Genomic DNA, 72089 nt, shown 5'->3' on the forward strand with positions numbered 1-72089 from the left:
CACAAGAGAAGGAAAAACCTTTTTAGCAAAACAATCATTTCATTGTTGTATACACTAATGTGTATAGAAATTCAGGGGTGAACTCTCACTGATTCATTATAAATTTTATATCCAAATACAACTCTGACAAATACCCAAAATACAAAGTATTTCTAGAAAGGGAAGGATCTACGATCCAGCTCAAAAAATAATTCAATTATCTGCATATGTCACTACCAAGTTCGTTGACTCGTGGGTACTTGAAAAAGATAAAAATAAATAGGGGTGAGACAAACCACAAGTCTCTGCAAGAAATACGACCACCCACTACGTAATAGCGGACATGGGTAGGCCACCAAGTTAAAGTGGACTCCAACTAAGTCCAAGGCTAACTACGAGTCTTAAACCCTAACTCCCTACAGGATTTGACTCGACAAGACCTCTAACTAGAGGTGACTCAAATAACTATGCATAACCTAAATGCATACATATATTTTTTCTTTTTCAATTAGATTCATCTTTTGCTATCTACCAATGTTCAAAACAACTAACTTCAATAACATCATTATCTCCATGAGAGCACCACTGCCTCGGGTCGATATAGGCTTGTCAGTCTACATGGGGGTATATATTCAACCATGAGTAATTTAGAGATTCTTTTTCTTTTAAACCCCATAAGAACTCGATTTGCTAACACCAAGGTCTAGAATCCTTCATCAAGGAGTTTTTTTTTTCTTGAAAAAAGTCATAGTGCATTAGCGCTAGCATACATAGCTGAACATCGAATAAAAAGAAGAAGTCTATATCCTCTAAGCCACCGTGGTTGGGGACTGGTCCACCTTAGTGACCAAAGCTCTAACGCCCTAAAATCTTCAACTTAGAAAATGTAAAATTTTAACAAATTGCTTTTTTTTTTTGAAATAGTGATAACACAACGAATATAATTGGGTTTTAAAAAGTTGAATAATTTTGACGGGTTACAAAAATAAAATAATTGAATGAGACTAGACCCTATTCCTATTAGAATCAGATCCACCCCTAACTCACAAAATAAAAAAACCAAATTTCAATCTATCTACATCACATAGTTCAGAATATTTAAATACAAGTTTCAAAATAAAATTAAAATATCTCAATTAGAATGAAACACCCAAGAGTTGTCCTAGGATCGCCAAGACTATTATGAAATGATGGTTGTCGACCTCGCTGTAACATCACACTTTCACACTGCTTTCTCATTCATCAACTGCACCCCATGAAATAGGGTCAAAACTCTTGCGAGTTGGTAAGCAAATCACATAATATGAATACTAATAAATAGCAAGCATCTATCATGAATCTCATAACATGTTTTCTAATAGTCATATAAATGCAGATAATTCAACATGTGAGCCTAAATATCATAACAGGGAATCTCAAGTAAATATGCATCATGGATAACATGAAGAAGTAATAACCAAGTTAATCAGTTAGCAATGTTAGTAACATTTTGTTTCTCTATAATTACACCTTAGGGTATGCAGTGGTAATTGTCATCATGCCTGGTAGAGTATACTATAGTATTCATTATGCCAATTATATTTTTTTGTAGTACCTACAGACCGGATAAACACACCCAAGTGAGTGGTCTGTGATCGAGAGATTTTCTACGCAAGGGCAAACCAAATTGCAATCCCCTACTACTGTAGTAGTCGAGGTATACCATTTTGAGCCAACTTTGACCTTCTTAACTCTGAGTGACCAGAGGTCCAAGGATACCTTTGCTCTTTAATTCGAGTCGGTATGACATGTAGATCAAACCTACATGTGACATCGTCACTCGAGGCTATATTATTCTACCCTTTCTAAGGTGGACCATAGTGTGAATGGGTTATATGGGCAGTATAATTTTTATTAGGTAGTTAGCACTCCATGCCCTCGCTTTACAAGACAAATATGCTTAAAAGCCTTCATACTCCCCTCAAGGTAGTATACATGTCATGACATGGTTTTTGCCCAACTTAATTCACATGCTTTGGTGCCTTTAGCCCATATGAGTACCTCGTTAGTAAAGGCGAAATATGGATCTTTAATATGCGGATGTATGCATGCAAAGTAAGACTTCCTCTAACAATTGTGGGGTCACAACCCACCCAAGCTCACAAAAAAGCAATATACAGCTATGCATTTCAACAGTTAATTCATATTTTAGATAATATTCACACACAAGTCCAATGATGTTCACTCATGCCTCAATATTTCATATCATAGCATAACGAAACATGACTTTCAAATTCATATAAATGTATTTTTACAACATGCTATATACATAATTCATATGTGGGCTTCATGACCAATTCGTAAGGCAACATATTACATGAACAACTCATGTTAGAAACAAAGAACATTATTATCACATGCTTTTATGTATTGTATGCAATTATGTAAGCTTAGGCAATTTTTTCAAAGCAAGTATAGCCTTCATGTCATATGCACTTTATTTCATTGCATTTTCGCATAGCCTTAGACATTTCATAAGCAAATTTGGCATATGGCATTTAGCATATAAACATTTCATGTCACATTGCATTCGACATAAGCATAGACATTTCCTATGCATATTTTGACAAGTTGCATTTGGCATAAGCATGAGCATAACATAAATATTTCATGTGCAATAATAATCATTTCGCATTTGTCATAGGCATAGACATTTTGCAATTAATTGTCATTTTTGCATTTGTCATAAGTATAAACATTTCATATGCAACTATAATTTGGCATAAGCATAGTCCTCTAATATGCAATCTATCATGTCTGCATTTTTGACATAAGCAGTTCATGAGCAATTTATCATAATTACATTTGTCATAAAAAAATGCATATGCACTTATTAGAATTATCATAAGCAAACATTCGTGTGCATGAGCATTCCTTAGCATAGCTCACTACACGCCCGATGTATCTATGCACAACGTGGTTCACGTAGGTCTGGTTCAATAGCTCATGTATGCATTGTAAGTTTGCACCCATGCATTGATTTTTCAAGTATGTGCATAAATCAGTTTTGCTAAGACACTTGAGCATATCACGTAGATGCTTACATGTGCTATACTTAGATCATTAAGCACGTAGGCATACTATGTATGCTCTGCTGTAGCAATTTGCAGACAAGGATTTACCATATGTGTTGTGAATATTTATAAACAAGTTTTATCTTCTCTCCTTTTTTTTTAACTGATTCATCTTTTTTTTTTGCAAGTCTAGACTATTGGTTGGTCTACCCAACCAGCGTGGACTGGGTTAGGCCAGTCAACCAAACCTGGGCTGAATCAAATGACTGAACCACTCGATTCGGTCAGTCTGACCTAGTTAGGTGCAGACTGTGCCTGAACCGATTGGCTCGGTTTAGGTCGGTCTCTCTGACCAACCTAGTCTAGGTCTGGACCACAACCAGTATTAGACCTATCAGATTTGTGCATGCACCAAACCTAGTTTGAACCATAGGCACGGTTCAGGCTGGGTATGTCCAGCATGGGTGAATGCCTTACCGAAAGATATGAAACCCATTTTTTTTTTCTTTCTAAAAATGTCTCATATATGGCTAGTATAGATATATGTGTTTTCTAAATCTAGAAAATATTAGATATCATGTGTTTTAAGAGATTTAGGTGTTATACCTCAGTTTTGAATAAAAGTACCATGTAGTGGGTAGGTACAAACAAACCATATGATGTCTATGGTTGGTGTTTCGAAAAATGAGGCATCCATCTAACCATGAGTGAGCTTGAATCTACTACTCACGTGTGAGTCAAATATATGCCTATGTTTCAACATCACTTCTCTTTTCAAAAATTTGATATTAGTTATAAATCACCTTCTTAATCATGGATGAGTTTGCAAAAATGTCTAAAACTTGAGGTATTCAAATTGTATCCATGAATAAATTTTGAAATTGCATAACCTTGAGGTGCTAACATTTCTATCCATGAAATAGCTATAAAATCATTTTTCTTTTTGTGGGAAACACAAACACTAAGTATGAATCATATTATAATCACACGAATTTACTAGAATGCTTGACATGTAAACAAATCACATTTATTTATGAAGGAGTTGTGAAAATGTCATCAATAATGAGAATCACATTTCCAAGCATGAATGTGTTTAGAGGAAGAAATATGATTCATGAGATACAAAAATAATTCTTTCAAGAGTGATAAAGCAACCAAAATAAAATGCAAATCACTTTTCTTAATATGAAGCATGGTTCGAAATGATGAAGCACCACTAGAATTGGTGAACATCATTTTTTACCGTGGGCTTTTGTCAAAATCATATGTGGGTCAAGAGAGTAAGCATATAGATGAAGAATCATGGTGTAATATATGAAAATTCCTTCTCCATACCCACATGCACTATGAAATGCATGTTTGTATGGTTGGGGGAGAGAAGAAGAAGTGCTTAAATAAAAATCAAAATGCTAAGATGAAGATTAACTTACTATTTTTTTCTTAAAAAAAAACTTTAAATCCAACTTCAACCTTGTTCTTCAAACACAAATTGTGTAGAATAGAGTTTCTCTAGGGCACCCTACACTATACTTAATGAAAAAAGAGAAAACTCCAAAATTTTTGGGAGAGAGGGAGAGAAAAAATGCACTAGAATGCTTCTCTTATACTTTTTGAGAGATATTTATAAGCAAAAATCTATGAGTAGGTGAGATGTATGGTTTAAATTACATGTAAGAAAATAGAGGGTTAAGATTGGTTTAACCCTCTTCTCAAAAAAAGTTCTCAAGTATGACCCTTGACTTCCTTTAGTTATGTGAAGACTTTCACAAATTTGGTAAACTACAAGAATGCTATTATTTTTAGCCTTTTCTATTTTTTATTTTCCTATGATTTGTAGAGATTCCACCTTGTGATCCATGTAAAATCTCATTGGCTACACTTACCAAGGTAGGCACTAGGTCAAAATTGCCCCCTATTGGTTAGCTTTTAGTTGGTTTCATTTCAACTAGTTCTAACTACTATTTACCTTTTTGGTATATTTTATTATTTTCTAGTTTCACTTTTTCTTGATATTACTTTTAGGAACTTTAAAATATAAAATTTCTATTTTGGTCCTTATTTTATTTTTAAAAATTCTAAATTATAAAATTTCTACTTTGGATCTTCTAGTTGGATCTGACCCTAATTAGATCTAATCCAAATCCAAACTCTACAAGAACACTTTAACATTTTTTTCTTAATTTTAAATTCATAGTTTAATGAATAATTCGAGTGTAGTTATTCACTTAAGGTTAATTAGACATAGTTTATAATTAATTATGATTAATTAGTAAATAAACATTAATTTAATTACTTTGACTAATTAATGCCTTAATTTTTAGTTCTAAAAATACTAATAAATCTTAATTAGCCAGGATAAATATTAAGTCAATATTTTCACAACTTGAATTTTCTACACCAAAAAATTCTCTCTATTTTGATTAAAATTTTATGGGTCTTACATCCTATCCCTTTTAAAAAAATATTTCATCCGCGAAATCTTAGTGCATAGCTAAGCAAACAGGTTAGGATATTTTTCTCTCATACTAGCTTTAGGTTCTCATGTACATTCTTCGATGCCATGGTGTTGCTAACGTACTTTGACTAATGGGATTGCCTTCGATCGCAAAACTTGATCTCGACGATCAATGATTTCTATTGATTGTTCTAGCATGGTTAGATCCTCATGCACTTCCAAATCCTCATATCTTATGACGTGGAAAGGGTCATGAATGTATTTTAGCAATATAGATACATGAAAAATATTATAAATCTGGGCATATTGTAATAGTAACTACACACGATATGCTGCTTTGTCAATCCATTCTAGGATTTTGAATGGTCCAATGAATCTCAGACTTAGCTTACCATTTTTCCTGAATCTGAACATGATTTTAGTAGGAGATACTTTCATAAATACCATATCTCCTTTTGCAAAAGTGAGTTCTTGACGTTGTTAGTCAGCGTAACTCTTTTATCGATCCAAGGCAGCTTTCAGCTTATCTCAAATTTTCTGAACTTGTTGAATGTAGTGTTGTGATACTAATTGGTGATTCTGTTGATCGCTCACCAATATTATCCCAATAAGTTGGTGATCTGCATGGCCTTTCATACAAGGCTTCATATAAAGCTATCACAATACCTGCTTGATAACTATTATTATATGCAAATTCCACCAGACTCAGATGTGCATCCCAAACACCCTTCCATTCGAGCATACAGGTTTGCAGCATGTCTTCTAAGATTTGAATCATTTTTTTCGGACTGACCATCAGTCTGCAGATAAAATATGGTACTGAATTTAAGTTTTGTACCCAAAAATTGTTGTAGTTGTCCCCAAAATCATGATGTAAATCGTAGATTACGATCTGAAATAATCGAAATTGGTACTCTGTGTAACCTTACAATCTTCTTGACATATAAAATCAGTCAGACTCTCAAGAGGCTGATTGATTCTAATGGGTAAAAAGTGAACAGACTTAGTGAGTCTATCGACTATAACCCAAATCGCATCATGTTTCTTGCGGATCCTTGGTAGACCTACCATAAAGTTCATGGTAATATCTTTTTATTTTCATTAAGGAATCTTAATTTTCTGCATTATCTTGCCAAGTTTTTGGTGCTCGATCTTAATCTACTGACAAGTCAAGCATCTTGAGACATATGCTACTACTCCTTACTTTATGTCATTCAGCTAATATTTCCACTGCATATCCTTGAACATCTTGGTAACTCCAAGATGAATGGTATATTTGATCTTATGGTCTTCATATAGAATTTATTTTCTCAACTTAGAGTTACCTGACACCTAGAGTCGTCTATCTATACTTTCATCATTGTCAATGTGAAAAGATGTATCTTCTTGCGCTCATGCTTTCAGTTTTTTGTACTGACCATCTTGCTTCTGTTCTGCAATGATTCTCAAGAGGATCTCATATTGTATGGTCAAACCAGGCAACTAAATGACTCTATCACCATCTGAAAATGGTTTTCAAGCAATAAAATCCTCCATAAGCTTCTAACTCTTCACAAGACTGGCTAGAACACTACCAGACTTGCGACTAAGCACATCCACTATGACATTTGTCTTTCCTGGGTGGTAGGATAAGGTAACTTTGTAGTCTTTGATAAATTCTGACCAACACCATTGTTTCATGTTTAGTTCCTTCTAAGAGAATATATATTTGAGACTCTTATGATCTCAAAAGACTTCAAACCTATCCCCATACAAGTAGTGTCGTTAAAGCTTTAGTGCAAACATCGCTATTGCTAGCTCTAAATCATGAGTTGAATAGTTTTGTTCATGAATCTTTAATTGACAAGATGCATATGCTATGACCTTATCATTATGCATCAGTACACAACCCAATCCTTTTCTAGAGACATCTGTGTATACCACAAAACAACTTCGACCGAAAGGCAAAGTCGTGACAGGAGTTGTCGTGAGCTTTGTCTTCAAAATCTGAAAACTCTCTTCGCATTTGTCCTTCCATTCGAACTTGATTCCTTTGAGCAAAAATTTTGTCATAGGTAAAGCAATTATGGAAAAGTCTTGAATGAATCACCGATAATATCCTTCTAGACCAAGGAAAATTCTGATGACGTTGACATTCTTGGGTTGCTTTCAATCTAGTACAACTTCCACTTTACATTGATCCACAAATACTTCATCCTTAGATATCACGTGATCTAAAAACATGACTTTTTTTAGCCAAAAATTGCACCGAGAGAACTTAGCAAACAACTGGTGCTCCCTAAGGACTCCTAATATGATTTGCAAATGCTCTCTATGTTGTTTTGAATTTTCAGAGTAAATCAAAATATCATCGATGAATACGATAAAAAATATATCCACATAAGGTCGAAACACTCTGTTCATGAGATCCATGAAGGTTGTTGGCGTATTAGTGAGTTTGAAAGGCATCACTATGAACTCATAATGTCTGTACCTTATTCGAAAGGCAGTCTTTGAGATATTTTCATTCTTAATTTTGAGTTGATGGTACTCAATCTTAAGGTCGATATTCGAAAATACTTTAGCCTTCTGCAATTGATTAAACAAATTCTTGATACGTGGTAATATATACTTGTTCTTGATGGTAGCTTGATTGAGCATCTTGTAGTCAATGTACAATCTCATCGTTTTATCTTTCTTCTTCACGAACAATATTGGTGCACCCTAGGGAGATACACTTGATCGAATGAATCCTCGATCCATTAGTTCTTGTAGTTGCTTCTTCAATTCCTCGAGTTTGGTTGGCGTCATACTATATGGTGCTTTGAAAATTGGCATCCACTTCTCGCTGCGGAGGGAGTCCGGGTAACTCCTCCAAAAATACATCTGAAAATTCTCTTACTACATCTAGCTCCTCTATTGATGCAGTTTTTGGCTCAACTAAGGCGATACTGACAAGAAAAATAGTAGACCCTTTTTGTATGTTCTTTGATGCTTTCAAAGAAGAAATCACTTCATCCTTCAGTGTGAGCCTAAAAGGTTTAAACTCTATTATTAGACACTCAGGTCTAGTCAAAACAACTTTTTCTTCTCGACACACGATCTATGCATGGTACTCAAACAACCAATCCATGCCCAATATGACATCAAAATTAGTCATATCAAGTAGGATCATATCAGCAAGTAAATTTTGCCCTGCTATCAGCACTTCTATGTTTGACACATAAGTTATGCACAAAGAACATTTACCAGTTAGAGTGTATACCTCTAACGGGTAGTTTAGGGATTCAACAGTCATATGTAGTTGTTTTACAAATTTCTCCAAAATGAAAGAATGAGTGGCACCATAATCAAATAAAGTAAGAGCCGCTTGTGCATCAATTAGTACAGTATCTTGCACCAATTTCTCCATGGTAGTGGCATAAACGTGTCCTACCACTACTTTCTGTCTAGCTCGCTTCTGTTGCGGTTGATGTTGTTGCTGCAGTGACCATTGAGAGAGTTGTTGCGATGTTCTAGGCTCCTTTCTATATTGATTGTACCTTCTTGCTATAATCCTTGATATAGTGACCATTTTTGCCACAATACAGACATTTGTCAGTCTCATGGGGACAAGGTTGCCTCGGATGGTCGACTCTACACTTTGGGCAAAATTGTGCTGGCCTTTGTTGTTGAGGCCTAGTGCCTTCTTGTGGTCTTGACTTCTTGGTTGGTGGTGTAAACTTTCTACCACCTGAGTGCTACTGAAAAAATCTTTTCTTAGGCTAGCTCCTCAAACCTGTTGAATGTTGTGCCTCTCGGTTAGGTTGGAATTTTTGAGATTTTGTCCAATCGTGATCTAGGAGAGTAGTCACCTTGATGGCCTCATCCATTGTCTTTGGTCTATGAGTATAGACATTAGTTCTCGGGACTAGTTTAAGCCCACATGCAAATTCCATCACATGTTCTTCCTCTGTGGTGTAAACATTGGGGCAATATCGCTCTAAACCACAAAATCTAGTGATATAGTCTGTCAGTGTTGCTCCTCCTTGCTGTAGATCTAAGAATTCTTGCATCTTTTTGCTTTTCTCATATTTCAGGAAGTAAGATGCATAGAATACTTTAACAAATTGTTCCCATAGCATTGGTCCATTAAAGAAATTGACTTCTAGGGTCGTAGCTCACATTCTTTCCACATTTTCTTTCAGTTGGTAAGTTTTGAAATCCACTTTGATATCCTTAGGGACTCACAGAATTCTAAAGATCCTTTTGATTTCTTAAATCTAGTTTTTCACCGCTCAAGGGTTGGAGTTTCCGGTGAAAGAGGGAGGATTAATATACATGAACCTCTTATACAAAATTATGTCAATCGCTAGTGGCACAGGTGCAGTGCAATCATGTACTACTTGTTGGAGGTTGTCCCCCATCGTGCGCATAGCTTCTACTTGCTACCCTATAACCCCTGCTAGGTTGTTGAGGATGTCAATGATGGTGTTGTACCTTCCTTGCCACACCATCTAATGATCATGAAAAAAGCATTTTTAGAAGTTAAGTAGGTTTGATTTTGGTATCGTGTATTTGCTAAAGTTGCTCTTATAAACAGACAATTACTCACACCAGTAAGAAGCAAAATAGGTTATATGTATTACTATTATGCCTTGATAGGTAGACAAAAGGTCAAAAAACACCTGGCAATGCTGGCAAAACTTTGAGCTTATTTTATCATAAAACTTAGGAGTTTCTACCTCCCACGGAAAATGGATGTCTCTAGATGCTATGGATGGCTGATGTAGTGTCTGCGATATTCCAGCCTGCTCATAATATGCCTTCGCTTAAGCATAGAAGAGTGTGGTGGTGATGCTTGCAGAGATAAAGGGGGAGTAGTGAATGCTGTTAGGGAGTACTTGGGGGATGTTGATGTGTAGATAGGTGAGTCCAATCTCGCTTCATAAATCATTGGATTTGGATCCTCTACCACTAGAGGTACTAGTACTGGATGAACTTGGGATAGTACAACCTCTTGCATTCTTGCATTACCTTGCCACCTTTCATGTTGAGTCTTCAGTTGGCATTTATCTATTATATGTCCCCTCATAGACAGATTTGTTCTGCGTAGTCCATATGGCACCTTCTATAGGATTGTACCTCTTATATGAGCATTTGGATGCTATACGAGACCGTTTGGATGACCTAGTTTAAATGTTCAGCTCCTTGATCTAGGTCTTACAATGCCCTTAGCATAATGTTGCATCACTCTTCTCAAGACATCTAAACACAAGTTATTCTACTAAGTTCATCATAAATAAATTACAAGTACTTAATATAGAACAAAGTAATGAACCTAAAACTAGTGATACTTATCCTTTAGGTTATTGGATGAACTAAATCATTTTATTTATTTTATTATTTTTCTTTAGTCTTGTAAACTCTAATATTTAGAAGACTAATATTTGATTTATTGCAATTCAATTAATGATTTGATTCAATTATTCTAGTCTTATGAGTATGTGTTGGTAATTGTAACCTGCCCAAGACTTTAACCGAATCTAAAAAGAGTTTTTGTTGTATTCTAAAAAAAATTTGTAAAGGAATTTTTAAAAAAAAGAAAAAAAATTCTAAAATTTTCGATTTAAAAAATTGGGGCATTACAGGTTTGATATCATAGCTTAGGGATAAAAAAATTTGGGATACCAAACTGTCTTTGAGAAAGACATGTTTGGTATCAGAGCTTAAGTTAAAGGATTTGTGACTCTCGACATGTTGATCGTCCGATCATTATTATAAGTGTGATGTAGTTTAATTATGATTTCTTTTCGTGTTATTGTTGCTTGAAAAATGTAATGTAATATGTGAACTTAAAAATATGCTAGGGACACTCTATGAGGAGTTTAGTATAAACTCATTTGTTTTCTTTGCTATTTTTCACATAGATGGCATTGCAGGCTTTAGTGTTAGGGTCATCTTTGATTTGAGAGTAACCCATTCTTTTGTTTCTACTCGGTTTGCCTATATGTTAGACCTACCTCCTATAGTTTTGAGTTATGTACTTGAGATCATAACGCCTTCGAGCAATAGGTCTATTGCTTAAAAGTTTTTGCCCATGATAAAGGTTAATATTGTTGTGTATGACCTACCTGCCAACTTGATCATTTTGAATATGATTGGGTATGATGTCATCCTAGAGATGGACTGGCTATACGAGCATTATACTTTTATGAATTACCGTAATAAGAAGATCAGGTTTATGCATTCATATCACCCTATTTTAGAGTACCAAGGAGAGAAGTCGTTGGAGAAGGTTAAGCTTATCTCAACCCTAAAGGCTCAACGATGGGTCAAGAATTGTTGTGAAGCCTTCTTTGCCAGTGTTACCTTGTTAGAGCCTAGATCGACCAGCTTGAGAGACTTGGATGTGGTGACGCATTTGAGGATGTGTTTCATTATGAGCTACATGGGTTACCTCCTACTCGTGAGATTGACTTCACCATAGAGTTGGTGCTTGGAATGACTTCAATCTCTAAAGCCTCTTACCGGATGACACCAGCTAAGTTGGAGGAATTGAAGAAGCAGTTACAGGAGTTGTTTGATAAGGTACTTATTTGACCTAGCATTTTGCCATGGGTAGCACCAATCCTTTTCGTAAAGAAGACAGACAAATCGATAAGGTTATATATTGATTATAGGATGCTTAACCATGTAATTGTAAATAATAAGTATCCATTGTCGAGGAACGAAGACTTGTTCAATAAGCTTCAGAGAACCAAGATAAACTTAAATTAAAGATTTTTTAATGTTATACCCCAATTAATAACATAGATTTTGAATCTTTTAGTTAGGTTATTGGTGTTTTGAAGGTATTTTCCAAGATCGATCTGTGGTCTGAATATCATCAACTGAAGATTAGAGAGTGAGATATTCCTAAGACAACATTTAGAACACATTATGGGCACTATGAGTTCATAGTTATGCCCTTCAAGCTTACAAATTCTCCATCAATGTTTATGGATCTCATGAACCGGATATTTAGACTTTATTTGAATTAGTTTGTGATTGTTTGGTTTATTCTGAGAGCATGGAGGATCACAGATATCACCTAAGGATAGTATTGCAGACCCTTAGAGAAAATCAAATGTATACTAAGTTCTCTAAGTGTGAGTTTTGGCTCGAGGAGGTCATGTTCTTAGGCAATGTGATCTTGAAGGACAGAGTGTTTGTGAATCCTTCCAAGGTAAGTGATCAATTTTGTATCTCCAACTTGTGTTAAGTTGTCATTATTTATTAATTTTACTGGTATATTGAAGGTGGCGACAATACTGGATTGGGAGTCACCAAAAAATATCACTAAGATACGTAGTTTTCTAGGGTTACCAAGGTACTATAGGCATTTTATTCAGGATTTTTCTTGAATTGCCTTGCCTATGACCAAGTTGCTATGAAAGTGGACTAAGTTTATATGAGAAGCCAAGTGTGAATAGAGCTTTAGGACTCTGAAAGAGAAGCTCACGACAACCCCAGTGTTGACCTTGCCATTAAGACAAGGAGGATTCATAGTCTACACAGATGCCTCTTGTACAGGTTTGGGAAGTGTTCTTATACAACACGGGAAAGTGACAACATATGCTTCCCATCAGTTGAAGGTGCATGAGAGAAATTATCCTACTCATGACCTTGATTTAGCCGCGGTTGTGTTTGCATTGAAGATTTGAAGGTGCTATTTATACAATGAGCAGTTCGAGGTATTCATTGATCACAAGAGCCTTAAGTATCTTTTTACAGAGAAGGAGTTGAATATACGGTGCAGATGGTTGGAGTTCATGAAATATTATGAGTTAACGATTGCCTGCCACCCAGAGAAGGCAAATTCAGCAGCAGATGTCTTTAGTCGAAAGATGGGGATGTCTTGTCTGGTTTGTGGAGTCTGACTAAAGACCTTATTGAGTAGAATCTTTTTGGAGTAGATCAGGGAAGGATTTCCTTATGTAGCATGGCAGTAAGGACCAAGTTGATGGAATGAATTGTCGACAAGCATAAAGATAATTCACAGTTCCCACGGATGTTGGACATGTGCAAGCAGGATCAGGCAACCCTACACTTAGAGGAGGACAAAAGCATTTAGTTCGAACACAGATTGTGGGTGCCGAATGACCCACAGATTAAAGGCGACTTATTGGATAAGGATCATCAAAGCAAGTATACCATCCACCCTGATAGTACTAAGTTGTTTAAGGATCTACAAAAGAATTATTGGTGGACTGATATGAAGAGGGAAGTGGCTGAGTATGTGTCTAGGTGCTTGACCTATCAGCAAATCAAGATAAAACACCAAAGGTTTGGCGATTTGATGCACCAGATAGAGATCCCTTAATAGAATTGGAAAGGAATCATAATGGACTTTGTGGTTAGTTTACCGAGGACTTGCATGGGTAAGGATGCAATTTGAGTGATAGTGCAATGACTCACCAAGTCGACACATTTTCTTTCGATCAGGATCAGTCAGTCTTTGGAGAGTCTAGCGGACTTGTACATGCATGAGATAGTGTGATTGTATGGTGTGTCATTATCGATTATATGAGACAGAGATCCAAGGTTCACATCCAAGTTCTGGAGACAATTACAAAAGGCCTTGGGTACGAAGTTAAAGTTTAGTACAACCTTCCATCCTTAGATAGACGAACAATCGGAGTGGACAATCCAGACTTTGAAGGACATGTGTCCTAGACTGGAGAGGCGAGTGGGATAGATATGTCGCTTTGACAGAGTTTGCCTATAACAATAATTATCATGTCAGTATATGGATGGTGCCTTATGAGGCACTATACAGACGATCGTGCAGATCACCAGTCTACTGAGATGATGTTGGTGTAAGGACAATTGATGCACCAATGGTGATTGCGCATTACACTGAGCAGGTACGGTAAATATGAGATAGACTTTTGGTAGCTCAAAGTAGGCAGAAGAGTTATGCAGACCGGTGACGTAGAGAGCTCACATTCGAGGTAGAAGATGTCATTTTTGTTTGAGTGTCTCCTACTAAGAGTGTGTTCAAATTTGGTAAGAAGGGGAAGCCCGGTCTCAAGTATGTAGGATCGTTAAAGATCTGAGAGAGGATTGGCACAATAGCCTACCGGTTAGAGTCATCACCTCAGTATTCACAAATTCATAATATATTTCATGTGTCGATACTAAGAAAATATGTTCCTAACCCATCACACGTGATCCAGTATGAGGATATTGAGATTCACGAAGATCTGACTGTTAAATAACAACCTATTGAGATTGTTCATCGTAACAAAAAAGTATTGCGAGCAAAGATTGTTCCCTTAGTAAATATGCATTGGCATTATAGAATCAAAGAGTGTACATGGGAGCTTGAGTCTAGCATGAGGGAGAAATACCCTCACTTATTCGAGTAAGTGCTAAATTTTGCTGATGAAATTTTTTTAAGGGGGTTAGAATGTAATACCTGTGATTTTGTTTTAGTTTTAACTTTTAAATTTGGGTTAAAACCGGTTTTAATTCAAGTGAAATTCGAGAGTATAAGTTGACCAATCTATGTTTTGGACTCAAACTAGGTTCCATGAGAGGCTCAGAGGGGTCTTGCCTAACCCAGTGGGATGTTAGGTGCAGCCAGGGTGACTCAGGGTTTTGGATCATGGATGAGTTAGGTTCAGATCTAAACTTGAGTTTGGATCCAATGTGAATTTGAATCTTATGTTTAGATATGGATCTTTAAATTGATTTTGGATTTGTATTTCTTTATTTAGTTCCTAGATCCAACCCAAATGAGGATTGGATCTGGATCAGGTTTTTGAATCTGAACCCAAGTGGGATCTACTCCAAGTTTTAGAGACCTCATTAGAAGGGTCTTTAAAACCCTAGAGAGGGTGGGATGCCCCCTAGTGGACCTCATAACTAATTAGATTAATTAGTTAGTTAATTAAGATAAAATATTAGTTAATTAAATTAATTATTTATTTAATTAAGTAGTTAGTTAAAAAAATTGAATAGGACTCTTAGGGATCAGCTTAGTTTAGTATGTTAACTAGATTAGGACTCTAAGGAGGGGACACCCCCCCCTTGGTGGAGTTTTAATATAAAAATAAAAAAAAATTAAAAAAGAGAGGTATGTCTCTTATCTTCTTCTTTCCTATTCTTCATCTTCTTCTTCTTCCTTAAAGCTTTTCTAGTAGCCATTGAAGCTGCTCCAAGGTGCTAAGATGGGAGACGAAGGTGTTGATAGTTTCAAATGTAATGCCTCAAAATTTTTAACTTGAAAAACATAGAATTTTAACCCCCAATTTTTTATTTTTTTTTTGAAATAGTATAGCAGAAATAGTTTGGGTTTTAAAAAGTCAGATAATTTCGATGGGTTACAAAAATGAGGGATATGTTTGAAATAAAGTTTCATCACAAACCATAAAGAGTAAAGATAACTCCATGCATTATAAATAAATCAAAGTTTATACAATCCCAAAGGTTTAATAAAAGATTTCATTAAAATGAGATATCTGATAGTTGATTCCAAGGTTGAGAATATAGTTAGGGAGGTTTGGATCAGGGTCCCATCGTACATCGAGTTCTTGCATTGTATCATGCTTCATCACCTACGCCCCATAACAATGAAGTCAAACTCTTTCGAAAAGGTAAGCAAGCTTAAATATCATGCATTATGATAAAAAGTGAAATATCTATCATATTCTTCGATATGCAATATCAATGTGACTAACATGCTAGAAAGATGAAATGACATGTTCATAAGCTTGATAACAACATCAACAGCATGATCATAATAATGAGATATTAATAAGAATCATAATCTCATAATAACAATAAGAATAATATGCTCATAATCTCAAATAAATAACTACTAACTATGTCACTCGAGGTTATATCATTCACCCTCTCTTAGGTGAATCATTGTGTGAATGGGTGACATGGTTGGCTCCATCTTCATTATGGGTAATGTTATTAGTCATGCTCGCATTTCATACAAGGTGTTAAGGATTAATAGCCTCATAATCTCCGCAGGACAATATGTCATGACAAGGTCCATGCCCAACCCAAGTCACGTGCTTATCAAACAAGTACCTTGCTGGTGACGACATATATTCAAGATTTAATGTATGGTAGTTAGTACATGTAGTGAGGCTTCCTCTCACTGCTTGCGGTCGCAGCCCACCCAAGCTCTCATTAGAGCACTAATGCCTTTCGTAGTTAGTTCATTCCACACATAAGTCAAGGGATGTTCATCATGCCCCATTGCATTAATTCATAGCATAGTAGATTATGAGCAGGACCAGCATCAACTTGTCCAATATATTCATCTGAGCCTTAGGTTGGTGTGTCAAAAAGCGCATCAAGATCAACACCTTGGTCGCTGCAAGCAACAGATGACAGGAGCTGAATGTGACTTTGTATTGGATTAACTAGACATGGTCACCAATATGTGTGTTAAGCATAGTTTGTTTTATAGTTACCGGAGAAGCGCTTCCGAAGTGGGAAGTGTCATGCTTCCCCCAAAAGGAGGAAGCAAGGGTAAACTTACTTGTCATTTGGAGAAAGTGTGCTCCCAAATCGATTCTATTTCTTTTTCCACTCACTTTCCCTATATTTTTCTTGTGCTTTTCATGTCATTATTTTTTTTCATGTCATGTTTTCCTTTCGTTTCTCTTATTTCTTTTATCGCTTCTCATATGCTTCAACAATAGCTTCCAAAACAAATCCTGCTTCATGGTTCATGGTTCATACTACTTTTCAACACTCTCTCCCCCGCTTCTGCTCCACGCAATCGCTTCCCCTATTTATTTTGCTTCCTGGTAATTACGGTTTGTTTGCTAGGAATTCTGTAGGGGTTATTTGGCAGCTTGCCAAAAAAGAGAAAAAAAGGTTGGTTGCACTATGGTAACTAAGGTGCCTCATGGGGATTATCTACCAGCTTGTCTATCAAATAAAATAAAAGTCTAGTCAATACAGGGCCATTTATGCCATAACCTGATGTTACCTGTAGATGAAAAGCTCAACTTCAATTAGTCGTACACGTATTCAGATAGCACCCTACCTTTGGCCCAAAGGGGTTTAGCATAGTGGAATGGGACTTAGGCTGCTAGGCAAGTTGCCAAAGTTCAAATCCCATGGGCATCACCCCTGGTGCAAGCTGAAGCATGGCGATTCTCTGGGGGGAAAGGATAAGCCCACAGAGTTTTATGCTGCAGGACAGTGATGGTAAGTATGGCAGGCAGAGCCAGTGTGGCTAGGTCTTTGATCCTGAGGGTGGTTTCTCCGTGTAAATATAAAAAAAAAAAGATAGCACCCCACCTTTGCAAGATCGACCTACTCTACCTCTAGTATATCATTTTAGTGCCTAATTGTTGATTGGAACAAATTGAAAAAAAAAATGGAAGAAGCACAAGCTAAAGATTTGGACTCGAGGTTGAGTCTTCCAACTTGGAGAGAATGATGCAGTTTAGGAATAAGATGCTTGATCAAGATACAAACCAAGCTTTGGACACAAGTTATAATTTGACTTTGTAGAGCCATATCTTGGGATCAAAGTAAGCCCTCGGAGTTTTACACTAACAGGACACTGACTGCACGACAGGCTGAGCCACTGTGACTAGGTTTCTGCACCTGGGGTGGTTTCTCCTAGTAAAATATCAAAAAAAGAAGTTTATCCTATATATAAAATGACTATTGGCAAGATGCAAATATAGATTTATCTGTGGCTCCATGAGGTTTATATATTTCTATAAAATAATATTCTCCTTGTACTTAAAAGTTGAATCTTATCCTAGCTAGGAAAAGAAAATAGGCAAAGATGGGGCACTTGTTAGACTAAATATTCATTCTTGTTTTTTTTAGCTAGGCCAAAGGAAAATGAGGTTCTTATCCGCCATGACTGGAATGCATGTGAACCCAGCTGGCCCTGGTGCGAGTCTTGGTCGATGAAACCCCCTAAGGTCCACCTCGCCCCCTTAGCAGTACTCCCAGCTTTTGCCAAAAGAAATAGGAAATGCTATGCTACCCTCAAGGCTCGAATTCATGTAGGGATATCTCCACACCACGCACCCACCTGCTTAGCCAGGAGAGTGCCCTTGTTGGGGCTCAATAAATAGTCAATTAAATAGTCATTCATTGTCATATAAGAATTTATAAAATCCAAGAGATTTGGAAGTTAATAAAAGCGAAGCATGTTCAAAATCTGACTTTTTGGGAGCGTTTGATCCACAAACAGGGGAGGACAGGGACAGCACATCCTGTCTAGGATGCCGAAAAGCATCCCAAGGGACAGCGTGTCCACCAGTCTGCACTGTCCCGTGTTTGCGTGAGCATGTGCACCATCCTGCCTGGGAAGGAGAATCAAACCCTCCTTAAACTTGTAATTTTTTGTACTTCCCCTTTATATTTCTATAGTTATTAAAAGATCTGATGATAGAACATTGGAAAAAAGAAGCCACATATAAGAAAGATTGAATAGCAATGAAAATAGCAAGATTTACACAACTGATGAAAGCAAAGAATCCAAGAAGCAGACTAAATATGTAAAAAAAAAAAAATGACGAAAGAAAAAGACTGCATGCAACATTCATAACAATGGCAAACTGTTTTCTAGAAGTCCATGGCAATGTTCTTGAAAGGACTACCTTGAATTGACTTCAGACCAAGCACACCCCTAATTAGAGCAATAAACCATGTTCTGCTAACACATTTATTCCAATTGGCATCTTTACGTGGGGAAAATTTATTGAAATGCTAATAGTTCTATTATGACTTGTTTGATGCTACTACTTGACATTCAAAAAGAAAATCATCAAAACCGATCATGAGTAGAACTTGTAGTTCTTAGCATTAAGAATGATTTGTCTAAGACCACCGATTGGCGATATGATCATGAGCAGTACACCAAGAATAATGCATATCTGCAGTGCATAAGAAAAATTCAGTTAGTTACAATATTCAAACCTCACCAGTTAATAAAAAAGATGAAAACTAGTAACAGAGCATACACGGTTTGTAAACCATACCCAGTTTGTAAACCAAGATAAGCTGAATCTTTTGGGCTTGTATATGGCTAGCCACATGATGCATGGAAGCTGCAAAAGAGCAGAATGTATGACTTGGAGCAATCAGGTTTTCATGAATCCATTAAGAGAAACCAAATAACAAGCTCTATTGTGCTCACAAAGTATGTCGTCGGAGCAAATGCGAATCCACCAAAGAAGCCAAGCAACCCTCCAAAGAAAGGGAAGGTTATACCAACAATACATGTGAATGCTGTACATAGAAAGAGAACTAAAGATGAGAAAACAGAGATTATCAATATTTGATCAAACCTTTATAGGCAATCAGACTTACCAACATATACACTACGTGATACCAAGCGAAGCCCAAAACTAGGCTTGAAGTGAAATTTCTTCACCAGTACTGTCTCAATCATATCAAATACCGGCATTGCATAAATCTATTTCCATATAAGAAAAAAAAACACATGAGCTCTACCATGGATAATCACCAAAAAAATTCTAATACTGATGTCATTCTCAATGGGATGCAAATAGAAATGAGCACCTGATAGCTTCCAATGACATGAATGACCACAAACATGTTAGCTAATGCGATCAACCAGCGTGGTTTTTCCAAGGAAATCAAGATGTTATCTTCCACAGAGTTCCCAAATGCCCAATAGCCGATCAATGCAACAGGGAAGTAGCAAAGTGCAACTATGATGTAAGCAAAGATAACACCCTTCCACATGGGCTTCTTAGATGGCTTTTCTGGTGTTGAAGGGATTGATGCCTGAATCTCCAATACAACATTATGCCCAGCATAAGCAAAAGCAACATCTCCCAATGCGCTTAATATGTCAAAAACATTTCCTGCTGTTGTTGAAGCCTTTAGGCCATAGTCTAAATTTGCTTGTTTTCCCTTATGAACAGAGGCTCCCCAAGCAATAGTTGAGTAACTGGACATAGAAACAAAGAAGAAAGGATCATTTCATGATCTTCAAAAGGCAATCAAATTCCAACTCAATGCATGAAGACTGAATATATGCATTATATAGAGCAGAACAAAGTTCATGAATTTGAACAGTTTCTATCAGTAGTGAACTTATTTTTCAGAAGAAACGCTCAAATTTAACTGTCATATTTTTCTGTTCATACATAACTGTGGAATTTGAGCATATGCAAAGAAGTACATAAGCAGAGGCTTGTATACCTTAGAGACATGACTGCAGCAGCCAATGAGACCCCAGAAATTGAATTGAAATCTGGCAATTGCGCAAGGACAAAGTGGCAAGAAGCAAAGATCAAGATGAAATAAGTGAGCCGAATACTGCTACATTTCGGGCAGACAGTATCATGGAATTTCTTCAATGATTTCCCTCCAGTGACCATGTACACGATGTTTACACCGACCTCCACAATGAGCTGTTGCGGGACAACAATGTATAGACCAAGTTTCTCTCCAAAAGCATACTGGCCCAATTCATGGTATCGATTGAACCTTTTCCCAGGCACCATCTCATGCATCTCAACCATTTGCCACAGTGTGTAGAGTGTGATGATCCATGACAGCACCAACACTACAATACCAGGACCCCTGAAAATGAAACGCCATGTCAAGTTTCAGCAAGAAAATTTTCAACTGACTAAAGAATGTGCTTATAAGATTCAAGTCTGTGAACACTTCTTTAAGAAATTAGCAGAACTCTGGGGAAGTTACTGGCCCCACCTTAAGGCTTATCTCTAAGAAAAGCAATCTAGCTGAAGGATTAACTGTGGCTTTATCAACAGTGGCCAGTGATAAAAGGCCAATTACACAGCATAGGAATATGAAGACTTGATATCCAAAAATTTGCTTATAAATACAGGAACAAGAAGTTAGATATAAACAGATTTATACACAAGAGAGACATAGTAATCCAAACAAGAATGATATAGGAAACTTGTTTCTGAAATTATGCCAATGGACACCATGTCAAAACAAGAGTCCTTGAAACATAAAAGAATTTCACTCAATGGGGATTCTCTATTTGATAAAAGTTATTGGCTAAAGTCTAATGCTATAAGAAAGAGAGCTGGAAACCCCGTATTGTCATAAAAAAATTTATCAAGAAGACTGAGAAGGGTTTGCTCCAATAAGAGGAGGTCATACTGCTACCAAGTCAATGCACCTCATAATGCACATGATAAATTTAGGAAGGTAGTAATCTCCATATTTTTTCTAGATACTCCAAATAAGAATTCTATATGAGAAAACTGTGGATTAGACAGAGCAGTACCATCCAAGCTCAGCCATGGCATAAGGCAAGCTAAGCACTCCTGCACCAACCATGGCTGTGACATTGTGAAACGTCGAGTACCACCACTTGGCGTTCCGGTTTGCAGTGATGGGGAGCCACTTGTCAAGTTCTTTGGCATCTTCATCATTCTTCTCCAGGTTGAAGCTATCGTTCTGACAGTAGTGCACCATTATCAGAGCTCAAACAAATAGAGAATGCTCTCTCCCTCTCTCTCTCTCTCTCTCTCAATTATATTGTGGTGCACTAGCATTGGTGGTATTTGCTATTAAGTGATAAGCATGCATGTTACAATCAGCAATTAACAAGTGAAATCCGCCATTGACATTTGACAAACCTACATAGGACTGTATGAGCACGGACAGATCAAATGGGATGGTTTATCTGCTGTCCCGTGGATGTCAAGATTCCGGCAAGTCAAGGAATCTCCGGCGGCAGGAGATTCCTCCAAAGCAGGCCAATGCTAAGATCCGCTCCACTAACAGGCACGGTTTATCATGCATTTATAATGGTGCAACTCTTATTTGGGCTATGACAACTGTATCCCTAGAATCACAGGACATTTTGAGAATGGCCATTCTATATTTAGCCGTGTGTAACATGGTGATTCGAAGGCGACAACGGAGTGGCTGTTACACAACTGTGGCGCTGCTCACTCACAGCAAGTGGTAACAGGGATGTTGTCATGGCACTTTCGGAGATGACAGAGTCTTGCGCTCGCGACGAGGTAGACGTGCTGACATGACCCTAGTCCCTTTGGAAGGTTGAGAGCACAGTGATGGTGTTTCTTATCATGGCTTAAGTATTAAAGCCAAGGTCAGGACCGGAAGGTTGTCTAAGCAACGCACATGCATTAGCTGCGACGCCGTGTTGCCCAGTAGTGGACCCTGGGATAGTGATGCGAGGATGGCCTGTGACGCCGTGTTGCCAAAGCAACGCAGTAGACCTTGGGAAGATGATGCGATGATGGCCTGCGGCACTTAGTTGAGCAGCACAAGGAAGCTGCGTGCACATGCCAAGCCTGAGGCTGACAAGCTGGGGGTGACATGCACAGGGCTGCTTGAAGGTAGCAGTTAATTTGTGCTGGAAGCCGGTTCATGGCTATGGTAAGTCCTGTGACCTTAGCGTGTGCGGGAAAGTTACTGCACAGGGGTGGGTTGAGCAGGTGGCTGGAGAGATACATGTTGTAAGGCTTAGGCCACCCGTTGGGGAATTTTTGTTCTTGCATAAAAGACTCCTTCGGACCTTTGCATGAATTAAGGAGGATGAGAGAAAAGATTGAGGGAATTACACGAAAGTGATAAGCAATAAAGTGAACCAGTGAGTCCTTTTCCCGTGTGTTGTGGGATTGTTGGCAAGCGTTCCTTAAGTGTTCTTGGAGCATACAAAGAGGGATAGGCTGTTAAACTCGCGAGGTTGGACATGCAGGCCGCACGTAGGCTAATTAAAAATTAGCCGTGTGTCGCCTTCCTATTTTGTGGTTTTGGTTGCATTTTTCAAAGAAACTTCCTATTTTGAGGTAAACATTATGGGACTAAAGACTTACTGATGGTCTTTGGCGCAAGGTGAACGTGACCAAGTTCGTGAACTGCGTGGAATACTATTGGAGTACTCATGAGCAGGAATCGTGGATTTCATGAAGTTGGTCTTGTATGAGAAGTGGATAGACCTCTCTCTCTCTCTCTCTCTCTCTCTCTCTCTCTCTCTCTCTCTCTCTCTTTTGTAGGGGGCCAAACATGTATCATCTGAATTGTACTGGACATATGATTGACCAATAACATATCAGTGGAAATCATGGGATCTAAAACTTGGGTAATCTTGGAGGGGACTAGAAGGAATACAAAGGGGAATGCACAAACTAATTAAGGGGGAATTCCGTTGGTACAATTCCATTAAACTAGAAACAATCCCTTCCAGTAAGGAAGATAACCGCTGTCAGCGGCCATTTCCGGAAATTCATGTAGTGTCACATGGCCATCCAGAAATTTGTTTTTAGATAATTTCAGACCCCTAATACTTCACATGAATATGGAAATAATCCCTTCACAGTTCTCACTTCTGACTAAAAACGGCAATGTGTACAAAGTTGATTTCTTCCTGAAAAAGAAAGGAATCAAACGAGCATTTTGGGATAGGAAATAGCTTCTTTTTTGGGGAAATTAGTTTTGATTCTCTCTCTCTCTCTCTCTCTCTCTCTCTCTCTCTCTCTCTCTGAGACACCCAAAACTAATAAATTCAGAAATTTGAGTCAAGATGACAATCTGGCATACTATATATGCAAACTACAGCTGTGGACAATTAATTACCACGGTGTGGCTTTCGACAATTTTAGCAAAATTGGGAATTATAGTAATTTCCTGTAATAGCTGTTTGCCAAGTAGGGAGGATCAGGTGCAACGTAATTCCACACTTTTAGTGTGCAGGTGCGGACTGGGCTTCTAATGGTACTGGTTCTCACATGCTCTTTTGTCGTAGATGGAAGCTAAAACTATGAATAATTGATTTTTACAGGGTGGTTTATATATTGTGCCCACCCTAATTTAGATTTCTTGCTCCACCTCTAGAGCCAAGCTCAACATTTGTCCAAGATGCCAGTACGCCAACTGCGATTAGTCAGCCTATGCAGCACCAGCATGTGCTTATCATGCTGGAAAGAGTATGCTTTCAACAAAAAAACACCTATGGAAAAAAAACACACACAAACTAGAACACCCATAGCAATGTTTGGATTCAGGAAAGTCTGATATCCATGGCGTTCAAACACGTGACAAAGTTTCCCGCCGAAGTGGGTAAACTAAAGGTGGGGTCACGGACACCAAGTCCAAGAACCACCAGTGAAAGGCACCCGCACACTCGTGGAAGTTTGAACGGCCGAGACTTGTCAACAATGAAAAAACATTTTCCCTAGCTTGATGCAACTCTGATAGATCACCATCATCACACATCTGAAAGTCCAAACAATATCATGGGGGAAATTGGTAAATTCCCCATGCCTCTTTTTTCTTGATCTGAAAGATACAAGAGAAAGAGGCACAGTTGGAATTTCTTTCCCAACTTCCAACGTCCCTGCCCATCCAAACACTGCATAGTGGCTCTCATCCATTCCCTCATTTCATCTTCTACCAATCATCGGCAGGATCAGAAGCCGGAAAAGTTAGCATAGGAAAAGAAAATTTTGCTTAAGAGAAGTCGTCATATGAGAACTTTTCTCTACAAAAAATATTCTCATGTTTGTGTGACATGAGAAAAACAGGTTGAAAAAATGTTGGTGTTTCGTATATTTTAATTAGAGTAACAGCTGCCCTCAAAACTGATAACTTTTTATAATAAAAATCCCCGCCTCTGATATAGAGAAATTGTTACTGCCAAATCAGTGCAAACTAGAAAATTTGTCTTTCCACAAATTTTTATTGCTTGGAATGAAAGAAAAAGTTGCCACTTCTCTCGGAGTTGCATTTTCCTAGAAATTTCCCGCTTCTAAACATGCCCAACGGAGAAAAAAAGAAGAAATAAAAGCAATAACAAAACAAAGAATTTGAATCCTAAGTAGAAAAGACATACCTGAGGATAGTTGGGGTAGACTGGACCCTGCGTAGCCATCTAGCGAGAGAGAGAGAGAGAGAGAGAGTTGTTTGAAAGTGTGGACTAGGGAAGATAATTTAAAGGAAAGTAACGACCAAGGGAGAGGGTGTAGAGGAATGTGGAGCATGGAAGGAAACATTGGTATTTGCCACCAACCAATTTACTGGTTTCCCTTTCTGATTTTCTATTAAGAGTAGGAAAGAAAGTGAAGGCGATGTTGCATAAAGGAAAGTTGTTGCCCCGCTGAGGCAGTGATGTTTTGGGTGCTTGGACTCCTCTCAATTTGTCTTCCCTTCGAGTAAAGCTACGAGTTTGACCTTCATATCTCGTTTGTTTCAAAAGTTTTCCTCCCAGTAAACTTGGTCTTTGCTGCGATGGGGTCTCATGAAAGCCATCAGTCAAGTATTAGGTCAAAGAGTAAGAACCCAACGGTAGGGGTGCACAATGAGCCCGAGCCGAGCAGTAGGGGTGCACAAAGAGCCGAGCTAACCCGAGCTCAGTTCAAGCTTGTTTGTAAAAAAAATAAATGAGCTGAGTTTGAACATCATATTAAACTCGGCCTAGATAAGCGAGCCGAGCTTGATCAAGGCAGTAAGCTCGGTTAGGCTCGGTCTGTTATTGTATCTGTGATACGAAAATCAAGTTTTGCCTTAACGAGCTTTTTGCCAAAAGGTGATAATGTTGACATCTTGTTAGGCTTACTGAATATACATTTTATTCTGTCAGTTGTAGTTGTAGAGGTTTTTCATAAAAAAATGACTGGCGGTGTATATTTAACATACCTTTTCTCGGTCCCTTGTATCACAAAAGGATAGCTTTCTCGAGTGGTGAGGCTTTGTACAATTTTGTAAAGGTGGCGTGTTAAATCCCACCTTTGGAAGCTTTAAAACAAATTTTTTTTTCAAAATACGGTCAAGCTTGGACAGTGTTGTTCAAGCACGTCTCTGAGATCGAGCCGAGCTCGAGCAGACATATTTCTTGCCAAGCCGAGCTTGGCTCGAGCATGTTTCGGGTGCACCCCTACGGGACCCAACCGCTTTCTCATTAGAGATGCTATTCGGAGTTAAGACTGAGGTCACGAGATTTGTGAAAATATCACGAGAAATTACCTGAAAGTTAAAAACAGCATTTTCTCGTAATATTTTCAAAATATCATGATTTTGTCGACAAAACACAAATATCACAATTTAAACACAATATTTATGTTTTAAATGGCTATTTACCGTGAAAAATTAGTGTGGTTTTTATTTTGAAATATTTTTTATTTATATTTTCTTTTAAAAAATATTCTTTTATTTTTTATTGCCAAGATTTTGCGGAAAATGCAAGATTTCCAAAAAAAATCAAAATCTAGCCATTTTTTTACTGCCTAAAAAACTTATTTTAAACTTTTGTCACTATGGACATGAGCCTCTCTCTCTCTCTCTCTCTCTCTCTCTCTCTCTCTCTCTCTCTCGTTAAAAACACATGAGAAGTTCAAAAGAAATATTGATTGAATTTTCTCACAAAAGAGTCAAGCTAACTACATTGACACTGCACATCTGCAGGTTCTAGGGTCTTGGACTCGGACCCGGATCTGACCTTCAGGTGGGGATATTGGATCCGATCTGATTTGCCATAAGAACAACCGTACCGGATTCTATAAGGATTACATCAGACAAGGAATAATGCACGTTTTGAAAAACTGGATGTTACACGAATAGATAATGAAAAAGAATGGAAGGCATCTTATTTCAAAAAACATGAATAAAACAATCAATATTCGCTGAAAAAAGAATGCTGGATCATGAAAAGCTTTTTTTTTTGTTAAAAAAAATGAGTAAAGAAAAAAAATGGATGAGATTGGCCAGTAAATGTTAGAAATGGATGAAATTAGCCGGACCATGAAAAGCTGAAACGAAGATATTATGGTGGGTAGGGTGGGCACGTGCCCACCTTGACACAGAAAAAATGCTCAAACGATCAGGCACTGCCCACCCTAGCCCGGAGCGTAGGTGGGTAGTGCCCAGATTGCATGTAGGCATTGCCCCGGGTCAGGGCATAGTTGGCAAACTCGTTTGAGCCAAACCGTTGACTAGATCCAAGCATTCTGATACGAAGTAAAACAAAAAATTACCAATAACCAGTTAAAGCTCGACATAAACCAGTGAAACTCATCCAAGTGGTGAGTTTTTGAATAATCATATGAGTTTTGCATGTTTTCTTATTTTATTTTTTTAATATTATATATATGTTTTATTATTTGAAAATTTCATTTATAAAATATATGAAAAAATCAGTCATATGAGTCTTGCCGAATCACGGACAGACCCCAAATGATTTTTGGCCGGGTCACCCAATGGGCCAATTATGTTCTTCAACCGATATCACGATCCTTACCGTCCATCAAAATATTAGGGATACCTAATGTCGAGACATCAACAAAAATCCACAACAATTAATGTCACTTTCTTGGTATACTAATAACTATATCTGAGTCAACACATCACCCCAGGCAAAGTGACGGAAAGTTTCCTACAACCGTGATTGGGACAACAAATGCACATAGTAGTTAATATCCTCATAGTACCTCATGACCGTCATCCAAGGTTTTCACTCCATCATAGGAACACCAGGGAAGAAAATTATTGCACGGCTGGGTCTCTTTCACCATCTTAATTAATTAAGAGTTATATAAAGAAAATTCTTTCAAAAATTTTCAAAACCCTTTATAGACATTCCACTCATTTTTCATAAAAACCTTTATTAAAATATTCATAACCAAAGTCATATCAGAATTTTTACAACTAGAAATTGAGTTCAACACTTTTTTCAAATATTTGAGTTATTACATAAAAAAATTATAAAAAATACCAATATTTTAAAATAGCCTTTAGATTTTTTGTATAAATACAATCGAGATTCATAAAATGTTTTTTTTAGGACGAGTATTGCTCAAAAAATCATAGAAAAACATAATCTAATATGATAAAAAAAATTACCAGAATGCTATCAACAGTAATCATTTTACCAAACCTCAATACACGAGTTATTACGTAAAAATCAAGTTATTATACTAAAAACTTGTAATTTAAAATATTAAATATATTCTAAATACTTGTATCAGAAATTATAGACATGTTTTTATGTTAGCATGAATAGCTGCATACCCTGATCCATGTTTGCATGTTTTAAACAATGTTTACATACATTAAATCTTGTTTGCATGCATCAATTCAGGTTAGTATGCCTTTAATGCTTGTTATAAAGATTTTTGTGCAATAATGAGATTAGGGTTTAATGAAACCCTACATGCTTTAAATTAAAATGTCTAAAATTGTTATTTATGAAATAAATTATTTTAGTGAGAATATATCCAAAGTTCGAATAATATTTGTTGTCATGAAGCATGTTGACGAATGTGTAGCATGTCATTATTGTTAAAAAGTATCATTATACTGAAATTTTTCTTATGTACAAGTTGTTAAATGAATCATGCTTACACATAAACTTAAAGTGATTTTCTGTCTTCCTAGGCGAAGTGATTGTATATACATAGTAACATTTAATGTATTAAAAAACTTAATATAAAAATATAACATAATACAGTTGTAGCTTACCTTGAAGAGCAAAGGTGGTACAAGCCTCGAGTGACATGTAAAAAAGTTTCTGTAAGCAATAGATTCCTATGGATTTTCAGTCACTCGCAGGTTTTGGAGACCGGGGTAACTGACCGCCCCAACTTTTGTAGAAGTTTCAGGATGCATCTGAATCAACATTTTAGTAGCCCTTGGGAGAATTCTCCCGGTTGCAAATGGTTTCACTTGATCCGTATTCTTTTCAAAACAGCAGAAACAACCTTTTTTCTTTGAGTTAAAGATTTTAGGCTAATTATAATACAATCAATTATCATAACTGAACTAAAATGTAAACATTAAGATTTAATTCAATTTTAATAATTTAAAATACATATTAGAGTATTTTGATAATAATAATTATTTTTTTAAACTATCCCTGAAAAAGGAAAAGACTCTCAACGCCACCTAAGCATTATGCATCCACTCCACAATTGTACATCATAACCTACCTGAAAACCCATAAAATGGGTCAAACTCGTAAAAGCCTGGTAGAAAATAATATATCTGTAATAAATGCATGATATAATAATACATTCAAACACAACCTCATATATAAATCATATAACACATATATTGGCAGGTAATAAACATAAAATCATACTAACAAGTCAATTTAATGTACATTCATTTATGTTAAGATTTTTAATGATACAATAAATTATGCACATGCATGAACATATACAGGATGCATGAATTTACCGTTTTAGTGTTGTGAGTCCTTCATGCATGAATAGGTTCTAATATTTAATTATCATTTTCTTGCTTAAATGATGTACGTCATGTTCTATCTATATACAATTCATATTCGTGTTTCACTTGCCAATATCTGTCTATGAGTACAACACACACACTCTTAGTATTGAGGTACAACTCAGGTTTATATCTTCAAACAATTGTCTTATTAACCTGCATGACGCCCCCACTATGCATACTCGAGAAAGATAATATAATTTTATATAGAGAGTTCTCAACCCATGCAACCCAATATATCAGATTTTCTTCGTGAGTCATACCTACCATACCGCAAACAAATCATGATAGTTCCCCCGGTTATGGGTCTTATATATGGAGGAACAAAAGCAACCTTCTGTGCTAAAACAATATCCCACAGAACCGTCAGTACCAAGCTTACTCTCTCAATAAGCCACAAAAAAATAAATTTGTTTTCTTCTCTTAATTAACTTGTTAATCGTGTCAATGCAAATATACAACCACATTTAGGGATCATATACAACAATATTCATGTCATTCTATGCAAGCTTTCAATTAATCTCTACCATAAAATCAATAAAATAATGCAATCATTATACATTTACACAGATATGCTAATCATTCATATTTATTGATGCCCGATTCAATAAATCTTGAAATGCATCCAGTTAACATGTATATTAGTCAAATATCTTATTTAAGCATCAATAAACATGTTGCACAATATAAAATACAACTAGGTCTCAACACATGTCATACTCTGCAGTTCGGATTCCTATTACCGATTTTGAAAAACCCACCAAAAATCATAAGAACCGAATTTAACTCTCAATATTTTACTAAGATTGTCCCAACATCTTAGGGATAGTTCAAGAAACAGAATTGCAAATATCATCATAATAAAATCCTCAAAATTCTGGGACTAAACCCTGTTCAGAAAAAATATCAGACAGATCCTCTCAACTGCAAAAATTTATTCTGGTTTGATGAATTTCTCAAGATTTACAGAAAAATCTTTTGACAAAATCTTGTCTACATAATTTTGTTATACATGTTAATTTTCACATAAGTTTTTTACAATTTATTTCAAACAATTTTTATTAGGGTTTTAGAGCTTTCAAAATCTTTGATCGGAACAGTCCCGCTGACAGGGTGAAAAACCTATACTCTGTTGCAATTGACGTTTCGGCCTCAAAACTAAACCAGACGAAATGAAACAAGATTCTAAATTAAAGGCTTGGATGTGTAGAATAATCTAATATTTTTTGTTTCATTTTACTTATTGACCTCATTTTCATAGATGTCGATTTGTTTCAGAAACAGATGGGAACATAAAATCTATTAAACAAGAATAAGAATCGTGGTAAAATTCATATAATCATGATTTTTTATGCTCTAAACATATTTACAACAACATGCAATACATCTTTGATCATATTTATGTTAATCTTGCTAAAACATTAACATTCATCATTCAAGAATCACAAAACCTTCATGAAATATCTCAAATATAATTTCATCTATACAAAAATCACAAGAAATATTAAAACATTTAGTTATGGTTTATGTATGCAATAACATGTTTAATCAGTCTACACATTTACTAATCTACCATATATAATCAGATTAACTTTTTTTAACATGAAACAAGAAAACCATCAACCGTTTTTTGCAAAAGATTTTTCAAAATGATTTTTGCGTATCTTTAAACAAGATTTATGCAAGAGACAAATTTACAGCATCAAGATCAATGAAAAAACACTCAAAAACATCCTTATATATTCATGCTACATGTTAAACAATCCAATAAAATATAATTCTAACTATTTACACGATTTTTGCTTTTTAGAGTTTCAAAACTAGTCATTTTCAAATAATTTTCTTAAAACCGATCTTCTAAAATACTGTTTTGTGTTTTCAAAAATATTTTTCATGTACATCTAATAGCCATAGATGTTCTAGGCATATATTACATGTAGATCCAAGCCCTGGATCAAAAAAAAGGTATGCTAATGCATCTCGAAATCAAACACCATGAAAGTAGAGATTCTCTATCGAAAACATGCTTCATGCAATGATACCGAAACTTTTTTCTCCACTCGCTCATCATTCTAAGCTGGATTAAACCTTCACCAAGATAGTTGCAGGTCTCTAATGAAGGCCTGAACTGCCTGTACAAACCCACAAACTTTTTATAGTTTACGAAAAATATAAGAAAACCTTTAAATATTATTTAAAATTTAAGATGAGATTTAAATCATAATATGAGCTTCAAATTGTATTAAGAATGAATTTCACACAAAAATTTATTCTGAATTAAGTTTTGAGTTTTAATCAGATTTAATCTGAATTTGAATCGGATTTGAATTTAATTCAAATTTAATGTCTCGAATATTATAATTAGATTTGAGTATGATTCAAACTTAAATTAAGATTTAATTGGATGTCAATTTAAGTTTGAATTATACAATAATTTGAATCTTTAACAAAATTGAATTTGAAATTTAAATTGATTTTGAATATAATACCTATGAATTCTTGGCAATTAATAAGATTTTATATTCTAGATTAAGAAAAATTTTAAAAAATTATAACTTGAGATTTAATTTACATGTCAAAAAGAAGGGATGAAACCAAATTTAAATTCAAAGTTAAATTGAATTTTAAAATACATAATTTTAATTTGAGTGAAATTTAATATGAATTCAAATTTTTAAATTGAATTAGGAATTTAAAACCAAACAAGAACCCATCCAAGCATTATATTCATTCTTGCTTTCCTTTTTTTATTTGTTGATCTAATTCCTTATTGGCATCTTGCTATTCTTTAGGACCTATAACATACGACAAGCTAACATAGTTGCATGTTAAGCTTTAGTGGTGGGCTCGTGGTCAATCAGCTCCTTTTGTTAACAGCTATGTCGTTCCTAGAACAACCCTCCATTGCAAAATTTGAATTCACACAAAGTTGTGATTTGAACCTACATCCATATGGAAACAATCTCTCTGGTACCATTCACATTGAGAGAGTTTCCAGATATATATATATATATATATATATATATATATATATATATATATATATATATATATATATATATATATATATATATATGAGGTTGGTGCATGATTTTGTCTAAATACAAAGTCAAATTCTTATCTGAAAACTTAAAAACTTATGGATTTCATGAGGATTACTATCACACATTTTATGTCTTGTGTCATTATAAGATTTGGTAAGGCCATCGGGTCCTCTTCAACTTTTATTTTCTGGATGCCTTCTCTTTGACCTTGTATTATCTTTCACTAGGTAACTACGTAATCTCTCTTTCATTGAGTTCCTTCATTGATTTGGCAAATACATTTCATTCCTTTATTAGGTATTTTACCCTATATGACTCATGCCCCCCCCCTATCATTTTAAAATCTCTCTTTTTCTTTCTACACTTTCTCCCTATTTGTTCTCTCCCAAATTCCATATCTTCTATCTCTTGTTCATCTCCTTCTTCCTCCATATGTTTGGAGGTCTGAACCTTCTTGGTGGAATTAGGGATCAAAGAGGTGCAGTCTAGTTCAGAGCAGGTACCCGGTTCAAACCAACGAGCCACCCGCTTCGATGTTTTGATCTGACAATATCCGAGGTAATCCAATACATACAAACTAGAACCTGTATGCCCGAGCCTACGTTTCGCGGTATTAATCCACATGTAGATCAGTGGTGGTCAAAATATGGACAGACCAAGATCAGGGCTGGGACTTATATAAGGTTTTAAAAGAAAAAAAATGTGTAACACTTAAATCCATGAGTTTGATCCGCTTGTACCAAGATACAAAAAGGAGTCTGATCAGTTCCCTTTGGGACAGAGTCTGATTGTTTTAGTTAAACATGGTTTAAGTATAAAAAAAAAGGGGTATAGTTTACACAAACGTTAAAGGGTTGGAAATTGTTGTCGTTTATTTAAGATTTTCGAGAAGGGTTCTGCATTTCATTGATTCTATTCATTGTTCTTTGACCGACGTTTAAATTATGATAATGGATTTTTTTTACTTAGTAGGTTTGGTTGGGCTAGCTAAGTTTGTGCCAAGTCGGTTTTCTATATTGTGTTTATAGGGGCCAAGTGAGTCTGCTTGTCGCATAAACTGAATTCATGTTGTAAAAATTTCGCTTGGTGTTTTCTTTGACGTGTGTCACTGGTACTTGAACCCTTTACATTAAAGGGGTGAGTATTCATCATTTTATGCAAAACCACCACCGGAGCCTATTTGTTGAACCAAATCAGACCAGTCCTGGGCTGGGTCTGACTTGTTCCAGTGATTGTTCCAATAAGAATACATATATAGTCATCATTAATATGGCATCACCCGCCTGCGCTACTGAAACGGACCAAACCTGGCCGTATTGGAACTGGGTCAGTCCTGTTTCAAATGTCAGATCCAAACACACAAAAAAAACAATATATATATATATATATATATATATATATATATATATATATATATATATATATATATATATATATATATATATATATATATATATATATATATATGACAATGGTCATGAGGAAACAAAATTCCATAGAGACAGGCCGCTTCATTAGGGTCTCAGTCAGGTATGATGTTTGACATGGGCGTGGGTCGGTACCTGTAGAGGCTGGTATTGATCAGGGACTGACCAATGGTTTTAAAAAAAAATTATAATATGCTCTTAAGTGTTCATTCCCGAGCAAAGCCTAAGGCTTTCCTATTTGATATAAGTTGTTGATACACAAAGTATTGGACATATAGGAGTCTTCGAGCTCGTGTTTGATGTGTCACGAATTTTATCATGTGGTCTTGGAGGAATGTTATTATCCTGTCTATGGACATTTTGTTTATCATCGATTACTAATTAAGGGCCCTTAGTTTTTAGTATCTTTTTTCTAAATGGTCATTTCATACTCCGTGAAAAACTTGTGTATATTGTTTACATCAGGGATCAACTGATTCCACCATAACATGACTTTGTGAAACTTGCCATTTACCGAAATTGAATTCATGTTCTCAATTAAATTACAATGGGTGCATGAACGGTGCTTCTTTAAGTTATACGAACCCTTTGTTGCTTAATGAAACGTTAAGATTTCAGTCTCAATGAAGACAAATGTGAAAAGATATTTTCCTTCCCCATTTTTTTCAACCTTCCTGGATGCTTAATGAATATCTTTTAAACAGAAGTTCAAGTGTCTACTTCGTGACATTGGTCTTAGGCTATTTCCCTAAAAGATTTCTATTAACATAATTTACTATATTGTTGGTCCACAATTGATTATTTAGTTGTCAGCATCCTTTATTAGTGTATGTTAATCTTCAAGGAGATCATTTACATTTTTTTTACATACTTTGGTGCAGCAGACTGGGATCAGTATGACCCCAGCTCGCCGACCGGACCTAGGTGACCAGCAAGGTGCGACCTTACTAGCGCATCATGGCCAGACTGCAGCAAGCTACACGTGCCCAGTTACCAAGTTATATACAAGTTTGTGTTATTAATACATGAATTTTATGGTTGCTGTGAAAAAAATATAGACCTATGCATAAATCAAGAAGAAATACCGAAAACTTTTCTGAGAAAATAATTTTTGAAAAGACAGATCAATTTTCAGTCTAATGGACGTGGAAATGAGATTTGTCAAAAAAAAATTGGTATTGTCATGATTTAAGATTTTTGAAATAATTAATAGAATGTTATTGTTGAAAAACGCAGTTCAAGTGGCCTATTTCTGCTCACCCGAATGCATATTACCCACAATTTGGTATTTTCGACTTGACACCCGACTGTCATTGGCAATGTGCCTTTTTCAAAAAGCACGTGATTTGGGCTGGGCATAGACCTTGTCATGACCTACTACCTTGCAAAAAGTATGCCTTTAAATCTCGTATGACACGAGAGCATGACAAATAACATACCCATAATGAAGATAGACCCACCCATGTCACACATTCACAACAGGTTCACCAAGACGGTGGATGGTACACCTCGAGTGACAAATGTCGCATGTAGAGTTTTATAACTACATGTCAAAAACGACTGAAAAAATGAGCAAAGAGTCTTCAAACCTTCGTCACTCGAGGCGTGGAGGTCCGATCACCTAAGGGTGTACCTTAGATGCTGCAGCGGTAGGGATTGCAATCCAATTTACTGATGAACTGATTATTTCTCTCGATCTTGTAGAAGACGCGACATGGGTTAGGGATCCGGGCAGCAAAAGCTACGGCAAATTCACCCCTTGCATAATAAACCCCGTAGTAACTCCCGTTGTCGTGATGACCACATTTGCATACCCAAAGGAGTAAAACTATCGAAACTTAATACTAACTATGCAAAGTCATTAACATAGTTGCAATTTATTTTGATTATATTATTGATATCATGATGTTCTTATTAATGTTTCATTATCTTGCTACTGTTGTCAATTCATGATCATGACATTTTATATGATTCTAACATGTTATATTACTGCAGAATAGATATTGATGCCTTGTCATAATGCATGATGTTTAATTTTACTTACCTGCTCGCAAGAGTTTGGCCTCATTTGTTATAGAGCGCAGGTAGTGAAGAATGATGCAGTGCAAAGGCTGGATGAATGGCGGGACACTGATCCGAACCTCCCTAAGTTTCGATCTTGAAACCTACTTTTGTTTGTCTCATTCTTATGGGATATTTTGATTAAACTTTGATGATGTATAAACTTTGATGACTTGTTATATTTCAATGTATTGAATGGTTTTAATTTCTTAAGATTATGCAACTCTCTTTCAAACACATTTCTCATCTCTGTAACCCGCCAAAATTGTCTGACTCTTTCAAAACCCAAACTATTTTCGTTGTGCTATTTTTAAAAAAATGGAGTTAAAATTCTAAGTTTTAAAATTGAAAATTTTGGAAAATTTAAAGTCATGTTACCACAAGATTCCTTTGGTTGAATAGTTTTTATATTTTCCCAAGGTGTGGTTGGGTGAATATGAATTCTTTGAAATTCATCAAGTAAATGTCGATTTGCAACACTTGTATATCAACTTCATTTGAGTTTATTCAAATCCAAGATCCAATTAAGAGGATCTAAAACCATTTGGATAAGGTCAAATCATATTGGTCCACTCATTGAGAACAAGGGTTCAACAGTAAATGACAAAAATCATATTGGTCCTACTACAAGTCTACAAGTAGTTGTGCAAGTGTCATGTCTAGGGCCTTAGAGCTGCTACAGACCAACTTGTTACAATGGAAGATCTAAAGGTCATGATTATGTGCTAGAAAATAGTAAAGAAAAGCAAGACAAGCATCATGGAAGAAGGATAGAATATGCAATGTATGAATTTTTATTGGAATGTTCTTTCTCAAGGATAACGTATCATTCAATAGATCCAATAATACCTCTGTATCAAATATGGCTAAAGCCATTGGGAACCAAAGAGGGGCTTGAAATCACCATAAAAGCATGGTAAGTGAACATGAAACTTGAAGAAGCAACCACTATTACAAACCTGATGGAGTTTATACTTTAGACAACACTCACCATACTAATGTCAAATGGCGAGGCAACATCTGATCATTTTCCTATCAACATGCATTCAAAACCTATGTCACGTGGACTCTTTTAAAGGGTCGATGCACCTGCGTCACGTGTCGTGGGTGCTGGTGTGGCACCCAGTACGACTATTTTAAAAATTAGCCACACCTGGTGTGGTCAAACTTTTTTGGGTGCGGTGAATCGCACCCAGGGTTATAAGTGCACAAAAATGGAGTCTTCGGTCAAAAATTTTTATGTTAGGGAAAATTTCTCCTCCTCTTTCTCTCTCTCTCCTTCTCCTCCTCCTCCTCTTTCTCTCTCACTCCGCCTTCCTTCTTCTCCTCTCCAAATTTTAACAAGGGTTGAACCCAAGGTCGGCTCTCATGGTTGTTGGGTTCAACAGGGCAAAACCCAGCAACCATAGGTTCTGCTCTGTTGAACCCTGGTTTGTTGAATTCAGCAGAACCTAAACCCAAACCTGCTAGTTTATGTTCCTGGGTTCAACATGGGTTCGGCAGAGCGGAACCCAGGATTGTTGGGTTCGGCTCTACCGAACCGATGCTTGGGTCCAACAGAACTGAATCTAGGCTTGTTGGGTTTAGCTCCCCATACCTGGGTTCAGAACAACCGAACCCAGGGTTGTTGGGTTCAGCTTAGCTGAACCTAGTGTTGCTATGTTCGGATCTACTGAACCCAAAGCTGGGTTCGACAAAACCTGGACCCGAATATGGGTTCAACAGAATAGAAACCTTGACTTGGGTTCAAAAGAATTGAACCCAGGCTTGTTGGACCCAATGTGGGTTTAGCAAGAATTTTATTTTAATAAAATGTTATGTTTTTTGTTTTAAGAATGAAAATAGTAGACAAAGGAAAAGGACTCTCAAACAAAGATAAAGGAATTGTGTTATCTTCATCTATACGTGCAAATTCGACCACTAATGCTAGTGTTGCTGGTAGTGGTAGTAGTAGTATTGGTTCTCATTATTTAGTTGTATCATGTGATGATGGGCCACTAATGGACACATGTGGGGAGACTTAGAAATGTTGAAGGTGGTGGTGGAAATATCATATTTCGGTGCAATCTTTGTGAAGTTTTGATAGGTCTTACTCAAGGAGTGAAGGCTTATTTGTTGAAGATATCACGACATGCGATTTTTAGATGTAAAAGAATTGATGAGACAATACAAAAAATACAAGATGAATTGAATCTTGTGCAATCAATATACCCTAAGTCATCAAGAAGATGCTAAAAAAAATGTTTGTAGGAGGTAAAATATGAATACAAGCATCATTCAATACACATGAAAATGAGATGTATAAAAAGGAAGATTTTTTTTTTAGTTCACTTCGCTTTAATGCTGCTAGAAATCTTTATTGAAAGGATTTGGTTACTTCTTTAAAAAATTGTAACTTGAGAGGCTATGAACCTTCAGAAAAAAATACGAACAATTCTTGCAGAAGAGAGGGTAAATGTTGAGAAGTTGATAAAAATTAAGAAATTTTCATGGAAACAAAACGGAGTTTTTATTGTTTCTGATGGGTGGACGGATATTCAAAGTCGTCAACTAATTAATTATATTGCTTCTTCACTTAGTGGACCAATATTCTTGAAAACAGTTGATGCATCTGGAGAATATAAAAATGTTGAGTACTTGAAGGGGTTGTTTTTATACAAGTGATAAAAGAAGTGGGCGATGCAAAAGTTGTACAAATCATTACAGACAATGCTTCATTTTGTAGAAATGTGGCATTGAGTTTGGAGAATGAGTATCCTCACAATTTTGGACTCCTTTTATAGCACACAGCAACCCAAAAGAGAAAGAAGATTCCAATGCATATGATTTATGTTCTTGGATGAAGATATTGAAAAAAAATTGTTAAGAAATATTAAAAATTTTGTTGTCAACCACCATCATGTTAATATCATATTTAATAGGCATTCTAATCTAAAATTATTAAAGGTTGTTGAAACATGTTTTGCATCCATCATGAACAATCATGAAAGTCCTGAATACTTTGACTAGCATCGTGACTGATGATAACTGGACATTCTATCGTGTTGATGATGTTGCCAAGGCCGAAGAAATTAAGAAATGTATTATTGATGATGAATTTTGGGATCGAGTCATTTACTTTCTTGAATTTACACAACCTATTTGAAAAATGTTAAGAGAAGTTGGCAAGGATGAGTTCATACTTCACAACGCTTATGAAATGTGAGATAATATGATTGAAAAAATTTAAGTTGCAGTTTTCAAGCATGAGAAAAAAGAGAAATTAAGATAATATGATTGACTTGCTTGATTGGCATGCAATATGTTTGACTTGACTTGTACTTTGTTACTAGTAGTTAATTTGATTCATTGCATGAATTTATGCATGATGAATTGATAATATAATAATTGTTTTATGGTATGATAATTATTTTTATTTCATTAGTAACGCTAACTTAAAACTGTTATAGTATATATATATATATATATACCCTCCCCGCACCACCGCAGCTAGGTTTTTTTAAAGTGCTGCATCGCCACACCCGCATCTGCACCTATGTGACATAGTAAAAAACACTATGATGTTGAAATCAATTAATTTATCTGATGTTATAAAAGATGACAATTTTGTGTTTAAACTGTTAGACAGTAATGTTGATATGGCGGAACAACATGATGAATAGACTGAACCATGTGCAAGACAATCCGAAGTTAATGGAACAGTAACAATGTACAATCATGCAGCTCTCATTTTGAACTCATGATTATGTATTGGCCAACTGCAAAGAAAAATGCATATTGAGGGATAGGCTAATGCTGATTTTGCTAAAAGAGTTGAAGCACAAAGAGGGTCATGAACCGCATAGACTTTGCAATGGAGAGTCGGAGACTAGATAGACCATAGTAAAAGCATTCAAAAAGGTGAATTCTGTTTCATACATGAAGGTACGATTAGTGTGAAGCATAAGATAGCAAAATCTGGACCATGTGAAGCAGAAGTGAATTTGGGATCAGATGGACTAACCAAATGCATAAACATTGCACTCAGCCATCTATTTATTGAATCCCAAGTTTCAGTAATAGGCCCAATTTCTCAAAGAACCCAAAATACAATCAATTGATCAAGAGTTTACACAAAACATACAAGATCAAAGATCGAAAAAGTGCTTAACATATATTCAGATGTAATGGAAAAGAATATATTTAGATAAGGCATTGTCATCTACAGCCAATAAACATGATTCATGTGATAATTAACATACATAGTCATATTAGATTAGCGCAATCATTCACTACATGTATATTTTTACTTTTTGCTTGTGTTTTTTTCTAAATAGCTGAATGCATATGACCGAGTTTGCGGTAAGTAGAGATGGGAACTTTTAACCAACAGCACTCTTCATTTTAATTTTACTGCTATTTTATAATCTTGATTTTGTAAGCTATATTTAATAGAATAATTATATATAGCCTAATAGAAAAATTAATATATTAAAGAGTCCATGCGAAATGCACAAATCACCTAGTATAAAATTGCTTAATTTTCTTAACTTCATGCATAACTTGAAACTTGAGATGTGAGAGAGTTCAAAATATCCAGTCCAAACACGCACATGCACACACAGACCCACACACACACACGTGTACCAATGTTATTAAAAACGCACCTCAAGGCGCAAAAAGCGTGTCTCGCCTCAAGGCGAGGGGCTTTTTGCCTTGAGGCGCACATACAAAGCGCAAAAGGCTCGAGGTGTGCGCCTCATACGCCTTGAGGCGCACACCTCAGGGTGAGGCACGCCTCAAGCCAAGGCGTATACGCTTCTAATTTTTTGGTCAAATGAGGGTCAAAGCCCCCATTTGACCAGAAATTAGGGGTTTTCACGCAGCTTTACAAAGGTATTTTCACGCTCCTCCTTCGCCTGCTCGATCTCCAGCTCGCGCTTCCCTCTCCTCTCCTACTCGTGCTTCCCTCTCCTTACCCACGTTGCCACCACTGAGCCGGCTCGCTCTCCCTCTCTCGGAGGTCAGGTGTGCTCTTTGCCCCCTCTCTCTCAATCGTTGATGCTCTTCCCCCTTTCAACGAGTGTCTGTGAAAATCAGCAACTCTGCAACTGTTGTGCTGTAAGCGTGCTATCACAGGCATGTCTAGTGCAGCGTCCCATCAACTTTAGATGAGTGTGGATGCTTTTAGCAGGTCCAGCCCACGTGTGAGTTCTTGCAGACCATTCGTTGCAACATTTGATGGATTTTGCAGCCCACGCGTGACCTCTACTTTCGATGGTAGAGGCCAACCTGATGCCATTCATCCATGCGATGAACAACATCCCATATAGTGTCTGTTGAAAAACCTTAGCTGGTTTCTTTTTTTGTTTCCTGATTTGTTTTTATATTGTTGAAATGAGTGTCGTTTGCATTTCATTTATAATGAATGGTTTTTATTAGCATGTGCAAACAGTAAATTGCTGTATTGTTCTACTTTCTGTTCCCTTGTTGTCTTTGTATTAGCATTTTATTTTCATTGGATGTTCCCTTGTTGAAAAAAACAAAAATCTGTTCATTGGATGCTCTCTTGTTGCATTAAATTATATTGTGCTATGTCTTTATCCTCTTTCCTCCTTATACAGTATAATCTAAATGGTCTTTAAGATTCAGAATATTTGTTTGGACATTGATATCACGTTTGGATGTTATTTATTGTTTGAATGAAAATCATTCTAAGGTGTTGTCAAATGACCTGAATTTTCTTCATAGATCACAATATTAATGACATGATATACTTTTAATATTGATTTTCACTTGTCAGATTTTAATATTGATTTTTGCATAGATGCAATGTTCTCAATAGATGTTTTTTTTAGCTCTGTTTTTTTTCTGCAAATGCGGCAAGAGATCATTTTAATTGAAGAGAATTTTGGTTTCTAATGTTTACATTTTCGAATTATGACATGGTATTGTTAATACTAAGATGCATTTCGTTGTTAATGGTAATTTTTTATTTAATGAATGCCCATGTTTTATTTTTTAGATACTTACATAGATTGTTGCATTAATGTTACTTTTACATGTTAATCTCATATTTTTCAGTATTTATTTACATGTTAAACTCATATTTTTTCAGTATTTATTTGAGATTTATTATTTCTTGTTGGTTGTTGCTTCATCAATAAAGAATTTTTTATTTATTTATAACTTTAGATATTTTTTATAGTTTTTTTAAGTTTAATTTTTGTTTTTTTTTTAGGCTTACGCTTTACGCCTCGCCTCAGATTTTGGTGGAGCGCCTAGCTACGCCTCAACGCTTTTCACAACACTGGTGTGTACTAAAGGAAGGTGTCTTAATCAACCTATCATAACTTGATGTCAATAATCTTCTTCTGAAGGAAAGATAAACTTCGATTAAAAAAGTTAACAAAAGTCACCCAAAGTAAGGAAGCAGATTACAAAATAAACAAGCAGAACATTAAGAATACAAAGAACAGTCAGTTCTATATCCTAGTCTGGTTGGATAGATCCGTGATATATCAGACCCTTAGCATTTATCTCTAGCATAACCTCCCATGTATGATACTTAAATCCTCGGTCTCCCCTTTAAGGTCCCTTTTGTTTCTCTCACACCAATTCATCCACCAAGCCAGAAAGATACACCATCCCTGAACCTGTTTCCATTTTTCACATTCAATCCTGGTCCATGGTGCAATATATATATATATATATATAGAACCTAACATCCCAGCAATGAAAAGGTCAATCCCCAGGCAAGGCAATTGAAGAACATGGGCAAAGGAACTGAATGACCAAAAAAGGTGCCATGCAGTTTCCTCACTGTCATCAGACATGTAGCAGCAGCTAGCCAAACTGAATCCACACAGTTTGATATGATCATGCATCGGAGCTCAATCTACAGATAGCAGCCATGCAAAAGCTAATGCTCTCTGATCAGGGTGAGGTCCCCAATTGTTCTTCTTGGGAAAGGGGCAATTGCAGTCAACAGCATAGGCAATAGAGAGGAAAGGGCAGGCCAGAGTTACTCTACCAAGAGAAAAAAAAAGAATGATGATAAGCGCAATGATGATAAGGAGAAAGCGAACTTCAATATACAGTAGCCTATGTCACACGGACTCTTCTAACAGGGCACTGCACCCGCACCCAGACGGCTGCGACACTTGGACATAGCTTCCTTCCTATTAGGTGAAGTCAACCACACCGAGGTCCATTTCTATCCAAAAGTAGATTCAGTTAACCCTAATCAAGTCCATTTTTGTCTATATTATATATATAAATACATAAATGCACACAAATACACATAGTGTTAACTTAAAACTGTTAAAAAGTGTGTGTGTGTGTGTGTGTGTGTGTATATATATATATCCTCCTCGTCTATGTCACAGGGACTCTCCAACTAGGTGCTGCACCCGCGTCTCACCCGCACCCGATGCGGTCAACCTGACCCTGGGTGCAGTCAACGCACCCAGGGTCATTTATATCCAACTTTTGGATTTTATATATATATATATATATATATATAATTTTTTATATTTTTGCCGCACCCCCGCACCCAAGTTTTTTGAAAGTGCCGCACCCGCACCCATGTGACATAGCTCCTCGCACCCCCGCACCCAAGTTTAAGTGCTGCATCGCCGCATCCGCACCCGTACCTATGTGACATAGACACTAGCATTTTATTACTATGGTGGTCATATAGAAATGTACTGGTTGTCACAAGCTTTTATTCTTTATGTGCCAAAAAAAAAGATCTTAGCCAATAAACAGTTCATCAACTCAAGGGTTTCTATTTTTCCAACAATGGAAACAAAGATGATAAACAGTTCAGCAAAGTGTTAAGCATGTACATCATCCAAGTGGCACAGGGAGCTCAAAACAATACAATCATGATAACAAAGCTCATAACATGCAAATCAAAACAAAGGGACACTGAAGGAAAATGGTAAAAATCACCAAAGGACCCTATACAAATACCGTGATTAGAAAAGGGAATCTTGGACAACAAGAAGACTTGCATTTGTCAAAAGAATATATTATACACTAAAAAGAAAATAACTGGAACAAAAAAGTACCTATAAGGAGACTGATACCAGATTTTGAAGCATGCACAACCAAATGGTTCTAATAGTTCTGAATCTCTGATGGATCTGAAGAACCTGCTTGCTTTGTACTGCAGTAACAGTTGCACAAAAGGGTCATGACAATTCAAGGCATGCTAGATGACAGCAGAGGAATACAATTTGCACAGAACGGAAGGACAGTACAGCCTGAACTTCTGATGTCAAATGTCAACTATGTAAGTCCCACACAAAATCTATTTAAATCCTACATGGAGAAAGGATGAGTTTTGATTTTTTTTAAAGTGGATACCATAGATATCAAAGAGCCAAACAGGTCTGTAGTCCAAAAATAATCCAAGATCAGAAGCTACTGATATGGTGAGCACCCAATGAAAAAACATTGACACAGCTCACATAACTCGGCAGCAGCATCACCAGCTTGCACAGAAAAAATAAAACCAATGCAGTTTCACAATAGCAACAGCGCAACTGATTGCAAGATGAAGCTAATGGTGTTCATTGATGTATAACTCTTTACAAACTGAATTGAATAAATACCATATCAGTTCAACCAGTGAACCATTTGCAAAGCTCACAACAAAAAACTGCAGATACATGAAAAGAAAGATTTTGCATAAATTGTTCTGGCAACAGTTGAACCAGCCTAAATTTGATCATAATTGATGAACCATGTTTCCCGTTTGAATTACATCCACATTTTCACGTTTGGATTGGCATCGGCATGCTTAACAGACGAATGGAAGATAGAGAGACTTGAATTCTGAATATGCATATCTTGATTTCATATATAACAAAAATCTTTCACCCTTCAGGTCGGAGTCATAAACCATCGCTCAGTTAACATAAACAATTTTTTGAGATGTACTTGATACTGTTACCAAGTGTTAATGATAGCAATATACATATATAATTTCATACAAAATCAATATGCATTCAGTTCACTGGGTAGGCTTGAATTGGATGGCCAAGATAACAAGGCACCTCTAATCAATAATAATAGCTTGCCCTTAACCATCAAAAGCCAAGTTTCTCGCTAAACATAAGCACTAGTTGGTATGATGCAGGACAAAACATTCTAAAACCTTCAGTTCTTTTCAGTGCAATTACAGAAACCATGCCCCCACAGGACTTCTATAAAACAAGCCCAGACAAAATTATCATGACCATGTACATCTAAGAATGACACTATCATGGTCACCTCATCAGTCCATATATGAGGGCAAGTAAATCCCCATCTTTGCTTTATATTCAGAGATATCAAATCAGCAAATTACCTTTAGAGTGGATTTGTGTTCCAGATCTGCTGGTATGAAAAGCAAAGAACTTTCCCCTCGCCTCACACCAATTGTCTCTTGCAAACACAATTTGGAGATTAAAAGAGAATATATTGGAAGAAAAAAGAACAAGAATGTAAAATATATCAAATATATCCATTAATTGAATGTCTACCAGGTTTTCAAGAACAATTTTACAATGTGTCAAAGAAAACATGTTACATACAAAGGCTGTTTTCACACCTCATCATGCAAGCTGCATTACGCATTTTAATGACCTTTGGAGCTGAAGGACACAAAAAGACCTGCAACATAGTTCACTAGAAGGAAGAGAGGAAAGATAATATCTCATTTATATTATGCTTGCAAAAATCTAGAGTTAGCGATCAGACGACATTGCACAGAAGTTGTTGCAACTTCGCATGGATATGCAGGCATCTCCTTTTCTTATTCAGGGCAATGGTCCTATCACTGTGCATTATCTCACCTCAATAAACTCTTTTGGGTGCAGTGGTTGCATCATACTGAATAATGGGGGCTGAAGGGCTTCCAATTTGACACTAATATCCCAGCTAGCCAAACAAATTAGCCACACCCAAGAACTCTCCCTGCTGCAACTCTTTCTTCAGTAACTCTTCTAATGGATCCGGACTCTACATGACTCTACGCAACAGCCTGAGATGAGGGGTAAAAAGTCAAAACAAGCTCATTCAAATAGAAAGAAAAATAACATATTCAAAAGAGTGGATTCAACAAGCATTACATCAAAGATAACGCAAAAACAATGACATGATAGTCACTTCAAAACTTGCTATATGCAAACATTAGTACCTGTCGTGAGCATGATGAGCAGGAAACGTTGGCATAAAATCTTTGGACTTGGGGGGAGGAAACTCATGGAACCATTCATGCTTCAGAGCATCCTCTGCCGTTATCCGCTGCAATTACATAAGAGGAAATTATAGATCTTGAATGTGTTTAACCTACTGCTCAGACAGAGAGAAGAGTCAAACAGGATTGCTTCAGAGATCTCACTCTATTAATTACCTTTTCAGGGTCATAAGTAAGAAGCTTGTTCAGCAGATCAAATCCAGCATCTGAAAGTGCCGGATTTCCAGAGAAAGAAGTGGCAGTGAAGTTTGGGAACTTCTCACGGAGCTTATTATACCTGAAACAGCACATCAGTAAATACTGTTAAGGAATTGGCAAACATATCACCAAACTGGAAATACCACCATGACAAGCAAGAAATCCTCACTACAATCACCCATTTTCCTGGGCAAACAGTATTGATGACAAGGAAAAAAATCAGAATATGACAGAATTCAACAGATTAAACATGCAATAAAACATGCCATTTATTGTCATTTAACATATCTATGCTATAATTTAAATGCGGAAAAACAAATAGCTACTTACGGTTGTTTGACGAAGTTGCACTTGACACCCAGCAATTTGGCATAGCCGGGCCATATTTTTTCATTTGGTGTGCCTAATATCCTGAATATCTGCATATGGGAAAGATCGGGGTTTAATTTCAACTCGCAAAGTCAAAAAACACAAACACAAGAGCAAATAAAAATAAGACAAAACAAAATAAACATAGGCAGAAGTTATTACTTTGTCAAGCTGGTCGATTTCAGTTTTTCCGGAGAATAATGGTTCTTTAGCCAAAAGTTCAGCCATTATACATCCCAAAGACCACATATCAATAGCTGTTGAGTATAGCTTCGCTCCTAGTAGTAGTTCTGGGGCCCTATAATCATAAACAACAATAGAGATTACCAGAATGATGGATGAGGAAGATGGGGCTTTTATTTGTAAAGATAGAGCACATGAGCATAAGCTTACAACAAAAGTCCTATGTTGCTCCAGTTTACTTTAGAGTTCCAAGCACAAGGTCCAGTAGATACAAGAGAAAATGTTCAAGATATGCAACTGTTATATAACCTATAAACAATGTCAGTGTTACTTCAATTTACTCCCGTGCTTTATGGTCGTGCACCCTTATATATTGTTATTAATGAAAATGACACAAGAATAGTTAGATCCTTGTCGCATGAACACTGTCCATTTGGCATAGCCTATGGCCAATTAACAGAAGGTATCTTAATTTTGCCTGAGAAGGGCATCAGACCCATGGGAGAAGAGTTGAAGACTCAATAAGTATAATAGGCTGTATATATAAAGGATTTGAGTCGTCTAATGTGTTGAATAGACACCGAGGAGATCATGAAGGAATTACTAAATGAATATGGTGAAAAAGACTTGTTTGCTTTCTTCCAGAAAACATCACATTAGAAACATGTATGTGCCATGGCATGTGCTACCCATTCATGCATTGAAGAATGCCAACTCTGGCACTCTCACATCTTTGAGGCATTAGCATTGCAAGCATCAAACCACGAAAGAGGCATGTTCTATAATAATAACAACAGAAGCATAAACAATTCTAAACCATTAAAATGAATCATACCAATCATAAGCAAGCAAAAACAAGGCGATGACGTGATTTTAGATCTATTCACACTTCACAAATACCCATTATTTAGAAAGGTGAAGTAGATAAAGTTAATAATAAAGAACTAAGCACTGGTTCTAGCTAATTTCAACTATATCATCAAGTAGGTTTAGTTAGCCCAAGTCATAAGGCCTTGCAACCCCCAGACATACATAGGCACAGGCACCTACCAGTTGAGTAGGGCCAGGGGGATGTTGGGGTGTGTTTTGGGAATATAAGGGATAGAAACGATCATTTGTACCAGAGAATCACTGGTATCACATCCAATACAAAAGGTTAAAAAGGTATTATACTTGGCACGAATATCATTATTAGTGTACACTAAACAAATTAGTCTACATATTGATGCTTGGGAAACAGATGACAGAGAAATGATTGCACAAGCAAGGAAACAATTAGATCTGAATTGGCCAAGCTGTAAGCATAGTGAGAGGAGTCCTTTTTTATTACCTTTCTTTTCTTGGACAAGAAGAAAGGGCTAGTCCCTATTATTTTCCCTTTCTTTTTTGTCTTCTTTTGCTTAAAAGGCAAGGATAGGAACCAGTTGCTGTCATCTGATGCTTCTTACAGCTAAAGAAAATTTGAAAATAAATTGACATCCAAAGAGAGTGTTTCAGAATTCCACCAAGCTGACATAACAAGCACCTAGACAACTTAGCCTCTAGATGCCTCTTAATTTAAAAAAAAAAAGTGAGAGAATGTATCCCCTGTATCATCTTAACACCAACTACGTGTGATTCTGTCTTCTGCCCACGCTTTTGCAGCCAGGTTACTCAAATTGTTGCTAAGGGTGACATCCAGATTCATTGTAATAATAAATCACTGCTAAAGGCTTCCATTAACTTTTTGTTTAAAGCAAAATTGAATAACGTTTCAAAGCCATATATGTCTATAGAGATGTGGATTTTGGCAAACAAAAAGTTGAAAAAAATCATATTCTTAACGGCATGCAGAAACAAACATGGTAAAAAGGCAAATTTTGCCACAAACAAAAGAGACTTGCCTCTGCAAGCACTGTTATCAGTATCATATTGTATTGTATGAACGATATGTTGTATCATAGTATCGGTGAACCCATGTATCAATATAGTTGTGATTACCGGGCTTTATCAGCCTGTATTGTAAGATACAGAGATGTATTGTACTGTAACATATGATACACCCAGTCCCATATGAGTCTATAGGGTTTTCTTCTCTTACCTACTTGAGAGAAAAAGGTAACAAAATGTAACCGAAGAATAAGAACACAAAAATAAGTGACGACTGAAGTAAAAATATACCTGTACCAAAGAGTGACCACCAGTTGGGTGTACGCTCTCAGTGGGCTACCATACTGGCGAGCCAACCCAAAATCACATATCTTCAGCTCCCCACGATTATTTAGTAGAAGATTTGACGTCTTCAAATCCCTAAGTAATTAAAAGGGTGCATTTGATCACAACAGAATACAAAAAGAAATATTAAGCACAAAAAATAACTATGGTAGAACGTACCAGAACTTGATACATGAAAGATTATGGAATACCTGTGGAGCACCCAGTTATCATGGAGATACTTAACACCCTTTAAAAGCTGCAACATGAGGCACTTGACTTCACTAATACTAAAAGGTTGCTTCATCGTCTCCATCAATCCCTTAAGGTCGTGGTCCATGTACTCCATCACCATGAAAATGCTATCAAGGCTGCTTCCAACGACGACTTCCTTAACATCGACTATGGAGGGATGATGAAACGACAAAAGGATATTTATTTCCCTCAAAGAAGTCAGTGGAAATCCTTCCCTTTCATTCACCATCTTCACCTTCTTCAAAGCCACAATCTCCCCAGTCTTCTTATCTCTGGCTCTATACACCACACCATATGTGCCCTCATCTATCCTGTTTAGTCTATCAAACTCGTCCACGCACCTACATCCCTGTAACATATTGATCTTCCTAGGTATGGACGTTTCTACAGAGGCAACAGATATATGATTCTTATCACCATCATCATCAACATCACCATCACCATCGGTACCAGACTCCAACCCCGAATTCCTTCCCTCACTCCTTCCATCAACCACATGATCCACTCCATCTATTTCCATTCGGTCATTTGCATCTGATGCATTTCCCTGCTCATCGCCATTATCCACTTCTTTCGGTTCATTACTACTAATTCGCACATTCCGACCCCGTTCCTCATCTGAACCAGTTACCAACTTCTCTTGGACGCCGTCCACACGTTCTTCCCCGAGCTCACCAAGCTCAGGACTCAAATCCGCCTCTTCTTCCGTGATTTCCTCACTCTTCCTCTTCACCACACGTTCCTCATCGTACGCATCTTCACCATCAAAATTGTTGTCAGATGCCCATCTCGAAGCCGAAAGAACCCTAGTCGGTGCATAATCATCATCCTCGTCTTCATTATTATGAGAAGGAGACGGCTTTTCCACTGAACCCTGCTCAGTGTTGTGCTCAAAATTATCCACAGAGCCCTTCTCACCCCTCGGCAGGCTCACCAAATCCACTGCATAAGATATCGGCGGCAGCTTCTCCTCCATATCCCGAATAATCGGAGAATACTTCCGCTTCTTGATTTGTACGCTACAGGGTTTCGGCGATAATGAAACCTTCGCCTCTATCTTCTGAACCTCACAGCCCGGCCCACTGCCCTCGCTCCCGCTCGAGAGCTCTCCAGGCTCCCGATCAGCCTTCATATCCGAACCTCGGCTGCCGAGCGACGACGAAGACGAAGACAGAACCGAGGAACGGTTCCACAAAGGGACATAATCCTGCTCCTTGTGGCCAACCCTACCGTTCTCCAACCCACGAGCCGCTCGATCGCGATTCTTCCCTCCTCCATCCGACGAACCGCGACTCCGGCTGCGCTCTCGATCTCGGTGCCGGAGCCGATCCCTCCCGTAGTACCGCTGGCTCTCATGTCTGGTCCCTTCCATCACGAACCCCAGTGTGAGAAAAAGCACGAAATCGAGAGACAATAACCGCCAAAAAAACTGAGAACCAGTAAATACCAGGAAATAATAGAAACCCTAGAGAAAAACACAACGGGATAGCAAGGAGGAAAACCCTTAAATCTAGGAAACCCTAGGAGAAGCGAACAAAGATAACGATAAAGAAAAAGGGAAAGCCCTAAATCTGAGATGCCCTAGAGGAGAACGAGATACAGAGGGACGAAGGGTGGCCGGAAGGAAACCCGAAAAATCTCCTCTCTCACTGAAACAGCGGCGCGGCGCTCGCGCGCGAGAGAGAGAGACAGGAAAATCTCTAGATGGCGGCGAGTCGCGACGAATGAAGCCGGCCGGCGATAATATTATTTTTTATTAAATTATAAATTACGTAAGTGCTTTCACGTCGCAGCGAACGATACGCCCATAAGTTTTGAACTCGAGACGTTACCGTCAACCTTATAATGTATCCGAGCCAACCCTACTAACGACCAAAGTCCTTGTGAGCAGAGTTGCATTTGTGCATAATTTTTTTTGTTGGATAATGTAAGGAACAATTAATCCCTTTTTACCAAAAAAAAATGACAAAGTAAAAAACCTCATCATCAATGGCTGCCTCCAGTTGGTAAAACCCGGCTCACTTTCTGTTGGATCATTCTGATTTACTTTTTCACTTGAATGCGAAAGTGAATCTGATTTGTATAAGCAGTCTAACATAAAAACTTAAGCTGTGAAAAAGTGAATCAAATCAGTCACTTTTTAATTTATTTGAGATTCAAAATCACATGAAACCTATGTGATTTTGAATCTCGAGCAAATTAGAAAGTGTTTCTAAGTCATATTTTTTGAAAGAAGCAGCCTAACATTCTCTTAGTTTCGATCTTATGGTAAATGATGCCACTAATGAGTTTTGAACTTGTGATGTCCCCACAACTTGTGGCATTCTCAAGTAGCCCTATCAAATGAGAAGCGCCCTTGTGGGTAACGTTTGTGCATAATTAGTAACACGTAAAAAGACAAATTCTAATTAAATAATAAATACACGATTTAAAAAGATTTTGTTTATAGACAAATATTAACTTTTTTACTTAGGGTTTATAAACCCAACAGTGAATTACATCATTTTCTTTAACTAATGTGATTTATATATTTATTTACTAATGAGCTTTTGAATCATGTTTTTTCAGTGTATGTGGGATTTTTTTAGGGTTAAAAAACAAAAAAATAAAATAAAAACATAACTATATTATTAGAGATAATAAAAAACACTCACCTAAACTTATGATCAATTAATTTAAACCCCATGTTTTAACCATTTAATTTAGGTTATAACTAACCCATGTTGAGTTTACAGGATAAATTTACTAATTTACCTTCAAACATTTTTTTAAGTTTCTCTATGTTTGCAACTCTTCCCTACTAACTCAACTAAAAAACATCTCTCTCTCTCTCTCATGGAGTTCTTTAGTTTGAAGAAAATGAACTTTATTTTGTGTATGCATTTCTAATGTTTTTCTTTCTTCTTTTTAACTTTGTGCTTTTTTTCATTTTCCTACTGATATTGCTGGTGCGTGCCAATTCTATTCTTAATACGGTATCTTTTGTAATGAATTGTACAAAAATATTAGTCTATCTGTTGATAGTGAAACAAAAGTGGTGAATATATATGGAGAAAAGAAGTAGCTGGATTGCTTTGGCAAATAAAGTTGAAGGTTTAGATTTATACTAGTGGAATACATGTGCTTTGCACGAGAGAGAGAGAGAGAGAGAGAGTTAATTATTATTGAGTGATGGATCAAAAGTTGGAGTCTGTTGGAGGTGTTTGGACATTTTGTTCATTGTTTCTATCCCATTAAATGTTAGTTTTGCTTGGACACATGGGACAGGTAAACCTTCAAATCTCATTAGTTTTTATTTGATTTCATTTTTTATTTTTTTTATGCAAGAAAGTGGATTTCATGTTTGAATTGAAATTGTTACATCAGAAATCATTCTATCTTCATATAAAAATAAACCAACTTTTCACCTTTTGAAAGTGTGTGTTTGTCAACCGATAAGTTGTTATTGCACCCTTATTTGATCCCATAAATGGACGAGGGATTCAATCATCTCTTAGTTCATTCTTATAAGTTGAACCACAAACAAAAAAAACAAGCACCTAACTAAATATACAATTTCTAATAATCAATTGTTATTCATCTAAACTTGGTTGAGCTTTTATTGAAAAAACTAAATTAACCTTCCTCTATCAACTAGAGCAAATCCATATTTATGAGGAAACAAACATGTTCACTACTAAAAGAGGGTTCTTCAATCCCAAAGTTAATTCAACAATCTTTTACGGATATTGCATATTTTTATGGTATACTTATTTTCAGTAATTAAATGAATTGAGTGAAGTGCATGTGTAATTTCGAGCATGGTTCTTATAAAATACTTCATGCACTAAAATTTCTCATTTTGATAATTTTCAGATGGTGCTTCAAGCAAGTGATAATTTTCATGAATTTTCTACAATTAGTGCCCACATATCTTTCTTTAATCTATAATGTAAAAGCGACAAAAAGTCAGCACCCAAAATATACTAAATTCTTCTGTAACATTGTTGACAACTTTAAAAAAACATCAACTCCAATAAGAAAAAGCCAAGTTCACTAAACAATACCGTGATAATTAGATTTTGAAGATAGTGATATCTGGTTAATAAGAATTGAAGTCCAATCCATGCAAGCGAATTGTAAATTATTAATGTCAGGTGCAGCAAGTTCAAGTGTCTATGCACTATAAACATAAGATATACTTGCCAACAATTATCAAATTTATTTGATGTTAGGGAGAATTAAAAAAATTATAGTGATTGAGTACATACTGACTAAAGAAATGTATCGACTTTCAATTATTATACATGTGCAAAGTTAGCTAACAATGCCCCTCCTGGAGCTCTCTCTTCATATGCTAGTTATTCGTCATCTTCTGCTGATTTAGTTAAGTGAATTATAGTTGTTTTTAGGGATGGGATATCCATGCGTTCTATCTACCATATAAGCCCTTCAAATTCAAACGATTGTAGGTTGGGTGCATCAATCTCCAGCGATACCCAGTAATGGCAATCAACGATTTTCGAGTCTAGAGTTCCTAATGGACTTCCACTAATTCTTATATCATTGAAACTTATTTCAAAATAGTTATCACAGTGTTCTAAACTTAAATCTTCTAGCAGTAAACAATGGTGGACCAAGTAGTTGATCGAATTCTTGCTGATATTTTGATGTTGCGTAGAGCTATGATTTTTTAGTAAACCAAAATCCTTGCAATCCGATAGCTGAGTGAATTTGTCTACATTAATATCGAAATTGATGTTCATATCCAATTCAAGAGAAGTGAGACCTTTCATAGAGAATATGTGGTAGATCCACCTTTCAACATCATTGATCTGTTGTTGTCTTGGAAAGAAGTGTAGCTTCAGCTTCCATAGTTCGTAATTGATTTGAAAGCAACAGTCTACCATGCGAACAAAATGCCTTTGGACATTGTTTGAGAATTCATGTTCTTCTTCCCATGTTAATGACTGCTTTGAAGGCATCGCCTTGATGTAAGGTTTATTAAAAGCAATCTCATCTAACTCTTGGTGTGACATAGAAATCCATAAGTGAAGCCATCTAGTTGAACAAACATCTGTCTTTTACAGAGTATTCTTGGTTCCATGATCGTCTGCAGAGAGAATGGGTTTGCTTCTAAATGAGGAGAGAGAGAGACAGCCCATTAGCTATGATGACATGTTGATATATATATATATATATATATAGCAACTACGGCTGGATTTCTTGGTTAGTGCATTGGTGACTCGGTAGGTTCTTCTTGGTCGACAACCCTTGCTAGTTAAAAAATAGGGTAATCTCGTTATTACCTTATGGATCCCAAATTGTGAAAAGAACAAAAAATGGTTTTTGTTCAAAAATTTTAATTTTGGATATAAAGTCAAATTTGAATTTGAGAGTTTGTGAAATCCACTATTCAAATTGTGCACCTTTCCTTCATTATTTAGCAGGGATTAGCCACACAAAGACCTTGAAATCTTCAACACAGGCACCTCGTACGTAGGTCCTAAGAAAAAAAAAAGGCAAGATTGATGGTGTAAGCAACCAAGGCTCGGAAAAAAACTAGAAACAAACACAATATGCACAGGTTAAAAAATTATATATTTGTAAAATAAATGAAATAAAATTGAAAATAAAATCAAATCTCACATTGGACTTAGGTAGCCCTTTTCTACATTGATGGCGAACGTAATGGAACTCGAGCAACACTCTAGCTAATTGTGGGCTCCGAAGGTGGGTAAGATAGGGGATCTAGATCCTAGGATAGGCTGAGTGAGCTTATCTAGGCTGAGGGACTAGCTCTAGTTGTGTAGAGATTTTGGAAGAGTGTAGGTACAACTAGATCTCATAGTCCAAATTTTTTAAGGGGGGTTGAGCCCCTATTTATAGTTGTTTCTGTCGGATTTGGACACAATTCTCATAAATCTAGGATTCATAGATCTTGATCCATCCAAAGTTGTCATGACAGGGCCGTATTGGTTATGGTTTGAAAGGGGTTTTTTGATTGGTCAAGGGTCCTTTTAGCCTAAATTTAATGATTAGATAGGCTATATAGGACTTAATTTGTTTAGGATTAGGGAATGTCTCATTTTTAGTTTTTAAGGGGATAAGGATAAGAATTGAGAGGTTTCTTTTTCAAATGGCACACATTTTTAGAGCAAATCAACTACTAACGACAATTTGGGTCATTAAAAAGTGTTGACGACACATCAGAAGTGCTAATGATACAAACAAAAGTGCTAATGACACATACAAAAGTTCTAACAACATCAGAAGTGCTAACAACAATTCACCATTTTTTGACCCTCCCACTGACACATGAAAAAAAAAAACTAACGACACATAAAAAACTCATAATGGTAATCCATGTATCGTCAGCATTTTGCTAATGATATATGGATTGTTATTAGCAAAAAAAAACTTAATAGATTAACTTATTTTGGCCATAACTTCCTATCTAGATGTTCTTTTGAGAAGATTTTTGATGTGTTAAAAAAATAACATCATCTATTTTAATCTATATTTTAAGTAAAAAAACAAAATTTTATAGTTTTGATGGTGAAAAATGCACTCAAATTGGGTCATACCTGAAAAACAAGATTGTTACTCAATAAGTGACTTCTTTTTATTATAACGTTCTACTTCGATGTTGTATGACCTGATTTTTTTAAAGCTAAGATCCTACAGTCGTGTTCATCATTTGGAGAAAAATCTTGAAGATCCATTTTGGAGGTCAATAATGAAGATGATTTTTAAATAGCTTCAAAATGGGTAGAAAATACTAGATTTTAGCATATGACTCCTGACATGAAATGATTGGGTCAAAAATTGAGCATCTAGAGATGCCCCTTTTTGTTTTCGTGCCTGCAAATCTTGATTGATAACAAAAAATAGATGCACCAGTTTTGAGAGACAAAAGATTGGCTCTGACACAACTTTTTGAAGTAGTCCCATGAAAAAACAATGACATGATGATGGATCATGTGTTTTGTAGCTAAAGGCATGTACGTAGCTTAAGACGATGATCTCTTTGTGATGCCTGTGTATATAGGCAGAGAGGTCTTATTGAGCGAGGTTGAACCAAAGACTAAGTCAATGCCTTGGTTCACATGAGAGTTTTTTCTTGAACTTAGTATGATGAGCCTGAAGTCTTTGCTAAACAAGGTCAAACAAAAGATGAATCACGAAACAAGTGCCTTGCCACGTAAGGTTGCACAAAAGATGACTGACAAGTTTTTCAAAAGAGAGAGACTTCTTCGAAAAGGCATGAACAAAGACAAACTTTTGGAAAAAACATATAGATAAGACAAAGATATTTGGAATGACATATTTGAATTCATATGCATTTTTAGAGCGAAAGGTTGATAGGAATGGTTGTGTGTAGGTCAATGGGGTATGAGACTGCTCCATCAGTCCGTGAGACATCCTATGAGCCTAATGTTCATCTATATATAGGATGATCCTAAGATAGGATTGGGTATATTTTTTTTCTAATACGAGAATTGAGTTTTCAAGAGCTATGTCAGCTGCAAGAAAGCTAGTTAGTAACATGCAAAAAAATACATATGATATGACATGCTAATGCATGATAAAATGTTTTAATTTAACCCATTTCGATAAAGGTGATTATAAAGCAAGTTCTTAAGTCAAAATTGTTGATAGTTGAAAGATCAATTTTTTTGAGAAAGCAATGTGAAAGATACTTAACATTAACTTGTTCCAAGTCAATATTGTCATCTTTGATACACAATAATTATGTTGACAAAATGCATTTTCATATGTTTCTCACTCTCTGACTTAATGATGAGTCGTTCAAGGTAGGAGGGTACTGTTGATGACCAACAATCGGTTTTAAGAAGAAGTAAGAACCTTGTTTCACACGAGGGTCTCCCACACATAATGAGCAGTGATCCAAGGTGGGAGGTCTTGTCGATGACGGACCATCATTTTGACGACAGAACAAGCAAGACGAAATACAGTAAGACAAAGACACATTTTTTAAAGATTGACTCAAAATAATAATTCTTGCAAAAGCTATGACAATGATCTATGCATTGTCAAAAATCCAATTTGGATAAAATCAACGAAAGGTCATAAAAATTTATGTCAAAACAAATCTTACTGTAGAATCAACTTAAGACCTTTGCACGTCAAATGAGATGGCTTGAATAATTAGAAGCAATATGAACGCTATTGATAAGACAATCAAATCTTGAAGTTAAAACTTTATAACAAACAAATGATAAGACAAAAATGACATTTATGACTGACAGAGGTGCACGACATAATGGTAAGTGTCATGTTGAGACTTATGAAATGACGATCTAAGTCTAAAAATGATATGCTATTTGTTTCAAAAAAAAGAAACCTCCCCTTGCTAAAATTTTTGAAAACAAATTTTGAAAATAAAAAAATCATATGACTGGATACTTGTCATAGAAAGTGTTGCAAACATGAAAATAGCGCAACTTGCATTACTCCCCAACAATTTGATTTTTTGTCAATGTTGATTTGAGTTCAGTTTCCAAATTTTGTCTATAATCAAAGTCCATAATATAAGCAAGCTCACTCTTCTTCACTAGAATAAATCCTCTCTTTGACTCTTCAAATTTTAAAGCAACTAGTCATATAAGCGCATGTATTATCTCGTGCTTCGATAGCTTCCATTTTATTTCACAAAGCTTGATACTCTCGAAGCTTTCAGATAAGCATGACTTCTTTGCCATTTAGGCTTAAAAATAAGAGCTCCAAGTACATAGAAGCCTAAGGTTTTTTCATTCTAATGTGCTTTAACCTCTTCGCTCAAAGGTTTACATCAAACTTATCCATATTGAATATTTTCAAGTGACCAATCATTTTTCAAAGACTTTAAAATAAATAAATATGACATGAGTTATGGAACTTTAGAAATAATGAGGATAAATGATAATAACAATGGTATTTTTTTTAGGTAAATAGACTTTTTTTTCTTTGAACTTTGAGTATCACGAGGCTCAAAAGGGTTAACAAGAAAAGTTGGATACGACATTCTTGAATATGAGGCTAAAAAATAAGAAGTGGGTAAGGGATCATGGGCATCTCTTACTTGAGATCTTCAACTGCAAAAGAAGCACTTAAACTTTTTGGAGCTTTCTCACTTTTTTTTAGTAATGCTATTTTTTTTCTTAATAATGTTTTTTCTTTTTTTCTTTTGTCACTACCACCAGGACCTAAGACTCGGTGATTGGCTTTAAGGAAACCACTAAGCTTAGGGGATGGCATGACTCCTTTTTTTGTATTTTCTCATATTTTTTTATTTAGCATTTTTCACATTTTTTTTGTGAAAACTTTTCTTCTTCTTGATGGTCCCCTTCATAAAATAAAAGATAATGGCGTCGGATTAGGCCTAAATGGATAGGTTTTGCCTTTACAATGAGATGACTAACTTAGTCTTTCTCAAGGACATTGAAAATAAGACTTCGAGCATAAGGTACCAAAGCATACAACGGATAAGTCAACATGACCGACCAAAGGAAGGGATGAAAAGCCAAGACAAAATGGTAGATAGTCTTGTTATCCTTATGCTTAAAGAGTTTTTTCTCTAAGTGAATCATCATGATCTTAAACCATAGAATATGTGAGTCAACATGCTCTTGTTTGATTCATCCTTTGTCAACATGCCCTTGTATGAATCATCATGATCTTAAACCATCCTTCTATTTCACTGCAAACTTTTTTTATTTTATGTATCCTTTTCATAAAGAGATCTACCTTCAAGTTTTTTCTTCACAATAATGAAAAAAGAAAATGACTACTACTAGCAGGGCAAGGACTGGGATGAAGTGTATGTAAACTTCTCATAAATGCATTGACTTTGGGGCAAAATCCATTCAAATGACAAAAAAATTGTAGTCTCTTTGGATCTTTTTATTTTCAATCTTATTTAGATTTTTTATTTTTTTATTTAGATTTTTTAAATAACTATTTACAAAAGATGATCAGAACAAATTACTCACATTCTCAAAAGATGTGAGAATGATGAATATGTTATTCTAAATTGCAAGGGGTTGAAAGCAAACCTGATTTAGATGGTGCAGTTTTACCTCATATGACTCTCTAACCTAACGTGGATAACAGGGTGTGCTTTGGATCTACCCTGGTAGTAGGCTGGAGATACTGTGAGATTGATCCATGACATTTTTCTCTTGAGGTATCATATGACCTATATTATGATGTTATCCTCTTCCTTTTCAACTTCAATCTTTTAAAAGATTAAAATTTAGACTTTTGCTCCATTGTTGTCTTATATATGGCTCTATAAAATAGTAGATGATTTTGATATTCCATATTATTAGAAATTTCTATTGATCTTTTCGATCTCTTTATTCAACATAGATTTGCTTTGTATAGTGCACATTGTAGGTGACAACTTCACCATATTGAACAAGAGAGGCAAAAGCTTGGATTGAACTTGTAAAAATGTTGGTTCTTCCTTGGATGTTACCCATGGTCTAAGCCGAGATCACAAGATTAAGGAATAACATAAGCATGGGCATGATAATGGTTCATCTTTCTTTGGTACGTTTTGAGCTTACCCGAGGAATCTCATTAGTAGAGCTTTCTTCTTCTTTAAAGAGGCATGGAGAGTTTTATATTTTAATTTCTTCAAGACATAATTTAGATAGTTCATCTGTATCTGTTGAATTAGATGAGTCAAAGTCTTCTATTACATCAGAAAATTCAAAATCTTTGTCTTTAATGGGATTCTTTGACACATCTTCCTCCATAATGAGTGTGCCAAGGGTTGACTCAAGTATAATTGAACCCTCCTTTTTTGAGTCTTAGTAGGATCATCCTCTTCTTGAGCCTTTGCATGGCCTTCTTCTTTATCCTTTATAACGACAACCTAAGTGGATAACTAAGGCGCAATCATTTTTTTTTTAGACTTATCTAGAAGCATTCTTCTCTTTCTCCTTGACTTGAGTTTCACATTTGTAGACTTGACTGCAAGTAGATTATGGTGGTTGAGAGATAACAATGAGGCTCCTTTATTATCAACAAAGTCACTATAGACTTTCGAAATTATGAAAAAAATATCAATATTGGTTCAACCTTGTTAATCATGTGAACTTCCTCAATCTTAATGCAACTTGGTTCCTTTTGAGCCTCTTTTTTTTCCAAGATCAGTTCACATTTGTCAAGGTGGTCTGAAATTATATGCCTGATAATATCTATAAAACTTTGTTGGGTCTCTTCCTTTCAACTAAGGATGATTTGATACTTTGGGCAATTTGAAATTCTTATTTTATAGCAAAAAAATCTAGGACTTGTGACTGAGTATGTTGAATCTTGGTGAACTCTCTATCGCTAGGTCATCTATGATTTTGCTTGAGAGACGTAGACTTCTTCTTTTCTCTTCAAGGAGTTGCACACTAACTTAGATCGTTAGGTGATTCTTTTTTTTTTTAATCTATCATTTTCAGACCTAGTATTAACCAGAATCATATCATATATGACTCTTTTAAGGTTCTATTTCATCCAAAGTGACAACATCAATTAAATCAATAAAGGTCTCACACCTTTGAGTAATCAAAAGGTCCTTAACAGGTTGATTGAAGTTGTTCATGATGAGGGTGATGACATGAGACTCTCGGATTGGGTCCTTCGTGCGATGATACACTAATCTCCATTGGTTGATGAAGTCTTGAGCATCCTCATCCTTCTTCTACCTAAGATCGTAAAGCTGACTCATCATTGACACACCTTAAAGCATAAGCATTCAATGAATAAGTTCATGATGGTATGCAATTGTTTGATACGATGAATATCCAAAATTAAAAACTAAAACATAGTTTCTCCCTCAAGACTCCTTGAGAACCATCAAATTAGGGCATGATCATTCTTCAAACAATTTGAACAAGCATTTAGAAATAGGTAACATGAGTTTGTACTTACTGTTTAGTTGAATTTAACGAGCTTTCGAGAGGTGAGATCCATTGGTTAAGTGTTTGACTCACAACAAAGTCTTTTATCTTATAAGGTCTCCTATGTCCTTTAGTTTCTTTTATATGACGACTCACGTTTCTCAATTCATCTTCTACATTTCAAACTCTTACTTCATAATCATTAGACTGGGATGATGGAGTTCAACCTATTGGGACCACTATCTCTGGCACAATGGCATATCGAGCCTTACTGACAAGGACATTCTGACTTTTTTGTTTCTTAACATGTTTATAATTCCTCAACTTTGCCTCATTCTCTAAAAAATTATGTTGTATCTCTTGGATCATCAATCTAAGTATGACATTAGAGTTTTCCAATTCCTCCAAAATAGATTCCTTTGAGAACTACCCTTTTACCCATGTCCAACAAATCATATTGGGCATTTTCTATCTCATTCTTTGAATTTGCTTCATCCCCACTGTGTTGAATAAAATAATCTCTTCTAGACAAAAAGGTCATCCTCACTCCTTGGAATGAATTCCCTACTAAGAGGGCCTTCTATTCCATGGTACCTCTGAATTTCCTCCCAAGACTCCTAGGTTGATCTTGAGTTGTAGACTCAGTTGTATGTTCATGTCGGGGTTCTTAAAACCCTATCGTAGATCAGATGAGTTAGGGTTCTTAAAAGGATCTGTATTGGAATCCTTTTTCTAAACCATTGGTCTCATATCTAAACTTAAAAAAGAGTCTGCAAAAATCAAACAATAGTCAGATCAATTTTTTTAAAAATCAAGCTTTATAAATCTTCTTGAATGCTCCATGAGATTGCAAGGTTACCTCAATGAGTTCTAATAGGTTGGGGTTCCTTCTTACCAGACCTTTCACTATATACTCGAGCTATGGCTCCTCATACGTGCACGTGAGTTATCGTTCTCCTTGGTACACCACCAATGTACCAAAGTTGATGGCTTCTATTACTAGTGATAACATTCCAAATATAAGACAATTTTTTTTTAAAATCCAATAAAAAAAAACATAGACTTTACAATCAAAGTTCTAAGAGTCTAAGGATAAATTAAGAGAGAACAAACACAATGCAAACAAGGTCTCACACAAAATGTCTGCCTAACTTGTTGAAAGTTATCATATTTTCCTAGGAAAGTCTGTGTGTCAGGATATTTTCAACCAAGTGTTTATAGTTGTATTTAATAAAACTAAAGCAAGTAAATAAAACACAAATTTCTACTTAGAGTATTTACGTATAAAACAAGAAATAAATACCCAAAAACACATACATTGTTTTTTTGGAAAAGGTTTTCAAGAAAAGATAAAAATGACCATTTTCAGGGAAACTAACTTCCTAATTGTAGGATGGATCCAAAAGAGACCTTTACTCAAAAAAATTCTTCAATCCACAAGCAACCAAGAATAGAATAAGAGCTAAGGGTGATGGGATGACAGGATCTTGAGACCTAAAAACCAAATCTGATCCAAAAACAAGAGTTTACTATATTTTCCTAAAATCTAATATCTGTATCAGATCTTGACCTCAATTTTGGACAGGGAAAGGGATTTTGAGAAAACTCTAAAAATAACGGAGAAACTAGACTCAAAGATATTTCTAACGATGCCTCACTTATTAGAAAACAACAAAAGGACAATGTGATACAACTCCAACAACATTCTTAAAACAATAGAAAAACATGTCTTGGGACACCTGTTGTAACTGTTCTAAGCTATTTTCAATCATCATTGCAGAAAATACGAGAAAACAATAAAAATAATAGAAAAGATCGAAAAGTCATGTTTTTAATACCACCAAGATCACCCTAATCTGATGAACGGTTAGAGAGAAATTACTTTTGGAAGACAAATTATTTGGCTATTACAAGACAAATTTCTATCTCAGAGTTGTGACTCATAAATAAAAACACTAAAAAGGTTTACAGTTCATACCCAAAATAGAGAAGGTTTATGTCTTAGCTTTCTAATGAATATAAAAACATCGATTTTTGATGTCAGAACTCTAAGATATGACCTAAGAAACATAAATTGTTCTGCAGTAAATAGTCAGAAAAGTGATTGTATTCTAGATTTTTTGAGACCCTAGAAGCATAATCCAAACTTGCACTGAAGATGAGAACGGTATGGCCAAACGTCTATTTTTTGACTAGCCCTAAAATATAAATTTATGACCTAGGATAAGGAAGATATGACTCTGCCACCAAGGCAGGGTTTAATATGACATAAACAAAAACTTATAATTTTGACCGAGGGTGGATCCAATATCCAAAAATAAAATAAAATAAATACTAACCTCGCAACACAAAATCTCGCAAATGTTGATTTCAAAGTCTGCACAAGCAGTCCCATCGTGATCTTCATTATATGGATCTCAAGTTTTAAAAAGAACAAAAAGAGGAAAATTTTAATTTTATAACCAAATAAGATCTGACTTTGATAGTTTGTGGGGTTCGTTTTTCAAGCTATGTGACTTTCTTCCTCCATTGAGCATGGATCAGTTGCACTAGGAGCTCAAAATCTTCAACACGGGCTTCAGCTTTGTGAGTGCACATACCTCATATGCAGATCCTAAAAAAAAGGAGAGCTTCATGACGTAGGCCACTAAGGCTTAAAAACAAGGTAGAAATAAATACAATATGTGAAGGTTTAACTAAAAGTACTAATGATACATCAAAAGCGGTAATGATATATACAAAAGTGCTAATGATATATCAGAAGTGCTAATGACACATACAAAAATACAAACGATACATCAAAAGTGCTAATGACATACAAAAATGCTAATGACAATTCATCATTTTTTAACCATCCTGTTGACACATGGGAAAACTACAAACGGCACATTAAAAGTTGCTAACAACAATCCATACGTCGTCAGCATTTGCTAACGACATGTGGATTGTTGTTAGCAAAAATATGTCAAAACATGTGTGATAGGTTAACTTGTTTGGTCGTAACTTCTTATCTGAATTTCCTTTTGAGGAGATTTGTGATGTATTGAAAAGCTAACATCTTTTACTTTAATTCATATTTTAAGTAAAAACCTAAATTCATTCATATTAATGGTAAAAAATGTGCCTAAAATGGGACATACCTGAAAAACAAAATTTTTATTGAACAACTCACCTTGTTTTGGACATTTTTCTACTAGGATGTCACATTGACCTATTTTTTGTATTGTTTATATAGTTTAATTTATATTTTCAAACAAAAATATTAAAAATACCATTGTAGAGGTTTAAAATAAAGTTGAATTTAAAATAATTTTAGAATAAGCCAAATACACTAGATTTTAGCATATGACTCGGTCAGAATTAGTGTGTCGGTATACCCAAAGATCATTTGATTCTTGGGTAAAATTGGTTGACTTGCTCGAGTCAAGTCACTCGGTCAAGTTACGAGTTAGTAATGACTAGGCCAAGTTTAGTCCAAAAAGGGTTGTGTTAAGTCAGCCAATTAGGCATCAATATTTTATAGAATCGACTAAGTCATGTTTGATACAACTCAACCGATTTGACTGCTAACCATAGGGTTATATAATAAAAACAAACAACGAAAAAGCGTAAAGGGGTAGGGTTTCAAATATAACCCCCCTCAACCTCTTCGTCAAACACTCAATCCCCTCTGGCATTGGTAGCAATGAGTGGGTATTTTCAATGTGTTAAGGTCTATGGGAGTCGACCAAGGATTTAGAGGTATATAGGCATCTCTCTCTCACTGTCGACATTCCAACGAGTTCTTGAATGAAAGTAAAGGGTCAAAGAGAGAGAGAAAGAGAATAAAGAGGGGTGGCAAAGATAGAAGGAGAGATGAATAAGGTGTTTGCTTCTCTTTTGGTGTTGGTGGTGGAATTAGTGGCAGCAAAGGATGTCGATGTTGATGATGAGAATCAGAGTAACCTAGAGATCAACAATGTTGGGTGGTTTGTTGTAGAAGAGCCCTACAAGAAGGAGTTATATCCCTTGCCCCTTTGGTTGAAGCCTTGATTTGGGGTTAGGGTTAGGGTTTTGATTGTCTTAATGGGTTCTCTAGATTATTTTTTGTTCTAAATGGTTTTTGTTTCCCAATTTTTTTTGGGGGGGTCTTCAATTTTGGTGTTGGATTCTCATTCCATGATTTTGGTTTGAATTAAATTCCTTCTTTCCATGATGTTTTTATGGGTTTTAATTTCTAGGGTTGGGATTTTGTTAATTCTTATGTCTCTCCTCAAATTTGGTTGGATACTTATTATTTTTCGGTTCTCTATGTATTTTTTTGGTTAAGCGGAGAATTTAATCTTTTTTTTTTGTTTTTGTTGGGGTTTCAGTTTCCTTGGTTCTTGGTTTTCAATTTGATGTTGTTGTTACATTTCTTTCTTGTTAAATTTGAGTTAGTTTGAACTAACTCAATAGGTCTAAAGTTCAATTTTTATTTTTTGATAACAAGTCAACTCAAGCTTAGCTCAACTAACTCAAGCTCTTTAAAGATTCCCAAATCATTGTTGCATTGTTTTGGTCATTCTTCATCGACAAGCAATTCACCATTGTCAATGTTGTCCTGTATGATGTGCCTGAGGACAAAACACTCTTCATGGTCATAACCCACAACTCTATGATATTTGCAGTATTTGAATAAGTCTTTCTACTTTATCTGTGATGGAATTGACACCTCAGGTAACTTGACTAGGTCAACTTGTAACAGAAGATCCAGGACATGTGATTGGTGTTGTTTGAACTTTGTAAATATTTGGTCTTTGGTCCACTTCAGTCTTTCACTATATCCATTCCCATTAGTGTTTAGCTTCCTATGGGCATTCTTTTGGTTGCTTGTTTCTTGGCCTCGATTGCAATTTTTCTAGGAATTATATCTTTAGGTTCAGACGACATTGACTTGACCTTTGAACGAGTCTGACTTTTTATATGTGTTGTTGTCTCTGTTATTCTTCAGAAACCCATCATATACTCCTTTTTTGAAGCATACCTTAAAAGTGATAGCCTTCTTAATGAGTTCAACATAGGTTTCATCATGAGCCTTGCTGATTAGGCTCCTTATAGGTTGGAAGAAGTTGTCTATGACTATCATTAGGGAATGAAGGTCAAAGATGGCTCCTCTATTTATTGGCTATCGACCACCATCTATTTATAAACTCATGAACACTTTTATCTATCTTCTATTTTAGGTCATACAACTGACTTATTGTAACACCAATAAAAACAATTTTTCATCAGCGAAAACATTTTTTGACATACTAGATCCAAAAACCTTGGGCGAGTTACTGTCAATCAAATATACTACCACTAGATTTTTAATAATTATGAGAATATCTCTTTATAAAATTCTCAAATTCAATAAAAAAAATTTCATCAGCGGAAACATTTTTCGACATACTAGATCCAAAAATCTTGGGCGAGTTACTGTCAATCAAATACACTACCACTAGATTTTTAATAATTATGAGAATATCTCTTTATAAAATTCTCATTGTAGCATATAAAAGTTCATAAAACAAGATAACAAACTGATCCAATTTCAAAATTCAGTTTTCAGGGAAGGGAAATAGAGTGGCTCTTAGGCTCTTCGTCATCGCCCCGGTGGTTCATTCAGTTCCTGTAATTGTGTAGAGGGTCAAAACAACACCCCCAAAGGAATACAATGACAAAACATATGTATGCAACAATAAGCATGTAGAAAACATCATCATTTTCAAACAAACATAGTGGAAATCGTAAAACCACTGAAAATATTTTAGAGGTATGCATGATTAAGGATATTATGCATGACTTACCTGTGCAACACATTATGCATATATGACATGGGTGTCTTATAATTCTTTCATTTAGGTGTTCTTTCTTAAATGATGCATACAATACTATTATAAAAAATACACAGTACACTCTTGTTTCACTTGTTAACAGTCTCTGTGGGTATAATACAAACAGAATCTGAATTGAAGACACAACCAAGGGGTACATTCAAGCAATTTGTGTTTTATGACCTTGGTTTTCTAAGCCAACGTATTCAAAATATAGAGCAAAAACCAATATTGTTGGTTTTTATAGTAAGTTCACGACGTGAATTACCCTTGGATTTTCTCTCTTTTTTTTAACCAAATACTAAAATTCTAGACTTTAAATCTTTATGTATAATTTTTTTTCTAAAAACAAAAACATGACCTACAGGTTCTAACTTGCTAATTGTGAGCCAACATTTGGAATCCAAACCAAAAACTCAGATTTTTAGCCGCTTGCACGACTTGTGACAAATTTTTTTATATAAAGTCATTTCCAAAAAAAAACTAACATGCTAAAAACAAGAAATCAGATGTGACACTTTTCGCATTCACATAAGTATCCAGACCATATGTAATTTCCTTTTACCAGAACATTTATGTGCACACACACTCAAACTGAGTCTAAGTGCAATTTTTTTATGAAGAATGATATAGCATCTCAGTCTCAAAGGATTTATGCATTTAGTCTTTTAATTCCAGTAAAAAATCTGAGCAAAAATTCACAACTTCCTTCTTGAAAAATAGCCACTAAATATTTTATGTCAGTCACGGTTGTGGTAGTCAAATAAATTCCATATTCTCATGATATAGGACAAAACAACAACCTCAGATTTCAAAACAACACAGTCAATAAAAACGCAAGTTTTCAAAAATACACAATATGGGAAAATGACCACTATGACTAATGAAACATACCTAATTTTTTGGAACTTCTACCATGAGCAAAGTTAGATACACACAACCGACAATCATACAAATACACAAGTCAGAGTACCTACCTGAAACGAGAAACTTTGAATAGTTGGTTGGACTAAAGTAGCCGGCCACGAATTCTTCTAACTACTGCCATAATCACCACCTTCTAACTGTGAGGAGAATGAAGCAAGGTGGTGAGAGAGAGGTCGATATGAAGAAGTATGGGAGAAAAGACTCACATGTGCTTTATATAGAGAGGGGGAGGGAGTGAGAGTTACAAACTATTGAGAGAAGGTAGTGGGTTTAATTTTGGATAGATAGAGATCACGTGTAGGTGAGTTTTAAAGGGATGTGAGAGTTAGATTTTTTTTTCTTATATGCTTTGTAACTTTCCCCATTCACATGAATGGGGGTGTTTGTTCAGCCCACTTTTGTGAGCTATTGTAACCCTTTCATTTATCACAACCCACCATTTTAAACAAAATGTTTTTTGGCTTTATCAAAACACCTTCTTATCTCTTTTTTCTTTTGGACTTGTTTGCAGTAACTATGGTAACTCCACATTTATGTGAATGGGAGAGTGGACTCAACCCACCTTTTTACTTAAGTGAGCGCCTAATCATAAAGAGAATAAGAAGAACATTTCCTACTTAATTCTTTTTATTGAATATTTAGTCATCCATTAAAAATTCTCTTTTTTCTAGGTGGGGTCCACTAGAGAGGACGCCCCTCTCTTCAATGCATTAACTTCATACTTTATTAGTAATACATATATATGTATGCATCACTAAGTATATATAATATGTACACATTTCCTACATGATGAAATCCCTCTTTTGTATTAATTGTATTTAACACTACTTTTACCTTATGTCACATTATCAATTTCTGAATTCATGTCGGATCCAATCTCATGCACCTCGATCCATACACCAACCGAAATCAATTTGAATTTCGGATTGTGAGATCCGAATCTAATTATTAAGATTAGACTCATATACAAATTTTTTTCTTTATTGCAAATTTTAGATATTGTTTATGAATTACATCCAGGTACTGGATCCATTTCCCATAACTAATGAATTTTGGATATTTTTGGTATTGGACTCGGATCTGAATCCCAATAGTTCTGAATTCATGAAATTAAATTTTTAAAGAATTTACCTTTTCATAAATTATTTTCAAAATCCCTAAAATTTCCTCAAAAAATTATGAGTCTTACACTTATGGTCAAGAGAGCTTCAAAATTGAAGCAAAAACAGTCTATAAAATGATTCATGACTTGTTTGAACTCTTTATCATGTTGGAGGTTAAGGGTGGCAAACCATTCTAGTGCCTCTCCCTGTAGACTCGTAGCGTCCCTCCATGATCGCAAAAAACTATTAATAAAATTTTATAGAAAAAGATTCGACTTACCCAGATTTTATAAAATCTTTTTGAAAGCCTTTTATAAGATGTGGGGACACTCGTTTCAAGCCTTTGGCATCCTTTCTTTGAAAAAAAGGTAAAGCAAAGGCATATCTTTCGATTTTTTTTAGATCAAAGTACACCACTACGAATTCAGGTATGCAAAGAGATAAACCATATATAAATATTTGATGAACATATTGGATTAAATAAAAGAAAATAGGCAGATTGATCCAAAAATACATTGTTTTAACTTTTGGGGTCCATTTGGTTCTTTAGGAATTTACCTTGATTGAGCAACACCACTAAGTAGATTCGAGGATTGTTGCAATAGCTTCGGCAACACCTCCGCATAGGTATAGAAATTTTGGGTTTATAAGAGGAAGGGTCTAAGCACAGACAAGGCTTGGGTAGGCTTCATCTCCAGAACCAATACTCAGGTATATGATTTTCAGATTTTTGTTCCCTCCCTCACTCTAGAGGTCAACTCTTATTTATAAGGATTTTGCATGGGATATAGATTGAGGGGTATTTGGAATTTAATCCAACCCAAATGGATTTGTTCTTATCCCCAAAGGGGATAAGACTTGTTCAGAAGAGTCCCACATGGAATGCACAGTGAGAACTTGAGTTCAAGTGGGATAGGTCTCTTTAAGAAGCCTATCCGCACACTAAAAGGGGTCAAACTACGAAGAAGTTGTCATCCTAGGGCTAGATGACACCCTTGTGTGTTGTCCACTAGCTAGACCGCACACTGTTATGTTGTCCAGTAATGGGACCGCATACTAGTCTGTCATTGGGTAGATGAGACCAGAGACTAGACTGTCGTCCCATACCTAAACGAGGTTTTTAGGGCCTCTTTTGCGAGGTTATTTTCCAAATCCTTAGGTTTGTCATTTTTAGGGATTTATAAAAAATTTGAGTGTCTACACACTGATAGACATTATGAGATCAATGTTTGGTAAGGAAAAGTCATCATTAGGTGTAGCCCTTGTAAAGGTCCCTAAAATCTATCCACTCTTACTTTACCATTCAATTTAAGTACGACAACAAAGTTTGCCAACCATTCATGATAGTCTATTGGTATGACGAAACATACTTCCAGCATGTCCTCTAGGCTTGCCTTGACCTTCGATTCTAATATCTGGACAGTCTTCCTAAGCTTTTGTAAATATTGAACAAGTTCTAGTTTCAACATGTCTTGGTATGACCATGAAAACATCCTTATAATGCTTTTCATAAATGACAATGTTAGATTTAGAACTTTTTTATTTTTTAGATTTTTTGAAATATTTATTTTTTAATAAAAAAACAAAAATATTGACAAAAGGGGAGATTTGTCGTAGTGAAAATCGTCATCAATATTTTAAAAATATCGTGGAAAAAAGTTATATTGGTCGCTGGTTTTGCACACCCAAAATGTTGCAATAATATTGTTTTAAATTACAATGTGACATGTTTTTATCCTAATTTTTATGCTTGTAATGGCTATTTCGTGGGAAAAATGCATTGTTTTATTATATATATATTTACTTTTTAATATGTGTTTCTATTTCTTGTATTTATTTAATTTTGCATTTTTTTTTTGACAGAGAAGTTGGGGTTAGGTAGACCCCTACCACTTACACAACCATACCATGGGGTTCAAAACATGCACTAACTGCTCTTGCCAGACAAGCGAAGCCCCCCGTTGGTAATTTTGCTAATATTTTTCCAATGTCAAAGCGAGAAAATTAAAAAAAAAAATCTGATTTCTTACTAGAATGTTCCCTCCTTTGTTTTCCCATTTTAAACTCTTTGGGCACGTTTGGAAGAAAGAAAATTCTCATAGGATTATTTTTTTTTTTGCCTATGAGAGTTTTTGATATGAGAAGCTTTCCAAAAGAAAGTTTTTAGCTTGTTTGTGTATCATGAGAAAAACAAAGTGGAAAATGAGAGAGAGGAGGGTGGTGGTGGTGGTGAAATGGATGGTGGTGGTGGTGAGATGGATGGTGAAAAGTGCACAAATAAATTTTCTCTTTGTAGGAAACATTCCTCCACCACTCCCTATAGTAGAATGTTTCCTATCAAAAAGTGTACTTTTTAGAAAAACTATCTTAGTGAATAAATCTATCTCGTTTGGATCACTTTTTCTACATCTTTCTCACTTCCAAATGTGTTCTTAAAATGCTTGTTTTGTATCCCGAATCTCCTTATAGTAGGGATGTTTATGGGGTTTCCTGTTTGGTGTTGCACGTTTCTTGTGCAGGTTGGTCCATACCTGAAATTGCGTGGATCCCTAGTGGGGTTCATTTTTGTGATTGCGGCCAGGCACTGTGTCGGCACGGTGGCTCGGTGAGGGTGCAAGCAGATGGAATTTGGTTAGACCCTATGTCAATTGGTCGTGGGTATGGATACGTAAAAATTTGAAATAATGTGGA

At 35.9% G+C, this 72089-nt stretch overlaps 2 protein-coding genes across 2 annotated transcripts; both read right to left on the reverse strand.

Moving 5' to 3' along the window:
• Positions 1-18959: 18959 nt before the first annotated feature.
• On the reverse strand, positions 18960-45777 carry LOC149840853 (lysine histidine transporter 1-like). Its single transcript, XM_090003387.1, has 9 exons — positions 45561-45777; positions 44296-44375; positions 21725-21897; positions 20659-21042; positions 20011-20404; positions 19798-19903; positions 19625-19716; positions 19467-19535; positions 18960-19361 (listed from the first exon to the last, which is right to left on the reverse strand). Exons 1-9 carry the CDS (start codon positions 45775-45777, stop codon positions 19263-19265), a joined length of 1614 nt encoding a protein of 537 aa, XP_089859513.1. The 3' UTR covers positions 18960-19262.
• LOC149840854 (cyclin-dependent kinase G-2-like) lies at positions 42572-51350 on the reverse strand. The gene is made up of 10 exons (XM_090003386.1): positions 49607-51350; positions 49362-49490; positions 47181-47316; positions 46980-47068; positions 46608-46728; positions 46392-46498; positions 45561-46235; positions 44278-44375; positions 42924-43231; positions 42572-42858 (listed from the first exon to the last, which is right to left on the reverse strand). Exons 1-7 carry the CDS (start codon positions 51019-51021, stop codon positions 46214-46216), a joined length of 2019 nt encoding a protein of 672 aa, XP_089859512.1. The 5' UTR covers positions 51022-51350; the 3' UTR covers positions 42572-42858; positions 42924-43231; positions 44278-44375; positions 45561-46213.
• Between the last annotated feature and the right edge of the window lie 20739 nt (positions 51351-72089).

Source organism: Nuphar pumila, chromosome 4, assembly GCF_984573655.1.
Source record: "Nuphar pumila chromosome 4, dmNupPumi1.hap1.1, whole genome shotgun sequence".
Lineage (NCBI taxonomy): Eukaryota > Viridiplantae > Streptophyta > Magnoliopsida > Nymphaeales > Nymphaeaceae > Nuphar > Nuphar pumila.

Bases quoted from the DNA above. Each gene is read 5' to 3' on its own strand.
- LOC149840853 (XM_090003387.1), bottom strand. From the start codon at position 45,777: ATGTTTTCTTTGACACATTGTAAAATTGTTCTTGAAAACCTGGTAGAC. The intron at 44,376-45,560 runs GTAATTTGCTGA...CTGTTACTGCAG, and splicing joins AACACAAATCCACTCTAAAG to TACAAAGCAAGCAGGTTCTT. The intron at 19,717-19,797 runs GTAAGTCTGATT...TTCTATGTACAG, and splicing joins ATCACGTAGTGTATATGTTG to CATTCACATGTATTGTTGGT.
- LOC149840854 (XM_090003386.1), bottom strand. From the start codon at position 51,021: ATGGAAGGGACCAGACATGAGAGCCAGCGGTACTACGGGAGGGATCGG. The intron at 46,729-46,979 runs GTAAGTAGCTAT...GTGCTGTTTCAG, and splicing joins TGCAACTTCGTCAAACAACC to GTATAATAAGCTCCGTGAGA. The intron at 46,236-46,391 runs GTACTAATGTTT...CCCTCATCTCAG, and splicing joins GCTCATCATGCTCACGACAG to GCTGTTGCGTAGAGTCATGT.